The sequence below is a fragment of the Amphiura filiformis genome, chromosome 3 (assembly GCF_039555335.1).
Source record: "Amphiura filiformis chromosome 3, Afil_fr2py, whole genome shotgun sequence".
Taxonomy (NCBI): Eukaryota; Metazoa; Echinodermata; class Ophiuroidea; order Amphilepidida; family Amphiuridae; genus Amphiura; species Amphiura filiformis.
This window is the reverse complement of record NC_092630.1, coordinates 27,186,702-27,258,790: the sequence shown is the minus strand read 5'-3', so window position 1 is coordinate 27,258,790 and position 72,089 is coordinate 27,186,702. Positions and strand designations below refer to the sequence as shown.

The 72,089-nt window shown below is 36.3% G+C and overlaps 2 protein-coding genes across 2 annotated transcripts; one reads left to right on the top strand and one right to left on the bottom strand.

Moving 5' to 3' along the window:
* Positions 1–37,514: 37,514 nt before the first annotated feature.
* LOC140147169 (galactosylceramide sulfotransferase-like) lies at positions 37,515–46,081 on the bottom strand. The gene is made up of 5 exons (XM_072168949.1): positions 45,713–46,081; positions 41,296–41,410; positions 39,319–39,407; positions 38,323–38,645; positions 37,515–38,267 (listed from the first exon to the last, which is right to left on the bottom strand). Exons 2-5 carry the CDS (start codon positions 41,389–41,391, stop codon positions 37,600–37,602), a joined length of 1,176 nt encoding a protein of 391 aa, XP_072025050.1. The 5' UTR covers positions 41,392–41,410; positions 45,713–46,081; the 3' UTR covers positions 37,515–37,599.
* Positions 44,738–46,552, top strand: LOC140147168 (uncharacterized). Its single transcript, XM_072168948.1, has 2 exons — positions 44,738–45,262; positions 46,499–46,552. Exons 1-2 carry the CDS (start codon positions 44,738–44,740, stop codon positions 46,550–46,552), a joined length of 579 nt encoding a protein of 192 aa, XP_072025049.1.
* Positions 46,553–72,089: the final 25,537 nt, after the last annotated feature.

The window sequence follows — 72,089 nt, the reverse complement described above, 5'->3', positions numbered from 1 at the left end:
CAAGCTGTAAAAAATGTGCAATTAATTGTTCACTCGCGATTTTCAGTCGAAATCAGTTAATGTTTGCAAAACATGGCTCATTCCCCAAAACGCAAATCGGTATACAGGTCCGCAGCCTTCTTTTTTTCCCGTCGCCTAATGATTCTTTTAGCGTTTTTTTATTGAAATTATAAATTATTTGTATACATGTAATGAAAAGATTAGGCCTATGCAAGTTATCTTAGGCCTATGCAAGGCATTACCGTAGGCCTATACATGTACATCTCATGCAACCGCCCAATAAAATAATGCATATTATTATGCCATTATGACTATAGGCCTAAATGGGGTAATTCGCGAAATGAAAACAAAATGGTCAAACTTTGAAAATCGTTACAATAATTATTTACAGGAAAGGTGTACTCTGCAGTTCAAGTTCATGAATATTAACAACATTGATCAAATGTTTCAAGTTTGTGAAGATGATAAATATTGAAGCTACCCTGCCTTGGTTGTCTGATAGGCCTAGGCCTATACTAAATTCATTTACCCCCGACATTTACCACAGGGATTCCAAATTGTAGAGGAAACAACAACTATTTTTTAAAGGTACCATCATAACAACATTAAACATCATCATCATCAACGCATTTCATACAATGACAAGTCTGATAAAGCAGTTGTGAGGTTAATGTATATAATTAATTGGACCCTCATCATCACAAACAAATCTATAAAAAGCTCACTTAATAGAGAGAGATCGCTAAGGCGACAAAAAAAACCTGTTCTACAGGGCGGACGGACCTTTCGGTCGGGCTTTTTTGTTGTTGAAATGACCCAAAAAATCTGTCAATACGGTATTTTGCGATTTGGGAAAATACCAACAAAAAGATTTTGTTCCTGAAATTTTCGAAATTTGGGTCGGCATTTGTTTAAAATCTGGGTCGGTCGGGCCCGTAGAACAGGGTTTTCTTCTTTTTTTTTCGTCGCCTTATGAGTATATTTCTTTTGCAGCCGGGAGGAAAAACATCGAGGTTACATCAATCAAACAATTGTTAGGCCTATGCGATTTACAAGGTAGGCTATAGACATATAATTTAATATACTATAGGTTCAGTAGCGAATAAGCCTCTTTTTGAACGGCGCACGCCTCGAGTATCAAAATAAAAGAGAGAGAGAGGGGAGGGGGAGAGAGGAAAGGCAAAAAGGGAGAAAATGAGAAGAGAAAGATGCCGTTTTGGCTTCTCATTTGGGTACACGTGTTCACGTTTTTGTTTGAGCAACTAGGCCTACGTAGGCCTATAAAAATTAATTTTCAAAACATTATCAGCTTCTGAGGGGCCATATCGACCCCCCCCCATTTGTCATACTCCCTGCGTAGCCCCCCCCCCCCATGTTATGTTACAAACTAAACTGAGCTCAAAAAGAAACTTATAATTTTTCACAAGGTCATATCTTGAAATCCTGCCCATCAAATTGAACCAAAATTACACACATATTTACTTCAATACTCTACTCTTAATACATGTCAGTAACCAAGCAGTTATCCAACTGACACAACAGCAAAATGCACTGACATGTGACAGCTTCCTGGACCACATTCACAGCCCAGCCCTGTTTCATGAAAAAAGTGTATGAAAAGCAGAAAGCAGCACCGTTTTATCATCTGTGCAAGGATCTTGTGTGCATTCTCACAGATTTTTTGTCCTGGGTGCCAAATGTTGGGCTGTGAAAGTGAAGGAATTCCAGAAAGCTGTCCAATGACACTGCATTTTGCTGTTGTGTCAGTTGGACAACTGCTTGGTTACTGACATGTGTTTTGAGTAGAGTATTAAGGTAATCCTGTGTGTAATTTTGGTTCATTTTGATTGACAGTATTTTAAGATATTACCTTGTGATTCACAAGTTGTAAAAAAATTATAAGTTTCTTTTTGAGCTCAGTTTATAAGGGGGCCGTTTTGGCTACTGTTTTGGCCACCCGTAAACATTTTGTTGAGCACGATATATTTTTGCTTAATAATGAGAAGGTCCTCGAATGGCTTCAATTCATAGCCCTTCATTTTCACAACTTTTTTCTTACAAACTTTTACACCGTAATAGTCTGGTAATACCCCGGGAAGGGGTGAAAGGCGATAAGTAAATAAGTCTGGTAATAGTGTCAAAATTGTCCCCCAAATGGCTTTAGTCTGGCCTTCATTTTGCAGCAAAAGTTTCGAACTTATCTGGGAGCATCCCCTTTGCGTGATGGCTGCTATAAATGCCTACACATTTAGCACTGATGCCTAACAGGGCCGGATTTACCTTTTTGGGGCCCTGGGCCCGATTTGGAGGCCCCAAACTCAGAGTGGGTATGGTGAGGAAGGCATGTGCAATCAAGTTTTGGTTCACAAAATAGGGCCTGGGGCAGCGGAAGCATTACAGTTTAACATGTTTAAAGGGAGACAAGCATATTTTGTTCCGATTTTACTAGGACATTTGCCATGTTTGTGTGCTAACCCCGACTATTTTAAACCCCAAATGAAGGCGAATTCTGCTCTGCAAAGGGACAGAGCGCCCGCCCAAAATTTTGCAATATTATACCATATTTTGACCCAAAACATTTTGGAGTTTTGTATACGCGCCTGCTAGGCCTAGGCCTAAATTGCCCGGCTACATTGCTGCAGCACTAGCTTTGATCAAAGGCCTAAAGTAGAGTATAAAAATTTATTTTTTCGGAAAAACATTTCTTTCTAACACCACCAAGAATAATAGTAGGCCTAAATACATGTATGTTTAGTGAATTGAATCTTTTGAACAAGTCATGAGAACTATAACAGTAGGTTTGTCTCTCAAACCCATGAAAATCATAATGAGTAGCTAAGGCCTATGCGCTGGCCTTTTTTTAATAGGCTTTATATTGTTATAGGCCTACTTTTTTAGTTAGAAAAAATGGGGAAATGCATAACACAGCAATTTTGCAAAACGTTTAAGAGACAAACTCTTTAAATAGTTGTGCTTTGAGGCAAATATCACCATTAATATAGCCTTTAATCCTGACTCTAAAACGTAAAAATAAAACACTTCCTGAGAAATTTCGACACAGCGAGCTTTTTCCTTTTAACGTTATTGTAGCCGCTGAAAGTGTTTCAGACAGTGCCAAACATGTTTAGGCCTCTCAGTTAAATGTAAACACTGTGTTCAGGAAAGGAACAGAAAAGGGGAAGAAATTCAACACACAACAACAAAACTTTAATATTAAAAAATGAATGAAATGAATGAACAAATCAATGCATTGCTCGCTATATAAATTTTTATTATTGTATCAAATTTGATCATATATGCCCAGTAACGGTAACTAAAGTTAAGAAAGAAAGAAAAAAGGCACAACAAAAGATAGATACTAGACAGACAGAAAGAACGATATAGAAAGACAAGAGAGAACGAAAGAGAAAAACTTCGGATACGGTATAGGAATAAATGAATAGATAAATAAATAAATAAATAAATAAATAAATAAATAAATAAATAAATAAATAAATAAATAAATAAATAAATAAATAAATAAATAAATATGGAAAATAAACAAACAAATAAATAAAACTAATTGGAACAAAAAGACACGGTCCATGTAGGCCTATAAGTGCTAACCAAATAGGCCAACGCGTAATAGCCGCGGGGTAATAGCTAGGGGCATACCGCGATTTACGCCTCATTTTGGCGATTTCGGAACGAACTTCAGAATGCTCGCTAATGAACACTATTTAGGATACCTCTAAGAGGTAAAGTTGATGACCTGGGTTGAATGTTGCATTGTCTGAAAATATCTTTGATTTTGGCAAAAAAAATCGACATATTTTTTTCTTTCACAAAATATAAGTGTGTGTATAGTTAACATGATTAAATAGTCTTGTAATAGGCCTACTATCAGAAAGTTGCGAAATAAAAGATAACCAGTGATCAAATTTTGATAAATAGATGCAGAACAATGTTTTATAGCAGCATCTAAAGAAATTTCATCGCTAAACATGATGAATTTTACCGTTAAACATACGCGAAAAATACCGCACGAAAGCAAGTGACTGAAATTGGCCAATTTCTGCATTCAAATTGCGCGGGAAATATCTACAACTCTGTGAGCGCGCCATCACCTGGTTGCCGTGCGCGAACAGCGGTGCGCCGTGAAACGAGTAACCATGTTCTCTGTGCACCGTCAATATTAAGATACTGACCTGATTAACTCAGATTATACCAGATGAAATCGCCGTATTTTAGCTGCAGTTTTGTGCTGCTTGTGTGCTTCGCAGGACAACATGACTTGCTGCACATCAGAGGGTGTCGTGCAGTACCAAAATTAGTGTCAATCACTGTTTGTGAACGCTCTACGTGAATACTGCGTGTATGTGATGCGTGCCTTCTGGGTATTGTGATGAGCGTGCGGGTATCAAGATATATTGAACAGTTTTGAAGTGTGATTTAAACGTCAGTCAGTACTAAAAATGAGTGGTATAGATGGAAGCTTCATATTATATAATAATGAATTTTATTGAATAGAATTAATACCAAAATGAAGTCAATATCATGAGTAAAATATTGAGTTCTGATGATTTATTTTCCCTAACCCTTAATATTTTTCTATGTTATGCTGATATACGATAGAAATCAACATCAGTTTTTGTTGTTGGTTTTTTTTTTGGTTTTTTAAAACATTTTTTGTCTTTTTTCCCAGTGGTTACTCACGTCCTACACATAAATATTCAAAATATTACATCAATGAAAACTTAACGGATTTTGTAAATGGAAGTTGGTGCAGTGTAGTGAGATAATAAGACATGTAGGGCCTACACACACACCCCCCTCCCCCTCACACACCCACATACCCTATGTACACCCCGCACCACACACACACACCTCGTCCCACAGACACTCCAACAAACTCATACATGTTATAATGATTGGAACTGTTACATTAATGTTTCCCTTGATATGCTTAACATTAAAAACAAAATAAAACATTAAAATTGAAATAAATAAAAAAAAAATGGAAACTTAATCAATTTTGAAAATATAAAGTGGTATAGTTGTGAGATTTGAGGTCAATGTCAAACTTCACACATGGTTTTTAAAAAATCAGATTACCACTCATTTATGGACTATATACTTCCAAATATGCTCAAATGAAACCTGTTTTTGTTTAAAAATAATACTAGAAAGTTAGGGAAATCATTTAGCTACATATTGATACCAAAATGAATTCAAAATCACGAGTAAAAGTTGAGTTCTTGGAGTTTATATCTCCCTACCCCTTAATTTTGTCCTATTTTTGTGATTTTATGCGATTATACGTCCATATATAAAATGACCTGTAAAAAAGTGATACCACAATTTGAGACCACTACCTACCTAGCAGTGATCTAGAGGGTCCATACTAACTACCTATGGTGTCAAACCTTGTATGTAGTGGGGGATGAACGAACTCATTTTTTTGAGGTTGCTGCTCCTGGACTATGATACCAGTGTACTATTATTTTTGGAGAAAAATGCAAAAATAGTCACAAATTTATCAAGGGGTGTAGTACCACCTTAATATATGAATTTTAAGACCGCTGTAAAATACTTTACATTAAGTAATTAACACACATGAAACAACAGGCAAACATTATGAATCTTTGTTGCTGGTTTATTATATGACTAGGAATGATGTTAACGTACTTATTCATCTGTCATTGATGTGATGACGAGAGTGTCATCCTGATCCATCTAAAGCAGGGGTAGGGCCACCTTTTTTAACACGCTGGGCTAGAAATAAACAATGAAAAACTGCATAGGCTGCACATTTTTATTTTCAAAGTGCACTATTAAAATCATTTACAATAATATTAATTTTGTAAACTATGTAAATTAATTCATATGTTTCTATGTTTCTAAAGTCTAATCCCTGTCCTAAAATGTATTGAATTATGGTTATAAATTTTGAAACTTTAATAGACTGCAAAAAAATTGAAGAGGAAGTCATTCCATATCTTTATCATCGTAACTAAATTTAATAGTTCTAAGTCTACCTCTAACATGTGTCATGAACTTTATTCTGAGCTTTACAGAATTCACGGGTCATTTGATCATTATGAAAATTATTCATGTGTATTCTCTTGAATCAAGTTGTCATGGAAACCTTTGAAAAAATAATGTATACATAAATCCCAGTTATATGAATCATTCCATGTCAACGATATAAGAAAAAACCTCCCACGTACACCTGTACGGTGTCAGGACGTTTCGCCCCACACCAGTACATACCACTACCAGTTCGCCCCAATACACGTACATACCGCGACCAGTTCGCCCCAATACACGTACATACCACGACAAGTTCGCCCCAATTGACTCACTGTGTAAACTGTAAAGTGCCGTGAATGCAGTGCATGCGGTCATATGGCCAATCAATACAACTTCCAATTGTTTGCATTTATATTCATGTATTATGGAATAATCAATACGACCTATGAATATTATAGTAACAATTATAGTATTATTATTATTTTCTTATGATAACAATAAAAAATAACTATCATTATTTAATAGTACTAGTATATATTAATCATATCTTAATTATTATTATATTATTGAATCACTTTACATTGTGTTGTTTAATTTGTTTATTTACTATACATTGTAGGCCTATATCTTTGTAAACAAATTTGACAGTGTTCTATGAATTTTATGCCATTAAAATGTATTAATGTATTTTATGAATTTATCATGTTTTTACAATCCATTGTTCGTAACTAATACAATTTGTATTTTCAGTAGACAGTATGCAGTGCTGTTTTTAAATAAATGTTGAGTATTTGTAACAATTTGGCTGGTGCTATAAACGTGTAATGCTATGAATTTGTTTAGAAACCCATGTGATTCAGCCCCGAGATTCAGTTGAGCTGACTATGTTTATGTTATGAAAACATTTTATTTTTGATCATGTAGTTTTCCATCCATATGGTTTTTTTTTTACTTACCTATTTTATCGAGTATGTCACTTTACGACCCCGATAATCACGGGCCGTTTTTTGAAATTGTGACGTAGGTCTATATCGGGAGGCACGCGAAGAAGAAAAAGTTGGGATTTTGTTTGCAAAACTGGTTAAAGTCCAGTAATCCATTACTACGATTTCGGTCCAATTTTAATTTGGTTATCCTTTGCCAAAATATTATTAGCAACGCGCTCCTTTACCCACATCCAAAGACCCGTCCTTCTTTTTTTCACGCAAAAGGCAAATTTTTGCTCCCAAGACCATTTTGTGGGAAAAGTCCTATATGTTCAGATCTGCAGGCAGCCAAAAGATTTAATGGTGTCTTGCAGTGCATCAGCATGCGTTTGAACGTACATACATTATATCATCGTGCATGGTACTGTATACTTTTAATGTAGGGAGTGGGATTTTTGACGCCATATAGGCATAACGTTTAACACCCCTCCACACCCCGCCCCGCCCACACGCACCCCCACATAAAGCTCACCTTCATTCAGCAGTATAAACACACATACTAGAAGAATTGAGCGCGGAAATGGAAAATGTTACTTTTGCGCACATAAATCTGAATTTGAGTTTTCTTTCTCTAATAATTCGAAATGGAAAATCTTTCCCAAATAATTTTGTTTCTTTGCTTGGTTAGTGCTCTCTATACAACCACACCCGGTATACCCCCCCCCCCCCCACACACACAACACATGATCGTCATGATCGGTCACCCATATACTTAAACATTAGGCCTACTCATGATAAAGGTGTGTCTTCCAGTGCATATTGCAGCATGTATTATAGACATTATATATTATATCTTCATGCATGGTGTATCCGGTAATGTATACTTTTCATGCAAGAATGGGATTTCTGACGTTGTAGGCATACTAAACCTTTTAAAAACAACTATTTTATACACCTCTCCACCCCAAGTTACATAACGCACACCTTCATGTACAGTATTGAACAGAATAAAAGAATTGAGCGCGGAATTGGAAAATGTTACTTTTGCGCGCATAAATGAATTTGTGTTTTCTTTCCGGTATAATTCGAAATGGAAAATATTTCCCATTTAATTCTTTTACAACATAATATAGGCTAAAGCCACGATTTCTCCGTGTTACAAAATTAAAATTCCGTGTTACAAATTGGACAATTTCCGTGATTTTCCATTTTCCAATATAAAGCACTGAAAAGTGAAAACAAACATGTTTTATAAGTGTATTTTGTATTACCCTTTACTGTAGTAGGCCTAGAATTAATGCTAAAATGGATTGTTTAATGGTTGATTACTGTCAAATAATCACTTTTCTTTGTTTTATTTTGCAAATCAACACAACAGTTAGACATTTTACACAGTTGTTTTACTATTTTGTGGCATTTTCAAATTTCCGTGGGCAAACCCCGAATTCCGTGAATTTTTCCGTTTTTCCGTATCAGAGAAATCGTGGCTTTAATATAGGCCTAATACAATATTTCACACGAGAGATATTCAATTTATTTATTCTCTGAGAACAAACTTTTTCTTCTTCAATTTTGTTTTTACTTTAAAAATGTAAAACAAAAGTGGCGATAGCCTATTTAATGTTTAAAAATGCCCAAGCTTACATTGAACTCGGCCAAATTCATTATGTTTTAAAGATATTGGAGCTACCATGGGTAAAAAAATCCAATTAATGGAACAATTTTGTGTAAACGTGTTTATTGATAGGGGCTTTGATTTGATATAATTTGAAACTCTATTTTCCCTGTTCACGCGTGCAAGTATAGGTCTTCCCTATAGGCCTATCAAACACCCAGATTTGGAAGATACAGGTTGTTCGGGTTTATGCATGATATCATTTTAAACTTCATATAACTCATTATTTTTCCTGTTCACACACGCACCGTCTACTATAGTCTATATATCTACCTCGAGTCACCGGCACTAGCTTTGAAGTTCAGCGTGTTCTGCATTAGCTTAGTATAATTATATATCAAATACCCAGATTTGGAACTATAGCCTATATGTTTCTCTCTTAGGCTTTCTGCATGTTATACTATGCAGTATGCAAATCACATTTCTTTACTGATTTCTAACAAACACCACCGTGAAACACCAAACCTATATATTATATTAATCATACTTATTTATGAAGGGTGCAATCTGACTATTTTTGATTTGTATATAATGGACAGTTATTTCATCATGCCGATAGATTATGCTACCGTGCAGCAGTGCGCTGCAATGCGCCGGTGCTCCTTTGTTAAAAGGAAAATCCCTGATTAGACACAGTCAAAGAGCTTTTAAAATCCCCGATAAATTCTTTGTTGAATATTAGGGGAAGGTGGGGCATAACGGAACACCTAACTTCAAGGATGCTCTGTGACGTCACCATAAGTAATATGTTTCACGTCCCCTCCCGCTTCCTTTTTTGAGGTTTTCTCAAATATATTTTTATTTTTTGAAATTCAGTTATAACTTTTCAAAAAATATGTCTAGGAAGTTGGAATGCTTTCTATAGCCTTGTTAAGATACAAGAAACATTTTAGGAAGGTTTTGTGATCATTGGAGGGTGTAACTCTCAGAACAACAAATAAAAAAGGGCCTCCTCCTTTTTCCAGGCATTATTGTATACGCTAAAACAGCTCAAAGTATGGGTATTTACACCAATTTTGCGATAAAAATAGAAAATAAAAAGCCCCTCCTCCTTCTTTTTTCGAAAACCCGGACGTGAAACATGTTTTATTTTTTACTTGGCCTTACGGGTATACTCGACTGACAAATTACATTATTTGATTAACAGTTTGAGCAAATTTGAATAGAGTTCGTCTTACTTTCAGAAAATTAATCTAGAAAATTAAATCAGAGGAATCAATTATTTGCGGTCATGGATATTTCGGGGACAAAATTGTGATATAAAGTGAAATAAGTATTAAAATATTGGTATATCGAGAGCAATAAATATTTTGCATAAAGCATCCAATTTTATCATTATTATGTTTTGGATCCAATATTTTCACACATTTGGACTCATCCCACTCATCAAAACATAATAATAAGAAAAAATAGGAGGACCCCAAAATGGAGTAGATGCTAACAAATAGGGCGTTTTGATGGAAGGCCCTAAAAATGAGTTCTTTCTGGGCCATATTCTAAACTTTATTTTATTTATTTATTTATTATTTAACCTGGGTGACCAATCAATGCACTGGCACTGTTCTCCCTTGGTTCCCGGGTAAACTTTTGGTATTTTGGTTGCAGAATGAGATCAAACAAGAAAACTAAATGTGTAAAAAAACAGGGACATATATCCCACATATCCCTTTGAGCAAGAGGATTTATAAATCATGATAGTCCAGGAAGAATTAATCCCTTTACCGTCTCTTTACCGGTAAATGGTCCCAATAGAAACACGCCAGGCTATTGACAGGCAAGTTGCAGAAATTAAGAAAAACAAAATGAATCATAATAACTGTCAATCACAATTATCAAAATTGTAAAAATACATTTATATTAGAGAAGTATGTCCTTTATAAATGTATCTGATATAAAATACAAAATTATATAATCAAAATAATAGTATAATTAAAAGATATATAATTAATTTATATTTATATCTTTGATTAACCATTTTTGCAAACAAAATCATTGGATTTTTCTTCTTCGCGGCACTGCCTCCCACACCTTCGTCGCAAACACAAAACACGGCCCGTAATTCTCGGGGTCTTATAAATCAAATTGAGAGCAGACCACTTGACCCGGGGACTTGTCAAGCAATCGATCGTACATCAGTGTTTAAAGCACGCGGACGCGGGCCCGGGGACTTGTCAGGCAAGGTACGCCGTTGTATGTTCTGGCACTTTTGCGTGCTTGGTGCACGGAACCGTTGATTGAACATATCACACCCGGCGTTTTCGTGTAAGTGGCAGCAAATAATCCGCCGCTAACACGCGGGGCAAAAAGTCAGTGCACAGCACTGAACCCACAAAATATCTCAAAGCTGCGTTTGTTTTGCTAGTTGTGCTTATTCGTCTTTGAAAAATTTGCCAAATATTTTCAGTCCTATTAATAGTTTAATATGTTTACAGGACTGCAAGTTTTGAAAGTTTTGAACATCACAAACTTGTTTTAACTGAGTTTGAGTCGGTAAAATAAAAATACACAAAACTCGCAAGAGTTTTTTTGTTTTTATTTTTTTTTATAGGCCTATATATAATGTTTTGTTTTGCCATATTATTTTGCAACACGAGCGTATCATTACCATTTGCTTACTATACTATACTATAGGCCTACTATACACTGTACTATACTATACTATACTATATACTATATACTATACTAGTTAATACACGCCGGGCTTCAAGCAATCGACCAGGAAACAGTCAACAACAGCCCCAATACCCGCGGTATAAAAAGGGGACGAAAGTGCACGGGAGTGTAGTGTAATTGAATTGGCGTGTAACGGAAGTGAATAGGTTCGAAGTGGCCTGTATCCCGGCACAGCAGTAGATTTCCGTGGTTGAAAATTAGCCAGAAAAGCACTACATTTTTTGTAAAAAGCGAGTTTCACAGCGAGAAATTGCGTATTCTATTTGAGCTTACTATCATGCTACAATGATCTCCGTGACGTAACTGTTATGATTGATCGTATTGATTGGCATTGGTCGCATGCACACTTCGGCAACGTTACACAGTGAGTCAATTGGGGCGAACTGGTCGTGGTATGTATTGTGTATTGGGTGAACCTTTTTGGGGCGAATGTGTTTTGGGGTGAGACGTCTCGCATTACGTACATGTACATGGCTCCTTTTACCATGGACCTATGCATTTTAATAATAGTAGTATTAATATACGATTTCAGTCAAATTTTAATTTGATTATTATTTGCCAAAAATGATGCAATATTATAAAAAAAGTTTTCTGGCCATTTTAATCCAAACTAATGAGGTAACGAATGTTACAGAAAACTCATTATCTCATCCGCTTAACGGCAGTGTGCTTTTGTCCTAACACAATGAATTTGGTTGAATCCAATTGGGACTGGCATGTGTAAACATTACAATTATGGCAAAAAAAATCAGTTTTTGAAAAAAAAAATAGATACGGCACGATTTAGGGCAAGAAAAAAAACCGGGACGCTTTTGGGGATATCATCATCATCATCACTTTATACATTTTTTCTAAACAACATACTGTTTTAATGAGATTTTTTTCTTTAAATGCATCTAACAACTATATTTATTGTTCCATTTATCATACACAATCTAGGCCTACATCTCACCCAAAAAGTTACCAAACTTTAAGACTATCAGAATGCCATGAATTTTTGGCATTGTGACTACAAAATACTCTTTACTTGTCCACTCACAGTCTACTATACGTCACAAAACAAGTAACACATAAGGAATGATTTCTTTTAAAGCGTGATAAAGTAAAACATCACGATTTTCATCACAAAACAAAGTAAAACATAAGATATCATTTGCGTTAGAGCGTGGTGAAATAAAACATCACGATTTTCATCACGAAACAAAGTAATACATAAGAAATCATTTCTTTTAAACCGTGATGAAATAAAACATCACGATTTTCATCACAAAACAAAGTAATACATAAGAAATCATTTGTTTTAAAGCGTGATGAAATAAAACATCACGATTTTCATCACAAAACAAAGTAATACATAAGAAATCATTTGTTCTAGAGCGTAATGAAATAAAACATCACGATTTTTATCACGAAACAAAGTAATACATAAGAAATCATTTGCTTTAGAGCGTGATGAAATAAAACATCACGATTTTCATCACGAAACAAAGTCATACATAAGAAATCATTTGTTTTAGAGCGTGATGAAATAAAACATCACAATTTTCATCACAAAACAAAGTAATACATAAGAAACCATTTGCTTTAGAGCGTGATGAAATAAAACATCACGATTTTCATCACGAAACAAAGTAATACATAAGAAATCATTTCTTTTAATGCGTGATGAAATAAAACATCGCAATTTTCATCACAGAACAAAGTAATACATAAGAAATCATTTGTTTTAAAGCGTGATGAAATAAAACGGCACGATTTTCATCTCGAAACAAAGTAATACATAAGAAATCATTTGTTTTAGAACGTAATGAAATAAAACATCACGATTTTCATCACGAAACAAAGTAATACATAAGAAATCATTTCTTTTAAACGGTGATGAACATCACGATTTTCATCACAAAACAAAGTAATACATAAGAAATCATTTCTTTTAAACCGTGATGAAATAAAACATCACGATTTTTATCACAAAACAAAGTAATACATAAGAAATCATTTGTTTTAGAGCGTGATGAAATAAAACATCACAATTTTCATCACAAAACAAAGTAATACATAAGAAATCATTTCTTTTAATGCGTGATGAAATAAAACATCACAATTTTCATCACAAAACAAAGTAATACACAAGAAATCATTTATTTTAAAGCGTGATGAAATAAAACGTCACGATTTTCATCACGAAACAAAGTCATACATAAGAAATCATTTGTTTTAGAGCGTGATGAAATAAAACATCACAATTTTCATCACAAAACAAAGTAATACATAAGAAATCATTTGCTTTAGAGCGTGATGAAATAAAACATCACGATTTTCATCACGAAACAAAGTCATACATAAGAAATCATTTGTTTTAGAGCGTGATGAAATAAAACATCACAATTTTCATCACAAAACAAAGTAATACATAAGAAATCATTTGCTTTAGAGCGTGATGAAATAAAACATCACGATTTTCATCACGAAACAAAGTCATACATAAGAAATCATTTGTTTTAGAGCGTGATGAAATAAAACATCACAATTTTCATCACAAAACAAAGTAATACATAAGAAATCATTTGCTTTAGAGCGTGATGAAATAAAACATCACGATTTTCATCACGAAACAAAGTAATACATAAGAAATCATTTCTTTTAATGCGTGATGAAATAAAACATCACAATTTTCATCACAAAACAAAGTAATACACAAGAAATCATTTATTTTAAAGCGTGATGAAATAAAACGTCACGATTTTCATCTCGAAACAAAGTAATACATAAGAAATCATTTGTTTTTAGAACGTGATGAAATATAACATCACGATTTTCATCACAAAACAAAGTAATACTTAAGAAATCATTTGTTTTAGAGCGTAATGAAATAAAACATCACGATTTTCATCACGAAACAAAGTAATACATAAGAAATCATTTCTTTTAAACCGTGATGAAATAAAACATCACGATTTTCATCACAAAACAAAGTGATACATAAGAAATCAACACGAAACAAATTAATACATAAGGAATCGTTTATTTTAGAGCGTGATGAAATAAAACATCACAATTTTCATCACAAAACAAAGTAATACATAGGAAATCAATTTTTCGTGGGTGATGAAATAAAACAGAGGGCGTACCCGGTGATGTTTTTTGTGATTTTCAATTTCCTCACTTTTTCAACCTTGCCCTAAATCGTGCCTTAGCTGAAAAAAAAGACCAAACTCGTTTCAAAAACATCGTACATTATGGCTTTAAATACGGTAGCTTTTAACTACTTTTTACTAACGTCTTCGGCCTAAGTGTTTTATTTGTGTAGACGCTGAGAATGATTAAATACAAAATATTGAAACCCCGAACCAGGTACGACTGCACAGGAGAAACATGCAGGAAATGGTTTAACATTTCTTGTTGTAAAAGTTCATGACATTTTCGAGAAAATTGAAAAAAAAAAGTTCTCACGGTCGGGACTACTGGGTTCATGAGGAATAAAATTATCGTTGTCGTTTTTCCCTCATGGTGATTCAGTGTATTACCATGGTAACTCGTACAATGTATACATATGAATTTCATTTTTGTAGCTGTAAGAATTAAGTTCACTGCACGAAGTCAGAACGGTTACAACGGAGGTCACCAGTTCTTTCGTTATGCCAGGGACGTACATGTACTAAAAATTTTCTTATTTTATAGTACGTTCATGGTTACGATAGTCGCGCTAAAAGCCCGGCTAAAAGTAGTACAAGGAACTTATACGATGTCCTCATTCACAAACTGATACTATCTGTCCATCGTATAAGACTGTTACCGCACGGCAACTGGTTGAAGGAATATTACACAGTCAAGAATAGGCTCCATCATTTTTTTGTTCTGAACCCTCCCAGTCTCCCAAAACATCAAAACATCAAAAGCGTTGCACTTATACTTACTTAAGACTGTCCTTTTTCATATAACGCAGAGAAAGTAAGGCCAACTTGCCTAGAAATGGTCAAATTTTGGCAAGAAATATCTCTGTGTAATCCTATGTAAGTCCCATATCACATCGTTATCGGCGATCGAGGTTTTTTTTTTCTGAAGTTTGGTTGGTACCCACCAGCGTCATGCATGTGACGTGACACGGCTAAAATAAGCGACCGGGAATCGGGGATCGTTAAAACGTCAACAAATTTCAAAACATAGAAAGCAGTAAACTTATTGGCGAGCGGTCCAGACAGGGTCTAATTCTGCATAAAACCGGGCAACGTTATTTCTATAGATCTGCTGCGCATTCAAATTGCATTGTATTGCATCGTAATTTCATTTGTGTCTATGCTAATTATGTTTACACAACATGAACTCACGTGTTTTCAAGCAAATTCGCCGATAATAGGTGATCAAAAGCGATCGGAATGTTACAAAAGTACAGATCGCATTCAGCTTACTTCAAATGAGATGATCTTTGGAAAAATACGGCATAATTTGTCTTGGTGTTTGCGGAATGCCATGCAGTAAAATATTAATACGTTGCGGCAATTCATGATTGACAACTAACAATCGGCGTGTCCTTCGTATCCTCCACTGTCAATTTCTTATCCACTCACTAATCCTCACAAAAGCTTTGTGTTGATTACGTAATGTGTGGAGGCAAATTGCAATAAGTACAATGAAATAATGAGTAGGGCGGGCTCCGAGGCGGGTTTCTTCTTCATCTTACGTAACAGTATTGTTCTCCAAAAAACCCGGAAGCTTGTCGTTTGGAGCTCTAGCTGAAATACAGCAAGATAATGTAAGATAGTAAATGTAAACTTGTATTTTAGCTAGAGTATCTCGAGCTAGAGCGGTCCGAATTTTGAGCCATAAGTTTACATGGTGAACTAGGCTAAAAGTCGATCGATACATGTTAAAATCAGCAAAATTCAGAGATACACCTTTTTGCTCTGAAATTAATTTTCTCGGTCAAATATGAAGCAATATTATTTTTCCTAATACTAATTAGTTCCATTTTAAATTAATAATTAAAAAAAAAAAAGAATACATGAAACCCAGAGGTCTAGTACTAAGTGAATTGTGCACTTAGGTCGTTCCACCAGTAGCTACTATACCAGTGCAATAACCGCTCATGTTCTTAATTTGACTAGCCTACATTATACAACCAAAGTATTCTGATACAACCACTCCCGCAGAAATACGAACTGATAGAACAAGAATTAGCTACTGATCAAACTCTAGGCCTAGGTGAATAACTCAATTAATCAATCAATAAGTTATTCGGTATATAAATAAATACTATTTACTTAAATCTCTAACCTGCTTGTCTGGTGTCCATGGCAGATTTCGCCTAGCTGTAAACGGCCGGTCAAGTTGTGCTCGGTTCATATTCAGTGTACTGTACTCGGTAGCAGGGCATAATTTAGTTGGTATCGCATAGCAGTTTACTACTCAATCTTGGCAAAATGCTATACAAAAGAATACACTGAACAGCTATACAAAATTTCATCAATGTCCGGTTTTCGCAAATGGCCAACACTAAATTATGCCCTGCTTAGAAAGATCGTACCTATGATCGTACGTTGTTGAAGACAAAATGTTCAAATTGTTGAAAGCAAACTGTGACTGTATTATCATGGGAAGTTCCTTGATTTTATATGGACGAGCCATTAGATTCTCAGAGGGGGGCGCATGGGAGTTTGGGTCGGAAAAGAAAAGAAAGAATGAAAGAAAGGAAAAAAGAAGAGAAAGAAAGAAAGAAAAAGAAAGAACGAAAGAAAGAAACAGAAAAGAAAAAGTTGAAAAAAGAAAGAAAGATAGAAAGAAAGATGAAAGAAAGAACTAGCGGCAAATGATGGTCATAGACCACAAACCTAGGTGGGGCGTGTTGGTGTTGTGGAGGTATCTGACCCCTGCAAAATGTTCCAAAAATGTTCCCCTGGTCATGACGTTTGTTGGTACCGAGTTTGAGTCCCTTTCTCCTTACGGATGTCCAGAAAAAGTAATTTTAAAATTTGACCCCAGATGACCTTTGACCGGACCCCTGCAAAATGTTCAAAAATGTTTCCGTGGTCATCAAGTTTGTTGTCACCGAGTTTGAGACCCGTACCCCTTACAGATGTCCAGAAAAGACGTTTTAAGATTTGACCTCTATATGACCTTTGACCTGACCCCTGCAAAATGTTCCCTGGTCATCATCAAGTTTGTTGTCACCGAGTTTGAGTCCCGTACCCCTTACAGATGTCCAGAAAAGACGTTTTAAGATTTGACCTCTATATGACCTTTGACCTGACCCTGCAAAATGTTCCCTGGTCATGAGATTTGTTGTCACTGAATTTGAGCCCCATACCCCTTACAGGTATCCAGAAAGTGAATTCTAAGATTTAACCCCAGATAACCTTTGACCGACCCCTGCAAAGTGTTCCAAAATGTTCACCTGGTCATTAAGTTTGTTGTCACCAAGTATGAGCCCCGTACTCCTTACAGATGTACAGGAAATGCATTTCTAAAATTTCACCTCTGCATGACCTTTGACCTGACCCCTGCAAAACGTTCCCCTGGTCATGAGATTTGTCGTCACCGAGTTTGAGCCCCATACCCCTTACAGATATCCAGATAATACAATTGTAAGATTTTGCCCCCTTAATGACCTTTGACCCCAATTCTGTATGCAAGTTATAGGCGTGTGGTATAGCCGATGCATATATGCAAATGACATCATTGTACTATATATGATATGTGACAGAAGAAGCATTTTGAAGGTATTTGGTTAAATACCGGAAATGCCCTCTTAATGACCTTTGACCTCAATTCTGTTTAGACCCTATTGCCACTGGATATAGGCGATACATAGCAAAACAGTACCTAGCTCGGAGGGTGGTAGCCTAAACCCACCAGCTAGGTAAGAAAGATCGGATAGCAAAACAGTACCTAGCTCGGGGGGGGGGGGGGGAAATCCCCCAGCTAGGTAATCAACATGATCAATGCTCATCATCTGCACATTATAATATCCACAACAACAGTGAACTTCTGAATGGTGAAATCGGAGTAAGTGGCTGACATCACCTGCTTGGAGGTCAGTGAAATTAGAGTTGTGAGTGGGTTGCAGCAAGGGGTGGTTTTATTACCCAATTGGGAATCAACTTCCAGCTGCATGTCTGATTCTACTTTTGATCTCTGTTCTGACCTTGCTCACTATAGTATATAGTATACTTCCATGATTATATGTGCAAGTGACATAGCATTTTGAATTTGTTTCAGAGTATGAGCTTTTTTGTACCCAAATTTGTCAAAGGTTATTCAATGAATATACAAATATATTGGGGTTCAAGAACTGTGCCCTGATAGATGAGTCTCTGTTGCCAGCGGAAGAAAACGACTGAATTCCAATACCTAGGTGGGTGTAAACCCACCTAGGTAAAAAGACAGAAAGAAAGAAAAACCAACACGGTGATGTATCTGATTTCAGTATACATTTTCACAAAATAGAGGAACTACAGGGATTCCCAGAAAAAATTACCCAGTGAATAAAATTGAACGTAAGTCGAGAAATAGACATCAGAATCAAAACATTCAAAATGTAGCGCATAGCCTGTTTTGTTGTGCATGAAGAGATGAAGATCAAGGATGGAACTGCGCTATAGTATAGAATTACACATTGGCTAGTGTAGTATGAAGAAATAAGGACCAAGGATGTGACAGGGCTCAAATAAAGAGAAGAAGATCAAGGATGGAACTGCGCTATAGTATAGAATTGCAGATGTTATCAGTGACTAGTGAAGTGTGAAGAACTAAGGATCAAGGATGTGACAGGGCTCAAATAAAGAGATGAAGATCAAGGATGGAACTGCGCTATAGTATAGAATTACAGATGTTAACATTGGCTAGTGTAGTATGAAGAAATAAGGACCAAGGATGTGACAGGGCTCAAATAAAGAGATGAAGATCAAGGATGGAATTGCGCTATAGTATAGAATTACAGATGTTAACATTGACTAGTGAAGTGTGAAGAAATAAAGATCAAGGATGTGACAGAGCTCATATAAAGAGATGAAGATCACAGGATGGAACTGCGCTATTAGCTGATTGTATAGAATTACAGATGTTAACATTGGCTAGTGAAGTGTGAAGAAATAAGGACCAAGGATGTGACAGAGCTCATATAAAGAGATGAAGATCAAGGATGGAACTACGCTATAGTATAGAATTACAGGTGTCAACATTGACTAGTGAAGTGTGAAGAAATAAGGATCAAGGATGTGACAGGGCTCAAATAAAGAGATGAAGATCAAGGATGGAACTGCGCTATAGCATAGAATTGCAGATGTTATCAGTGACTAGTGAAGTGTGAAGAACTAAGGATCAAGGATGTGACAGGGCTCAAATAAAAAGATGAAGATCAAGGATGGAACTGCGCTATTGTATAGAATTACAGATGTTAACATTGGCTAGTAAAGTGTGAAGAAATAAGGATCAAGGATATGACAGGGCTCAAATAAAGAGATGAAGATCAAGGATGGAACTGCGCTATAGTATAGAATTACAGATGTTAACATTGGCTAGTTTAGTGTGAAGAAATAAGGACCAAGGATGTGACAGGGCTCAAATAAAGAGATGAAGATCAAGGATGGAACTGCGCTATAGTATAGAATTACAGATGTTAACATTGACTAGTGAAGTGTGAAGAAATAAAGATCAAGGATGTGACAGGGCTCCAATAAAGAGATGAAGATCACAGGATGGAACTAGTCGAGAAATAGACATCAGAATCAAAACATTCAAAATGTAGCGCATAGCCTGTTTTGTTGTGCATGAAGAGATGAAGATCAAGGATGGAACTGCGCTATAGTATAGAATTACACATTGGCTAGTGTAGTATGAAGAAATAAGGACCAAGGATGTGACAGGGCTCAAATAAAGAGAAGAAGATCAAGGATGGAACTGCGCTATAGTATAAAATTGCAGATGTTATCAGTGACTAGTGAAGTGTGAAGAACTAATGATCAAGGATGTGACAGGGCTCAAATAAAGAGATGAAGATCAAGGATGGAACTGCGCTATAGTATAGAATTACAGATGTTAACATTGGCTAGTGTAGTATGAAGAAATAAGGACCAAGGATGTGACAGGGCTCAAATAAAGAGATGAAGATCAAGGATGGAATGGCGCTATAGTATAGAATTACAGATGTTAACATTGACTAGTGAAGTGTGAAGAAATAAAGATCAAGGATGTGACAGAGCTCATATAAAGAGATGAAGATCACAGGATGGAACTGCGCTATTGTATAGAATTACAGATGTTAACATTGGCTAGTGAAGTGTGAAGAAATAAGGACCAAGGATGTGACAGAGCTCATATAAAGAGATGAAGATCAAGGATGGAACTACGCTATAGTATAGAATTACAGGTGTCAACATTGACTAGTGAAGTGTGAAGAAATAAGGATCAAGGATGTGACAGGGCTCAAATAAAGAGATGAAGATCAAGGATGGAACTGCGCTTTAGCATAGAATTGCAGATGTTATCAGTGACTAGTGAAGTGTGAAGAACTAAGGATCAAGGATGTGACAGGGCTCAAATAAAAAGATGAAGATCAAGGATGGAACTGAGCTATTGTATAGAATTACAGATGTTAACATTGGCTAGTAAAGTGTGAAGAAATAAGGATCAAGGATATGACAGGGCTCAAATAAAGAGATGAAGATCAAGGATGGAACTGCGCTATAGTATAGAATTACAGATGTTAACATTGGCTAGTGTAGTATGAAGAAATAAGGACCAAGGATGTGACAGGGCTCAAATAAAGAGATGAAGATCAAGGATGGAACTGCGCTATTGTATAGAATTACAGATGTTAACATTGGCTAGTGAAGTGTGAAGAGATAAGGATCAAGGATATGACAGGGCTCAAATAAAGAGATGAAGATCAAAGATGGAACTGCGCTATAGTATAGAATTACAGATGTTAACATTGACTAGTGAAGTGTGAAGAAATAAAGATCAAGGATGTGACAGGGCTCAAATAAAGAGATGAAGATCACAGGATGGAACTGCGCTATTGTATAGAATTACAGATGTTAACATTGGCTAGTGAAGTGTGAAGAAATAAGGACCAAGGATGTGACAGAGCTCATATAAAGAGATGAAGATCAAGGATGGAACTACGCTATAGTATAGAATTACAGGTGTCAACATTGACTACTGTCTGTTCAATTCGCTTAGATTCTTGTATTTTTAAGATATTTGACAAAATAAAGATTTGTGGTCAATGTCATCAAAGAAAAGTGTTAGCACAGCCTTAGACCCAATGTGATTTATACTTTTCAAATGCCAAAGTTCAATTTGAAACCCCATTTCTTTTCAATTTTGGTCTTTTCCCGCGATATTTTGATAAAAATCCGTACAACGTCGGGTACCATAAACTTTTTTGAATCACTCCATTTAGTGCAATGGGGACAAAATGTCATAATAATTAGATGCGCTGAGATAGAATTTATTCGACCATCCGCATCAGGAAGTATTGTCCAGCAAAATAGCTATATTTGCCAGTAGGCCTAATTTGTGTTGAAACATTACGTTATTATAAAATGTGAAGATGAACTGAGGTTTTCCAGGATAGGCACAGTTTATATAAATACATTCCTTGCGTATTTTTATATATATAATGATTTATTTATTTATTTATTTATTTATTTATTTATTTATTTATTTATTTATTTATTTATTTATTTATTTATTTATTTATTGTTTGTGTGAATGGGTCTGAGAAGGTGTAGGCCTAGGCCTATACATCATCATCGTTTTATTTCATTCAAATCAACATACAAAATATATATAAAAGACACAAAAATTTGAATGAGGAGATACTCAAAAGGCCCAAAGGCCTGAAGCGAGCACCCCCTTACACTACCCTAAGTTACAACATACAAGTACACAAACTTAACAAATAAAAGAAAAAAGAAAGAGGAGAAGAACATGCAAAGAAAGAACCAATATAAATATTTATAACATTTCAATAAATAGACATTCCACAGTTCACACAAGAAATTGATAGTTGGGGTTGGGGAGGTCATTAAATAATGCCTAAATATTAGATGTAATTTTTATTAGACTTTTCTTTATTTGTAACTTAAACTGGTTTACTGATTTTGCCATCTTTATATATTTATCAGTAATATTCCATTTCCTAGGACCGGCAGCTCTTATTGTTTTGTGAGCAAATTCTGTTTTTGTATGACATATATTATAGTCATCGGCATTTCTTGTGTGATACTTATGTCGATTTATCTGCTGCATGAAATAGTTGTCGAATACTACAGGCAGCTGATTTGAAAAATGTTTATACATAAATATGCTTAATTCCATATGATATGTGTCATAAACATTAAGTAATTCATACTTTTTAAAAATAGGAGCAGAGTGACATAAATAATGACTATTTGAAATGATTCTAAGTGCCTTTTTTTGCAGTACAAAAATCTTCTCTAAGCCCCGTTTTCTGCCAACTGCGAGGTGGCCAAGAAATGATTCAGGCTATAATGAAAGACAAAGATAAAGACAATTTATCGCGTCTGACGTCACCTGTCAATCAAACTCGAGCACGGTTTGTTTACAAGTGTCGTGATGATGACTTCCCGAACGCGGATTTATAACCGGGCGCCTTATTGCTGATTTTGCACCTTTCGACATGCAAACTATCTCAAAAGTTAGGGCTTTATAGTAAGAAACTTTTTTTGGTGAAGTCACCATGTTCACAATCCCTAGAAAAGCTGCTTTTTGCCTTGTAAAAGTACGAACTTTTTCGCCATTTGCTGCTATTCCTTTTCTCCGATCAGCACCAGATAGATCGGTCTTCCTTTACGCGCTGATTAACCTGTGTAAACCAATCAAGGATCGTAATTGACAGTGACATCAGACGCGATAAATTGCATTTATCTCTGTCTTTAATTATATCTAGATGCACAACAGCGCATAATTTAATAATGATCTTACGAGCTTTTCGTCCCTACGCAGATCTACGCGCCCCATTTACCGCCACTGCATCAAGGTTGGCAGCCAAGAAATTAAGGCTACGACGCGTGAATCAGGTCTTTGCGTCATCACTAAGGTAACGTAGGAAACAGTGGTCTGGTAGTCTAGAGTGGTGATAGTGCCTGCGTGGAGACCCGGGGTGCAGACAGTCAGTGTACAATTTCATTATTTATTCTAGGCCTATGAAGCGTCCGGAGATTGAGGAATATATACGGGAAATGCATTGCACTTTATTTGGTTGAAACCGGTCAACAAATATGGTTAAAACCGGAATTTTTTTTCCCGGGCCTTTTTATTGTCAAAACTCAGTGGTAGCGCGTACCGTAACTAACTGGCAGCGCGTTGGTGTTAGTGCGTTGGCGTACAAGGGATGTGACTCGCACGCACGGGTCGCATATGCATAGGCCAACTTTCCGTGCCAGAGAAATAGAAAAGAAAAGAAAGTAGGACAAAACTGAAAAGGTAGGCCTACTATGGATGGGTTATGGGTACAGGGTTGTGGATTAGAGTAAATAAATATATATATAAATAAAAGGAAGACGCATATGCATAGGCCAACTTTCCCTACCAGAAAAGAAAAGAAAGTAGGACAAAAAGGGGTAATGGGTTTGGTTAAGAGATTACCAAAATAATAAAAATCGTAAGGATACGGGAGGCAGGAAGGAACCTAAAAAATGAAAGAATAAATAAATAAATAAATAATTCATGAAAAAAGGAAGCTAAAATAATGAGAACAGAATTAAATACAAACGGGAAATCACAAGCTATAACTTATAAGCAGGAAATATGAAAAATGGGAACAAAATAATAGAAAAAAAACCCTAAAGCTAAAAGGACAAATCTAAGTAAGGGTAGATTTATAAAATAATGCATATGAACGGGGTTCAAAAAATAAATAACATTGGAACGGAAAATCACAAGCTAAGCAGCATATATCTATTGGAACAAAATAGATTTATGTAGAAGAAACTGAAAAGAAAGAAAGAAAAAAATGAATAAAAAAGAAAAGAAAGGGAAGACAAAAAAGATACGGGTATTATACAGGTTACTAAATGAAACGGGAGCAAAATAAAGAAGGAAAGAAAGAAACTAATCAGGAAACGTAAGAAAAAAAAGCTAAATTAAAAACTAATCAGAAAATATAAGAAAAATGAAGCCAAAATAATGAAAACAGAATTAAATATATTAACATAAATAACGGGAAATCACAAGCTAAGCAGCATAAAAAAGAAGCTATAAGGGAAACGTAAGAAAGGACAGATTTAGAAAATAATGGGAATGCGGTTAGGCCTAAATAAATAAATAACATGGAAACGGAAAATCCCAAGCTAAATAGCTATTTTTTAATGGGAACAAACTAGACCCATGTAGAAGAAACTGAAAAGAAAGAAAGAAAGAAGCTAAATGGAAATGCAAGAAGGAACAGGTTTAGAAAAATAAAATTTACCTTTTCAATGATTCTACCTTTTCAGTAATTCCTCCTGTTTTAGTGATCGCTCCCATTTACTCATCTAGCGGGGACCCGCGCGAAGCGCGGGTATTCCGCTAGTTATAAAAATGTGAAGATGAACTGAGGTTTTCCAGGATAGGCACAGTTTATATAACATTCCTTGCGTATTTATATATATAATGATTTATTTATTTATTTATTTATTTATTTATTTATTTATTTATTTATTTATTTATTGTTTGTGTGAATGGGTCTGAGAAGGTGTAGGCCTAGGCCTATACATCATCATCATTTTATTTCATTCAAATCAACATACAAAATATATATAAAAGACACAAAAATTTGAATGAGGAGATACTCAAAAGGCCCAAAGGCCTGAAGCGAGCACCCCCTTACACTACCCTAAGTTACAACATACAAGTACACAAGCTTAACAAATAAAAGAAAAAAGAAAGAGGAGAAGAACATGCAAAGAAAGAACCAATATAAATATTTATAACATTTCAATAAATAGACATTCCACAGTTCACACAAGAAATTGATAGTTGGGGTTGGGGGAGGTCATTAAATAATGCCTAAATATTAGATGTAATTTTTATTAGACTTTTCTTTATTTGTAACTTAAACTGGTTTACTGATTTTGCCATCTTTATATATTTATCAGTAATATTCCATTTCCTAGGACCGGCAGCTCTTATTGTTTTGTGAGCAAATTCTGTTTTTGTATGACATATATTATAGTCATCGGCATTTCTTGTGTGATACTTATGTCGATTTATCTGCTGCATGAAATAGTTGTCGAATACTACAGGCAGCTGATTTGAAAAATGTTTATACATAAATATGCTTAATTCCATATGATATGTGTCATAAACATTAAGTAATTCATACTTTTTAAAAATAGGAGCAGAGTGACATAAATAATGACTATTTGAAATGATTCTAAGTGCCTTTTTTTGCAGTACAAAAATCTTCTCTAAGTATTTCTTACATGTATTTCCCCATGCTAAAATAGCATAATTTATATAAGGAAGAATTAATGTGCAATATAGTGAAAATAAAACTTTCTCTGGTACAAAGTGCTTAATTTGGTTTATTACTCCAATACCTCTGGAAATATTCTTTGATATATTATCAATGTGAGTGTTCCATGTCAAATTTTCGTCAATTGTCACGCCTAGGAATTTGGTCTTGTCAACCCGTTCTAGGGTAGTATCGTCCAATATGATATCTTTTTTTACATTATTTGATATACGTGATGTTTTATGGTTAGTTCCAAGTACCATATAATTTGTCTTACTTGCATTTACTGACAGCTTATTCGCCTTAAACCAATTATTGACTTCAAGTAATTCTTTATTAACTAGATCATACTTAGACCAAATGTCTGTATGTGAATAGGTGATGGTGGTATCGTCGGCAAACAATACAAATTCAAGAATCGATGAGGTGTTTGTGATATCGTTTACATACAAAAGAAATAATAATGGGCCCAGGATTGATCCTTGGGGTACTCCACATTGGATATTTTTATATTGAGATTTGCATGAATTATAATATACATACTGAGATGAAGATCAAGGAAGGAACTGCGCTATAGTATAGAATTACAGATGTTAACATTGACTAGTGAAGTGTGAAGAAATAAAGATCAAGGATGTGACAGGGCTCAAATAAAGAGATGAAGATCACAGGATGGAACTGCGCTATTGTATAGAATTACAGATGTTAACATTGGCTAGTGAAGTGTGAAGAAACAAAGATCAAGGATGTGACAGGGCTCAAATAAAGAGATGAAGATCACAGGATGGAACTGCGCTATTGTATAGAATTACAGATGTTAACATTGGCTAGTGTAGTATGAAGAAATAAGGACCAAGGATGTGACAGAGCTCATATAAAGAGATGAAGATCAAGGATGGAACTGCGCTATAGTATAGAATTACAGATGTTAACATTGGCTAGTGTAGTATGAAGAAATAAGGACCAATGATGTGACAGAGCTCATATAAAGAGATGAAGATCAAGGATGGAACTGCGCTATAGTATAGAATTACAGATGTTAACATTGACTAGTGAAGTGTGAAGAAATAAAGATCAAGGATGTGACAGGGCTCAAATAAAGAGATGAAGATCACAGGATGGAACTGCGCTATTGTATAGAATTACAGATGTTAACATTGGCTAGTGAAGTGTGAAGAAATAAGGACCAAGGATGTGACAGAGCTCATATAAAGAGATGAAGATCAAGGATGGAACTACGCTATAGTATAGAATTACAGATGTTAACATTGGCTAGTAAAGTGTGAAGAAATAAAGATCAAGGATGTGACAGGGCTCAAATAAAGAGATGAAGATCACAGGATGGAACTGCGCTATTGTATAGAATTACAGATGTTAACATTGGCTAGTGAAGTGTGAAGAAATAAGGACCAAGGATGTGACAGAGCTCATATAAAGAGATGAAGATCAAGGATGGAACTGCGCTATAGTATAGAATTACAGATGTTAACATTGACTAGTGAAGTGTGAAGAAATAAAGATCAAGGATGTGACAGGGCTCAAATAAAGAGATGAAGATCACAGGATGGAACTGCGCTATTGTATAGAATTACAGATGTTAACATTGGCTAGTGAAGTGTGAAGAAATAAGGACCAAGGATGTGACAGAGCTCATATAAAGAGATGAAGATCAAGGATGGAACTACGCTATTGTATAGAATTACAGATGTTAACATTGGCTAGTGTAGTATGAAGAAATAAGGACCAAGGATATGACAGGGCTCATATAAAGAGATGAAGATCAAGGATGGAACTACGCTATAGTATAGAATTACAGGTGTCAACATTGACTACTGTCTGTTCAATTCGCTTAGATTCTTGTATTTTTAAGATATTTGACAAAATAAAGATTTGTGGTCAATGTCATCAAAGAAAAGTGTTAGCACAGCCTTAGACCCAATGTGATTTATACTTTTCAAATGCCAGTTCAATTTGAAACCCCATTTCTTTTCAATTTTGGTCTTTTCCCGCGATATTTTGATAAAAAGCCGTACAACGTCGGGTACCATAAACTTTTTTGAATCACTCCATTTAGTGCAATGGGGACAAAATGTCATAATAACTAGATGCGCTGAGATAGAATTTATTCGACCATCCGCATCAGGAAGTATTGTCCAGCAAAATAGCTATATTTGCCAGTAGGCCTAATTTGTGTTGAAACATTACGTTATTATAAAAATGTGAAGATGAACCGAGGTTTTCCAGGATAGGCACAGTTTATATAAATACATTCCTTGCGTATTTATATATATAATGATTTATTTATTTATTTATTTATTTATTTATTTATTTATTTATTTATTTATTTATTTATTTATTTATTTATTTATTTATTGTTTGTGTGAATGGGTCTGAGAAGGTGTAGGCCTAGGCCTATACATCATCATCATTTTATTTCATTCAAATCAACATACAAAATATATATAAAAGACACAAAAATTTGAATGAGGAAATACTCAAAAGGCCCAAAGGCCTGAAGCGAGCACCCCCTTACACAACCCTAAGTTACAACATACAAGTACACAAGCTTAACAAATAAAAGAAAAAAGAAAGAGGAGAAGAACATGCAAAGAAAGAACCAATATAAATATTTATAACATTTCAATAAATAGACATTCCACAGTTCACACAAGAAATTGATAGTTGGGGTTGGGGAGGTCATTAAATAATGCCTAAATATTAGATGTAATTTTTTATTAGACTTTTCTTTATTTGTAACTTAAACTGGTTTACTGATTTTGCCATCTTTATATATTTATCAGTAATATTCCATTTCCTAGGACCGGCAGCTCTTATTGTTTTGTGAGCAAATTCTGTTTTTGTATGACATATATTATAGTCATCGGCATTTCTTGTGTGATACTTATGTCGATTTATCTGCTGCATGAAATAGTTGTCGAATACTACAGGCAGCTGATTTGAAAAATGTTTATACATAAATATGCTTAATTCCATATGATATGTGTCATAAACATTAAGTAATTCATACTTTTTAAAAATAGGAGCAGAGTGACATAAATAATGACTATTTGAAATGATTCTAAGTGCCTTTTTTGCAGTACAAAAATCTTCTCTAAGTATTTCTTACATGTATTTCCCCATGCTAAAATAGCATAATTTATATAAGGAAGAATTAATGTGCAATATAGTGAAAATAAAACTTTCTCTGGTACAAAGTGCTTAATTTGGTTTATTACTCCAATACCTCTGGAAATATTCTTTGATATATTATCAATGTGAGTTTTCCATGTCAAATTTTCGTCAATTGTCACGCCTAGGAATTTGGTCTTGTCAACCCGTTCTAGGGTAATATCGTCCAATATGATATCTTTTTTTACATTATTTGATATACGTGATGTTTATGGTTAGTTCCAAGTACCATATAATTTGCCTTACTTGCATTTACTGACAGCTTATTCGCCTTAAACCAATTATTGACTTCAAGTAATTCTTTATTAACTAGATCATACTTAGACAAAATGTCTGTATGTGAATAGGTGATGGTGGTATCGTCGGCAAACAATACAAATTCAAGAATCGATGAGGTGTTTGTGATATCGTTTACATACAAAAGAAATAATAATGGGCCCAGGATTGATCCTTGGGGTACTCCACATTGGATATTTTTATATTGAGATTTGCATGAATTATAATATACATACTGAGATGAAGATCAAGGATGGAACTGCGCTATTGTATAGAATTACAGATGTTAACATTGACTAGTGAAGTGTGAAGAAATAAGGACCAAGGATGTGACAGGGCTCAAATAAAGAGATGAAGATCAAGGATGGAACTGCACTATAGCATAGAATTGCAGATGTTATCAGTGACTAGTGAAGTGTGAAGAACTAAGGATCAAGGATGTGACAGGGCTCAAATAAAAAGATGAAGATCAAGGATGGAACTGCGCTATTGTATAGAATTACAGATGTTAACATTGGCTAGTGAAGTGTGAAGAAATAAGGATCAAGGATATGACAGGGCTCGAATAAAGAGATGAAGATCAAGGATGGAACTCCGCTATAGTATAGAATTACAGGTGTCAACATTGACTAGTGAAGTGTGAAGAAATAAGGATCAAGGATATGACAGGGCTCGAATAAAGAGATGAAGATCAAGGATGGAACTCCGCTATAGTATAGAATTACAGGTGTCAACATTGACTAGTGAAGTGTGAAGAAATAAGGATCAAGGATGTGACAGGGGTCAAATAAAGAGATGAACATCAAGGATGGAACTGCGCTATAGTATAGAATTACAGAATGTTAACATTAGCTAGTTTAGTATGAAGAAATAAGGACCAAGGATGTGACAGGGCTCAAATAAAGAGACAAAGATCAAGGATGGAACTGCGCTATAGTATAGAATAACAGGTTTCAACATTGACTAGTGAAGTGTTAAGAAATAAGGATCAAGGATATGACAGGGGTCAAATAAAGAGATGAACATCAAGGATGGAACTGCGCTATAGTATAGAATTACAGATGTTGACATCCCGGGTTGACATTGGCTAGTGTAGTATGAAGAAATAAGGATCAAGGATGTGACGGGGCTCAAATAAAGAGATGAAGATCAAGGATGGAACTGTGCTATAGTATAGAATTGCAGATGTTATCAGTGACTAGTGAAGTGTGAAGAAATAAGGATAAAGGATGTGACGGGGTGCAAATAAAGAAATGAAGCTCAAGGATGTGACTGCGCTATAGTATAGAATTGCAAATGTTAAGATTCACTAGTGTAGTATGAAGAAATAAGGATCAGGAATAAAAATTTATTAAGAGTAACACGTGGCTTGTCATGTTACTCAGTACACAAGATTATAGGTCATAAACTAACCTTTTTCTTCAATGTACCGTCCCTTCATAAAACTTCATAAAACCTTTTTAGTCATCATTAATTAAATTCGGTAGGATATATTTCAATCTTTCAGCAATTTGTAAGTTATATTTAAAAGACTAATCGGGCGCCATTTAAAAAAAATTGGTTTATTTCCTTATGGAAGGAGAGTAACAATCCCCAATCTCTGAGTCAATAACAGCTCTCCTGATTCACAAGAATAATTTGAGAGAACGTTATAAAGATTCACCTAGATCTTGAAAAAAAAAGACCTTCCAAAATTCAGCGGTGAATCCATTGGAACCAGGACTTTTGTTGTTTGGCATTTTCTTCAAAATAGCTCCTGTTATGTCAAACGTCCCTCAAGCTGTTGTAACTGATCGTCAGTTAAGAGTGGAAAATCTGATCTAGATAAATGTTGTTCAAATTCTTCCAAATTTAAATTGTTATCTTTATATGCATATGATGTTGAATAAAACTTGAGAATTTCCTTCATAATTTGTTAATATTATCACGATTTGCATTTTGTCTAAATTCAGAAAATACTTTGATGGCTTTCCTCCGTGTTCTATAATAAAAGACAGAGATAAAAAGAATTTATCGCGTCTGATGTCACTGTCAATTACGATCCTTGATTGGTTTACACAGGTTAAAGCCATATTATAACATTTGCTGAGTGAGGAGAACGCCCTCAAATGTTTTTTAAATTCTGGTTTTTACACGATTGTAATGTACTTTAGTCAATAAAGATAATCTGCAAAAATCAAGACTTTAGGTGCTGTAGTTTTGTCAAAATCCGAGATTGTGAATAAAACGATGGAACCGGCGTTTTATTATTACGATGGCAATATTAGTCGAACACGTATGCACAGTACGTACACGGCGTGCGGGATACACATACACACACCCCGAGGATCGTACCGTATTACAACCGCGGGAGTAACATGCATGGGTGCTAGTAGTAAATTCCAATATTCTATGCTTTACCTCACTTGTTCGGCTCAAAATTAAAAGGGGACATATCTGACAGTAAAAGCCAACATTTTATGGAAAATAAATACTAATCTATTTTTTTACAGAAATGTTATAATATGGCTTTAATATAGTGCGTAAAAGGAAGTGCCGATCTGAGAAAACTGAGGAATAGCAGAAAATGGCGAAAAATTACGTACTTTACAAGGCAAAAAGCAACTTTTCTAGGCATTGTTGACATGGTGCCTTCGCGAAAGAAAGTTTCCTACTATAAAGACCTAACTTTTGAGATGGTTTGTATGTTTGAAGGTGCAAAATTAACAATAAGGCGCCCGGTTATATCGCCGCGTTCAGCAAGTCATCATCACGACACTTTGTAAACAAACCGTGCTCGAGTTTAAACAAAATTTAAGTTACCGCCATAAAAACTCCCCTTTTTCTAAAATTAACGAAACTTGTTTACAAGTTCACATCTTTTGTTGCGCGTACTGCTAGCGTGTTCGCGTATTCCGCACTACTCTACGTATACAACACGATACATACGCGCACCTCTACCAATGTGTTACGCGTTATCAACACTCATGATGACGTGGGGTCGCCTACGGCCTGATAGACGACCCCCAAAATCATGCGATTGTCCAATCAGATTATGTGTCTATTTAGTAGACCACTCCCGCTTACTAAGAATAGGAGATACCATGTGGAAACATTTTCTCGTCTCTTCATCTAATTAGCACACTCTCTAAGCTAATTAACTTGAATTAGGGGTTCATTTATATTTTTTTCTGGACTGTCTTGAAAAGAGCTATGCAATCACTGGTACTGCCAAAGCATGGTTTGAGTCTTATCTTAAAGGTTGGGCGTCAAAGGTGTGTATATCTGGCACGTTATCAGAACCTGTCACTCTCAGTTATGGTGTGCCACAAGGGTCAGTGCTTGGCCCTCTTTTGTTTACTTGTTATTCCAACCCCGTTGGGAAATTGTGCGCTCGTACCAATTAAGATATCACATCTATGCTGATGACTGCCAGATTTACGCATCTTTTGATCCTCGCATTCCTAAAGATATGGAAAACACTCTCATTAATATGACAAACTGTATCGCTGAAATCAGGAGATGGCTTTCAGCAAATTACCTTAAACTCAATGACTCAAAATCCGAGTTTTTCATTACTGGATCTAACTACAACTTAAAACTCGTTGATACTAAAAACACCGAACTTATCATTGGTAGCTCAAGTATCAAGCTCTCCCCTGTCATCCGGAATCTTGGCTGTTTTCTTGACGTAAACTTATCCCTCACGGCTCACGTCAACAATCTTCACAAGACAATCATGTTCCACATCAAAAATCTCTGGCATATACGTGTAGATTCATTGACAAAGAAACATGTCACCATGCAGTTCGTGCTCTAGTTATTTCCAGGCTGGACTATTGTAATGCCGTCTTCACTTTACTATCTGCCAGGGATAAGGATCGTTTACAGCGACTGCAAAATAATGCTGCACGTCTTGTGTTTGCGGTTGGACGTCGATTCGAAGCTAAACCACTTATTCATAAACTGCACTGGCTGCCTGTTGAGCAGAGAATTCTGTTCAAAGTCCTTTTGTATGTTTACAAGGCATTTAACAACTTAGCTCCTAAGTACATCGCTGAACAATTCACTGTTTACAGTCTAAACGCAGGACAACCGATTCTTTTGTTCTGCTTAGTCGCGCTAAAAGTCGATCGATACATGTTAAAATCAGCACAATTCCGAGATACACCTTTTTGCTATGAAATTTATTTTCTCGGTCAAATATAAAGCAAAATTTTTTTTTTCTTCAGTAATGTCAAATAAAAACATAGTGCTTGGATGAACATTTTTTTTAAAAATCCTGGTGTTAAAATTAAGCATCAAATTGTGTCTTTAAGTGTGATATTTTTGATTTTTATAGGCCTTTAGTTCGCCCGTGAGCTTTTTACAGAATTCATTTTTTAGCGTCTCAAACTAATATAGTTTGCTAAAGAAAGACATTTCCCACCTCTGTAAAGCACATCGTGTGGGTCTATATATTATAGTTTTGTCAGAATTTCCGTTTTTATTCCATAATTTTTGACTACCAGCTGAAAAAAATTCAAATCCACGCGTGAAATACTAGCATTGTGGATCGATATCTCTGGGTGCCCGGCCTGGATACAGTTTTGCCAGAACTTCAATATAGCAAAGAAATTACCTAGTGTTTCGGTATAGTGCCTTTTGTTTGTGTTTGTTTGAAATTGCTTAAACCCACCGAAAGTCATAATGAAGCAGCCAAAACAATACAAGGTTAAACACGGAAGTTTATAACAACCTATTATAATGACCTGAAGGAAAAATCATTTATGGCAACAATGAGCCTTGCATTGTAAGTCATGGTTAAAATATGTTGAGTACCCACCCCACCCCCATAGGCCTACATAATATTACATACCGGTACCTTATAATATCGGCTATAGCTATACATTTAGAAAGTAGGTCCTATAGCGCTAAATTATGACAAATAGGCCTACACAAACCCGAACGCAAGTCTGAAGGGTGTAATGAAAATGCCAACCCGCGATGGGGGGGTCATTCAAAATTCACCTGGAGATAGGAGGGACAGAAAATTAAAATCCCTCTAATAACACGCGAATTTTTCTAGGTTTGTACAGTGGATTTTCCCATGGACCTCATCCTAGGTAAATAAATAAACAAACAAACAAACAAACAAACAGACAAAATGGTTTTCATAATCATGGAATCCATAGCCCCTATAAATTGAAATTGCAGGCTATCACGGGAGCAAATTTCCAAAATCCACCTCATTTACCAGAATTGGGGATTTGGGCTACCAAATCGCTGGTCAGGCAATCCTGGTTTTCAATGGAAAAGGGACCTGGGTTGACAACAATTGAAATATCGATTATTTCTGTTGGTTGCTCTCGAGGTAAAGTACTAAGTTTGACATTTTCGGAGCATGAAGGGGAAAAGGGTAAAATAAAAACGGTAATTCTGACAAACCTATAATATATAGACCCACACGATGTGCTTTCCAGAGGTGGGAAATATCTTTCTTTAGCAAACTATATTAGTTTGAGACGCTAAAAATGAATTCTGTAAAAAGCTCACGGGCGAACTAAAGGCCTATAAAAATCAAAAATATCACACTTAAAGACACAATTTGATGCTTAATTTTAACACCAGGATTTTAAAAAAAAATGTTCATCCAAGCACTATGTTTTTATTTGACATTACTGAAGAAAAAAAAATTTGCTTTATATTTGACCGAGAAAATAAATTTCATAGCAAAAAGGTGTATCTCGGAATTGTGCTGATTTTAACATGTATCGATCGACTTTTAGCGCGACTAAGCAGAACAAAAGAATCGGTTGTCCTGCGTTTAGACTGTTTATATTCCATCCCGGCCCCTTCGATCAGCCATGGACACAAATCGGCTTGTGATACCGATGTCTGAATTGGTCACTGTTGGTGATCGAAGTTTCAAAGTTGTCGCGGCAAATGCCTGGAACTCTTGCGGACAATTGCGGACTGCTGGATCTACAGAAATTTTCAAGGGAAATCTTAAGACCTTTCTATTTTAAGAACTTTGTATTTCATTCATTTGTTGTAAACGCTAAGGTACCTTGTGAATAGCGTCCTAAATACCTGTTTGTTGTTGTTGTTGTTGTTTCATGACTAAACGGTTGTTTATGTCCGAGGGGCCGCCATTGACGCGTGACCTCTACAAACGGTGTATGTTATAGATATAGGCTATTGCCTAGTTAAAGTCACTGTGTAAACATTAATCGGCCAATATTGTTTGTACTCTCTGAAATTCTAGAAAATATAGTTTTGTAACATTTCCTATATTTTTAGCTAATTTAGATATGTGAAAATATTCGCACTTTGGTGTTTTAGTAAGGAAGGGCACGGCATGCCTGCAAAATTCCCTGTGTAAATCGAATGCAACTTCGAGCCCCAGCGGTGCCATCGTGTTGTGCTCTTGGGCAAGGCGCTTTACCTTTCTTGCCTCTCTCTCTACCCAGGGGTGAAATGGGGAGCTGTTATTAATATTGTCCATTGAGCACCGCCCAAAGGTATGAGCATTCCTTGGGCATTGTATGGCAGCTGACATTATTCTAACGACAGCGGAATAAATGTAAAGCACTTTGGTACATGTACACATGTGAAAGGTGCTGTATAAATACCAATATTTATTTTTATGTTTCAAGCATGTAACGTCAGTGATCTCCCCATTTGATCAGTGCCGTAGCGGCCAAAAAACCGAAAATGCTAATATGCCAACATTTGGTTACTTTTAGACTAATCGAAAGGGTAGTACATCGCAGATTTTGACCAGTTGGTAGTATGGTTCTCCCCTGAACACCCTCGACTCCACTGGCTACGCCTTACTACGCCTTTTTATTTTAAACATCTTTATAGCCATATCAAAGTACTTTTTTTTTTCAGGATTCGATGAATATTATTATTTATGAATAGTAGGCTCCCCTACCAGCAAGTAAGTAATTGAAAAATGGAAAGTACTTTTTTTTCAGGATTCGATGAATATTATTATTTATGAATAGTAGGCTCCCCTACCAGCAAGTAAGTAATTGAAAAATTAAAATATAATTATTATCTGTCAACTTAAATAACAATTTCTTTTTTCCCGGTGTACACTACACCATCATAGTTAACTCAGATAAATACAGATATTGATTTTTATACACCAGTTTAAAAAAATTAAACAATACAAAAACATAGTATTTGAATCGTTTAGCATTTACAATAAGAACAAATGAAAAGTCCCTTCCAAACCTGCCATTATTTAGATAAATTCGGTATTTTGAACCTTTTAAAAGAATGAACCGTTCCAGTTTATGATAATATTCTGTTTCCTTCTGAAGAGGGATAAAAGAAAGGGTTGAATTTTGACATATTTTTCTGTATATATAAAACTTACTTAAAATAAGAAGTAAATTTAGGGCACTATTTATTTTTCCAAAATCTGTTCCGAAAAGAATATGATTTTGATTGAGAGTGATAGGAATACCGAGTTTTTGTAAACACCAGGTTTCGAGCTGAGACCAAATGGGTTTAACCTTTTTACAGTCTGATTAAAGATGAATTATCGTTTCGGGTTCCACGTTGCACAAAGTACATATATATTATCATTTCTTTTGCCAATTTTAAATATAAATGTATTTGTAGTAAGAATTCCATTTAAAATTCTGTACTGAAACCAACGTAATTTCGTATCTATTGTACAGTCAAATGGCAACAAAGAGTCATGGTCAGGATTTGGTCGGCCATCTTTGGGTAGCCGCTAGCACCAATCTGGTGTTTTGAGCGTTCAATTGTGCAAATAAAAGCCGCCTAACACCTATATATATATATATAGATATATAGATAATTCCGCAGGTAATCCCGTCGCATCTATTCATACATATATATAGTCCTTTTGTTCGCAAGTACATCAATGCATAGATACCGCGTGTAGTTAATCCGATTATTATATCACTTCAACAGCGAATATAGAAGCTGTGTGTTTTGACAAAGGGAACTGTATTGTGTTGTAAACTTTTATAATCATTCTTTTGTCCACCTGTGTTTTCGCGGAAGGTGTAAAACGGGTGATGGAATGCAGTTTAAAATTTCCGCCAAGGCCGAATCATTTCACATTTTGGGTGCATTGTAGCCGGCGGCTACCCAACTAAAGGCTGCTAGTCAGGTGTAGGAATGCGTGAATTTGGATTCCTCTATATCTAAATTCTTCCATTCATTATCTGAAAAGCTACTATTCAATTTTACTTCCCATTGTTGCTTTACTTTTGTATCTTTGAGGACATAAGTTGTTTGCAGATTGATTTGCAACCTTTTTTATCTTTTTAAATAAAACTGAAATGAAATGGGACAAAGCTGTTCTCATTAATTTAATTTTTAATTACGAAGACAAAATTGTTGTTACTCTAAATCACTGACAATACAGACACAATTGCTTTTTACTTCTGCTGCCTATTCCAGAGTCTTTCAAATGTATTCCTTTGGTTATTAGCCATTAAATTACAATAATCCGTGGTATTTGATGGCGTATTATACAGTGTTAGAGCAACCTTCTTATTAATTCTTTCAGACATAGTATTTTCTATACAGAAGTTATATAATATAGTTTGTTTATTTTTGAAATATTGTAAATCGCGATTAAAACTTGGTCCATATGCTGCGATTTTCTTCCAGAATGTTTGATTAAAATATTCATAAAGACTTGTATCCGCTACATTATAATTTCGTATCTTGTCCTTCGTTGACTCGGATAGGGGCTGTGATCGAGATGCGTTTGTTCTTGCGTTTTGTTTTATGTATAAGATATCATCAAAACTCCAACACATAAGCTTGCGGAGTAACAACAAAGATTCATCAAAATATTCATTGAGAAGCATAAGATCAAATTCACGAGAAAGCTTTTGAATATGTAACATCACCGCTGAATGATTTCTAAAATCCTTGGCTGGTAAACCTAAATCAAGCATTTGATTATTATCGAGAAATCGATCTCCGTGTTTCGATGCATTTAACCATGTGTTAATCTGCACCTCCGTAGATCGATCACTTTGCTTTGCATGCCCAAAGAACATAAACGCAGATTCGAACTGATGAGCTGGATCGCGCAATAAAGAAATATACTATTGTTGTATTGTTTTTCATTAAAATATCCAAAAATGTGCGGTTGTACTTGAAATGTCCTGCTGACATGTCGAAGTTGTTCATATACTCAGTGTAAGCACCTTTAGCAACATTTACTGGTGGTAGGACCTTATTAATATTTATTTCTATGTATTTAATGTGTCCAGCAAGAGGATTTGCAGCATTAAATACAAAAGAACTGTTATGGAAGTATCCGTAAATTTGAACTATAAGCTGCAAAGTGGTACTCCCTGTCTTATGTGTCTTTATAAAAACTAGTTGATCGTGTGGTTTGCATGTTTCATGATATTGTGCCTTTGGTTTTGGTTGTAGAATATGTTTGTTCCACTCTGAAACGACAAATCTGAAACGACAAACATATTCATGATTTTAGGTAGACTTCTACATAGTCCCTGCATACTCTGGCTATTATTACATTTAAGCATAAAACTTGTATTAATTTGTGTGCAATTGATAAGATTTTTACATCTGATCTTTTCAGCCACCGTACGCGCTCTGTTTCTTAGCTTCCCAAGTGAATTTTTACTCGGGATTTCGCTACCTATAAACTGGTAGATTCCAAAATCAGAATTGTTCAGTATTGAAGTGAGCCATTATAATAATGCAAGATATTTTGCATTCAATAACATTTTACATATGACCATTTACTATTAACCACTTTAATTGTAATAAACATCAGTATAGATGAGTTGACCTCAATGTTTATCAACAAAGGCAAGAGACCGGTATATATTTATGCTTGAGTGAATCCCATGCAACCACTTCACTGTTCAAAAGTCTTGTTGTGATGTGGCGGGAGTTTTAAAAACACGAGCCCTGAACAAAATATGATGCGCGCGCATACTGCCAGGCAAAAAACAATGGAAATTGTGAAGATGCGTGCGCATACTGCCAGGCATTGACGTCAGAAGTCAACTAATCTATAATTTTGAGTTCAACGGAATGCGTTCAACATATTTTTATTTATCAAAATTCGACTATATTTGAGTCAATTTGTTCGTGGAATATTTACTTACATTTGCAACGATTCTACGGAATAATACAATGCAGTAAATGAGATGTTAGTCACCATAAGCATGATAAGCGTGAACAAAATGACGAATTTCTGGAAATGTAAGGAAATAAATGAGACATAAAAAATCTAGCAAAATCTATTCTTACAACGACGACGATGATTATGATTGTTTCATTATCAGCATCGTCATCATCATCATTATCCTGATCTTCATTAGCAGCAATATCATCATCATCATCATCATCATCATCATCATCATTATCATCATCATCATCATCATCATCATCATTATCATCATCATCATCATCATCATCATCATACATCTTTGGTATCATCTAGCAAAATCTATTCTTACAACGACGACGATGATTATGATTTTTTCATTATCAGCATCGTCATCATCATCATTATAGTAATCATCACCATTATCCTGATCTTCATTAGCAGCAATATCATCATCATCATCATCATCATCATCATCATCATCATCATCATCATCATCATCATCATCATCATCATCATCATCATACATCTTCGGTATCATCTAGCAAAATCTATTCTTACAACGACGACGATGATGATGATTTTTTCATTATCAGCATCGTCATCATCATCTTTATAGCAATCATCATCATCATTATCCTGATCATCAATAGCAGCAATATCAACATCATCATCATCATCATCATCATAACATCATCATCATCATCATCATCATCATACATCTTCGGTATCATCTAGCAAAATCTATTCTTACAACGACGACGATGATTATGATTGTTTCATTATCAGCATCGTCATCATCATCATTATAGTAATCATCATCATTATCCTGATCTTCATTAGCAGCAATATCATCATCATCATCATCATCATCATCATCATCATCATCATCATCATTATCATACATCTTCGGTATCATCTAGCAAAATCTATTCTTACAACGACGACGATGATTATGATGTTTTCATTATCAGCATCGTCATCATCTTTATAGTAATCATCATCATCATTATCCTGATCATCAATAGCAGCAATATCAACATCATCATCATCATCATCATCATCATTAACATCATCATCATCATCATCATCATACATCTTCGGTATCATCTAGCAAAATCTATTCTTACAACGACGACGATGATTATGATTTTTTCATTATCAACATCGTCATCATCATCATTATCCTGATCTTCATTAGCAGCAATATCATCATCATCATCATCATCATCATCATCATACATCTAGCAAAATCTATTCTTACAACGACGACGATGATTATGATTGTTTCATTATCAGCATCGTCATCATCATCATTATAGTAATCATCATCATTATCCTGATCTTCATTAGCAGCAATATCATCATCATCATCATCATCATCATCATCATCATCATCATCATCATCATCATCATCATCATCATACAACTTTGGTATCATCTAGCAAAATCTATTCTTACAACGACGACGATGATTATGATTTTTTCATTATCAGCATCGTCATCATCATCATTATAGTAATCATCATCATTATCCTGATCTTTATTAGCAGCAATATCATCATCATCATCATCATCATCATCATCATCATCATCATCATCATCATCATCATCATCATCATCATACATCTTCGGTATCATCTAGCAAAATCTATTCTTACAACGACGACGATGATGATGATTTTTTCATTATCAGCATCGTCATCATCATCTTTATCCTGATCATCATTAGCAGCAATATCAACATCATCATCATCATCATCATCATTAACATCATCATCATCATCATCATCATCATCATCATCATCATCATCATCATCATCATCATCATCATCATCATCATCATCATCATCATCATCATCATCATCATACATTCTCGACATCACCATTATCACAATAATATTACCAGGTTAAAGAGCTAATTTAAGTGGTACATAAAGTCAAGCAAGAAAAAAAGGATTACAAATAGGCCTACATTGTCCATGATGCTCGGTGTTTGAAGCAAACATAAAATAATTGTTGTCATCAAGACATGATTTTCGTCAGATCTAGTTTCCCAGAATAGCTTCATTCCCAGGAGTATGTCATACCTGAATAATACATAATAACAAAAAACGTCCTTTCAAAATAAACACAATAGAGGTTATCCATGTTCTATACGCCGTAGAAGTGACGTCATAATCGGATTTAATTACCATAGCAATAGATGAATACAATTTTTGAACAGACCGCCCTGCACTACAAGCAGATTGCACTAATCACCTGTGTATATCAGCAAACAGATTGAGTACAATGCCGCTCTTTTCAAAGATATTTATCTTACAGGTGCGAGTGATCAGCCTTTCTTTGACATCTATATGGTTCAATGCATCGGTACCGCATGAACGTTGTAGTGCAGGGTGGTATAGTCAAAATTGTATTCATCTATTGCTATGGTAGTTAATCCGATTAACTACGTCACTTCTACGGCGTATACGCTGGCGAAGTTACGTAATTAATCGGATTAATTACCATAGCAATAGGTGAAAACAATTTTGAACATATCGCGCTGCACTACAAGCAGGTTACACTCATCACCTGTGTATGTCTGCAATCATAGATTGAATACAATACTGGTCTTTTCAAAGATACTAATCTTACAGGTGCAAGTAATCAGCTTGATATGGTTCAATGAAGATGTATCGCGTGACGGTATCAGTGCAGCGCGGTATATTCAAAAATTGTTTTCACCTATTATTGCTATGGTAGTTAATCCGATTATTACGTAACTTCGCCAGCGTATAAGCTGCATATCCAATCAGCGACTGCTATACCTTGTTCAGGACTTTCAAAAGAAGTACCTGCATGTGCAACCATGGCTGTTTCAAAATAGCCCGCCAAAGTCATGCAGGTAACTCCGCGGTCGTGCATTGAAATGGTTTGAATGAGGAATACTACGGGAACCAGCGCCTTTTGTTGTCACACATGAGTAAAGTGGATAATCTCTATTCTTATCAATTAGTAAGTTTTTAGCGGGTTCGCGAACTCGCTAACCAGGGGGATTAGAGATCATAAGGGCAATGTCGGGAACCTCGGGGTCACAGCATGTCAGAACACGTATAATAACTTATACCAATGTGAATGAAAAAAGAGCATTTCAAGTGTGACAAAGATTTACATAGATTTTTTTTTGAAAATAATAATACCTCGTAGAGAGCACAGCGAGACTGAGCGAGTGCGCGTTGATCTGTTACGCTATAATGATCCCACTACAAAAGCTGGTGGGAATCTACCTGAAATGTGTCAATTTTGAAAGGCTCTCATCATGCAGTTATTGTTAACTACATGTACGCACACAACACAGGATTTACGATTTAGGATTTACACATTATTACGATTTGTGCATGCTCTAGTACCCCATATGATGTTTCTATTACAAGAAAAATCGATTTGTTTTCAGGTAAAACCAGGGTTTTGTTTCCAGTACACTAACTTGAAAAGCAATACACTAATTAGCGGGGCCTTGCAGCTTGCTGTGGATATCTTTTACTGCATTTTATAAGTAAAGATTTTGAAATCCAAGTAAAAATTGTTATATATTTAATTTTGAGAATTACAATTATACTTTATAGGTATAAAGGAACACGTTTAGCCCATTCAGTTAAGTTCCAGGTGCAAGTCCTATAACACAATGCATATGTAAACTTTCTTTATCTGTGTCAAATGGAATATTGATTTCAACGGAGAATGGAGCTGTATGGAAAAAATATTTATAATACAGGGTGTTGACACTGTGCGGGGGACCATGCATTTGTATGAGAAAGGAAATCTACCATCTTATCCAAACTCCCGTGTTAATCCAATGCACATTTTGCTTCACCGGGCCGCCCTGACTTGGTCGCGTTTGAAAGAGGAGTGCCACCAAACCGTAATAGGTACAAATTTAGTACTTTCTGTCAATCAAGTATGGTTTATTTTCTACATGTCAATCTTTAAATTATTAGCATAGTCCTTATAATAACGGTGGAGCGCCTTGATGAGCAAATGATAGCAAACCAGTGAAAAATCCCCAAAACTCAGTCAGTGGAGCTCCACCCGTACATGTCAATAGCATCATTATCGATTGGATTAGTCGACCGTAGCGGACAATTCGATCGCTCATTGGATTAATATTATCACTTGGTAAGAAATGTGCATTGGACAATCGATTACTATAATGGTTTAGTACTGCATATTTCGGTTTAATCTTCACTAAGCGGGTTTATGGCTGAAAAGGTCACGATGAATTTGCCGTGGACAAAACTGCACTGTGTCTTTTTCCATTCAAATTGGTATAGCTTCAAGTTATCAATTTATTGATTACTTTATTTGGTAATCTAGGTTTAGAGTCTTCATGACATTGCTTTTGTTATTAGTATGCAGTATGTTAGTATTCTATTCAGTGGCGACGCTACGGGGGGCGGGGGGGCAAGGGTCATTTTCATTTTCCCCCAAATATTTGTCTTGCCCCCCTGAAATTCACTTTACCCCCAATGCCCCCCCCCCCCCCGAACAAAATCCTGGCGCCGCCACTGATTCTATTCAGGCTCAAGATGTCAAGATCAGAACTGCAGTCTAAGAAGCATCACCTGAGAAAGGTTTATGAAGAGGCAAATGAACAAATCCTTAAAAGAAAGATTAAGGAGGTGGAGAATTGTAACATCAACTGCCAGCATAAGGCAGCTTGTGACCTCATCAACGAAGTCAGTGGGCGTAAAACTGCTAAAAAAGGTCAAATAAAAGGGAACACGCAAGGTGAAAGACCGAATGCTTGGTTCCAACACTTCCAGCAACTACTTGGAGACCCACCAGATGTAACCGATGAGTATGAAGCCACAGGTCAAGTATACCAAGAGTTTAACATGCGAACTGATGCTTTGGATCAGGGTGAATATGACACTGCCAAATCAAAGGGAAAAGCACCGGTGAGGATGGGATTCCACCTGAAGTCCTAAAACGCTGCAACCTTGATGACATAGTCCTCAACTTCTGTAATGAGGCATTGATGAATGGAAAGAAACCTGACCAGTGGTCAATTCTCAACCTCATACCAATCCCCAAAAGTGGATTTAAGAGAAGAACTACAGGGGAATATGTTTATCATCCATCGTAGCAAAAACATTCAACAGGCTGCTACTCAATAAGATTCGCCCTTACCTTGACCCGGTCCTGAGATTTAACCAGCATGGTTTTCGACCTGGGAGATCTACGGTGTCGCAAATGCTTGCTCTAAGGAGGATAATTGAGGAAGTCAAGAACAACAGCAGTAATATTCATCGATTTCAAAAAGGCATTTGATACCATCCACCGTGGGAAAATGGTTGACATAATGATAGCATATGGAGTCCCAGAGAGGCTAGTGGCTGCCATAGGATGCATGTACCAACATACTCTAGCTCATGTCACATCACCTGATGGATTTTGAGATCCAAGCAGGGGCTCTGCAGGGAGACACTCTGGCACCATTCCTCTTTATCGTAGTCCTTGATTATGTTTTAAGGAAGGCTATGGAAGGCAATGAAGAGCGACTTGGCTTTACTCTGGAGCCCAGGAAAAGCAGGCGAATATGCCCGCGCACAATCACATACCTGGATTTTACAGACGGTAGTGCTCTTCTAGCTGACAACCTCAAAGACGCGCAAGAACTGTTACATCTTGTTGAAGCTGCTGCACAAAAAGTAGGACTAGGAATGAATGCCAAGAAGACCAAGGCAATGCTGTCTTTAATAAAAACATTGGACGGAAGCGAATTGGAGATAGTACGGGACTTCAAATATCTAGGTTCATGGACTGCCAGTAGTGAGAAGGACTTCAACATCAGAAAGGCACTTGCTTGGAAAGCATGCAACATCATGGACAAGAACTGGAAAAGTAATCTGCCAAGAGCTCTAAAGATCAAGTTATTTACCACCACTGTAGAATCGGTACTAACATATGGCGCTGAAACATGGACAATAACAACCAAAATGAGAAAAGTTATGGATGGCTGCTATACCCGTCGCTTGCGGAAGGCACTAGATATCGCATGGCAGACACAAACCACCAACAAAGAACTGTATGGGAATCTGTTACCAATCTCTGAGAGGAGGCTCAGGATTAGAAGGTTAAAGTTTGCAGGGCACTGTGCAAGAAGCGAAGAGGAAGCAGCTTCAATTGTTCTTATGTGGCAGCCCAAACATGGAAAGCGAACAAGAGGTCCACCCAAGAAGGATTATATCAAGATGTTGGCAAATGATACGGGATTAACAGGCCCAGACATCAAAAATTGTATGCTAGACAGAGCAGTTTGGAGAGCCATTATGGGAGTCCGACAACAAGAGTCGACATAAGCAAGTAAGCAAGTATTCTATTAGTACTATAACATTTTTACATACCAGTCTTTACGTCCATTGTGGTAAAACTCTCCAATTGTGTCTTCAAGACTCGTTTTATTTTGTCTAATCAAATCATATCAATAGTCCTTTCAAGAGTCAGATGAGAGAATGAAGAAGGTAATGTGAGGTTGCTTCGTCCTTTCGATGTATTTAGCTACATGTACGGCTGTCTCAAGTTGCCCAACCTGCTGCAACAACTAACCTACTGTATTCAAAATGAGTCCAAAGTCACTAGTCTTTTCTAGTTAGATGCCCTTATGTTGCCATCAAGATCCCGCTGGTAGTCTATGATTGGGTGTGTTTGACGTGACTTTCATCATCTTCCGCAATATTATTCCCACCAAATGAAAACAATATGTGAGAGTTATGAAGCTTTTGTTACTACGCCTGAAAAGTAAACCCATTTTCGTATCAATTGCCCAGGCTGTTTCCTATAATGGTGGCTTGTATAGAGCAGAGGAAAAAACCATATAAATATCAATCCGCAATTAACGAGGCCCGTCAATATAAACATCTACTACAAAGTAATTACCCCCTTTAATGAATGACCATGATTCCAAAACGGTTAACTGTGTGCCTAATGTGGGATATACATTCAAAGCAGAATTTATTTCTGCGCATTATGACGCCTCATTTGTTGGAATTGTCCCAATAATGATGTCGCAGTGTACATTTAAATGAAAGTAACCCAAGATAAGTTCCAGCAAAATCCTCTTGCCTTGTATTCAGTGTCCATGGAAGGAAATGTTTTTAGCCCTCGTTGGATTCTATTTTTTTTTCTTGCAGGGAGCACCGAGGGGCACTGCTTATAATTATGTCGACGAGAGGAGTGCAATATGAACTCACACCACCATATGTGATGCGATCAAGCAAAATCAGTCGGAACTTGGCAACAATAAATTTTCAGTTTCTTACATGATAGCAAAACGCATTTACACAGCTGTATTTTGCAGAAAACCCAATTGCAATCGAACAACCAGTTCCAAAGATATGAGCAATTAAAGAGTTTCGAAAACAAGAGGAAACAAAAGGAAATGTTGCCTTTGTTTGGCTATATCTCAAAATCAATATTTGCGAGTTCCGACTGATTTTGCTTGATCGCATCACATATGTGCATGTCGACAGTCACTGACACTGAGTGGAATAACATTTTTAATGTAATGGTGGTGGCGTACTAGTTAGTATTCCTCGAGGCAAGTATCACAGACAAACGACGTTTAAGGGGGTAATACACCCATGTGTTAATTTGTGATTTTTTTGCATTTTTCTCAAAAAATAATTACACACTGGTAACAAAAGTTATGTATATTATTGGGGCAAGGAATCCAATTACTACACTGAAATTTCAGTGACTCAAGACAAGCGGTTCAGTATATATGATAGGAAACGAGGTACATCCTAGCGGTACCTTATTTCTGATCATAAATAACAAACCGCTTGTCTTGGGTCACTGAAATTCCAGAGTAGTATTCCTTGCCCCTATAATATACATAACTTTTGTTACCACTGTGTTATTAGTTTTTGAGAAAAATGCAAAAATAAACACAAATTTATCGATGGGTGTAGTACCCCCTTAAATGCATGTATAAACAGTGGTGGCGTACGAGTACGGTATTTCAACAGGCAATCTCAACAAACACAAAAATGTTTTCTTTTAAAAACGTGATAAACGTGTTATAAACGTGTTTTGGTTTTGTCAAAACGTTTTGATAACATTTATAAAGGTCATGAAAAAGTTTTTAAAATGTTTGATATGAAAAAACAAATGTTGTCAAATATTTAGTGTATAATATTTTTTTTGCAAAATATCATGTTAGAATATTTTAGGAAGTTATTCAAACGTTTTATACCCTTTCCATAACCCGACATTTAAACGCTTTCTGTAGAACGTCTTGTATTGGCTATGATTGTCGACAAATGGTCAACATTATCTTTAATGTCGACAGAAATATATCAAAATAGGGACATGACGGTATTAATGCAATATTGGCGATGATCCACATTCCATGTTGTTGACCAAATCTAGGCATGTGAAGGGTTTGACGACACGAAATCTTTAATGTGAAATATCGTAAAACTGTAATTTGTAAATAAATGTTAACGCTACTTAGCCAGAAACAAAGTTTACATTTAGCGTTAGAGGTTCTCCTTGGTATGACGAGTGTAAACCCGTGGCGTAGATTTCTTTTTGACATGCATGGGAGGGGGGGGGATGAGGTTGGAAAAAAATTCTTCAAGTCTAGTGAACCCAGCACCTTTTGGCGGCAAAAAGTTTATGGTACAAGTGCGCGCGAGAGATTTTGCCATATTGAAGCTAAACTGGTGAAATATTGTACAAAATGGAATAAAGCCGCGCGAATCGCGCAAAATGTGGCACTTTTTAGGTTAAAATGGCCAAATATGAGGTCAGTTGGTCAGAAAACCATATACAGGCGACAACATCCCATATCAAAATATTGGGGGGGGGGGTTATACCCCATCACCCCCTCCCGATCTACGCCTATGGTGTAAACCACGTTCATTATCCATATCAAGCTATTGTACATCTTGTGTGTTGTTTCCAATATCAGGTTCCGTTCGATACAGCGAAGTTCAAAAGGTACTCTAGTTTGGTAATACGTTTGACGCTATTAACATTGGCAGTAAGTTGCTATCTATGATATCGTTATGAACACGGCAGAGTGCCGAATACGCACAATTGCTGTTCGGAGTAAACGGCGTTTGAAAATCTTGGTACTATTCAATTGGTCCTTCTAAAAATTTAGAACATTCGTGAGCACTCATTTGAAATGTATATTATAGAAGTGAATGTACACGAATTATTGAAATAATCGATATATCCCTCAAAACGCGTTTTAACAGCTATTCGGCTTTATGCTGTATCCAAAATGTCTCTACCACTGCGCAGAGAGAGGTCGAATACGCATTCAACTACGTGTAAACCATAGCACACATTCTTGATTTGGGGCTTTTGTGTAGAAATTACTGGTTATCCTAAGTCTATGTAGTCTTAACTTGCTATATAAGTTATAAATAGTCATCCTTGTAATATTTAGCAAAAAACTTAAGAATTTTAAAGCAAAAATAACAATATTGGCCTATATTTTGCGTATGATTTTCCGGGATTTTCCAATTTCACGGGCGCGCACTCACATTATTAAACACAGCAATATCATGTGGGGAATGTTTGTACTTATTTTGGTATCACTGGATAGAAGATACCTACAGCTATACGTTGGTATCAAATATATTAGTATAGGACATGTAATACAGAAAATTCGAGGTTTCCCGCTATACAATACTATAGATCAACATGATTTGTACAGCTAAGTATACGATTCGTCTCTCTGCCGAATTCATTTATCGCACTTAGGCGCGATTCGTCCAAATCAAAATTTCAATAACTACGTCGCTGAGTAAGATTTACCATTAATTTTTGGTGGAAATAAAAGATAACCTGAAACATAATCATAAGCATACAAAAACTCAATTTGCTCAAAATTCGCGATGTGTCACTCTGCCGAATTCATAACGATATGTTAGAACAATCTGTATCTGTATTCACAAAATGTCATTACACACAAACTCTTGCAAGGGGTTTCCTTTATCTCATGAAATAGCTTTAAATTGTAAACAAAGATAAAGTAATAAATCAAATTAATCAGGGCACATCACAATGCACAAATTCATACATCCCCTATGGAATGCACGACCTCAATCTCCCACACAGGGGGTGTACATTTGGCTTAAATTTGGTAATGTCGGAAGAAGAGCGAAAATGATTATCCACTACGCAAGGGGTGTGAGGTGTCTGGGGGATGTTCCCCCTTGAGAAGTTTGACAATTTTGCAAAATGAAGGTCCAATTGAAGCCAATTTGGTGCATCGTTTTTACACTAATCAATTGCGTTAAACAGAAAAAAGGGCCCGAACTCAATTTGCAATATTTGAGATTCGCAATTACTAAACAGTGGACTTCGGTTGTATATATAAATGCGCATATATAAATGCGCACGTGACATCTACAAGTCGCCATACCGTATTAAACGATATAAGGTACCCGGATGTACATAAACTCCCGTGCAAAAGTATAGGGAAAATGACAGGTCGCAAGGAAAATTGCTTTTGCAAAATAGTGGCATTGATTGCAAAGGGTAAAATAACTTGACCCGAAAGATAAACTCTTTATTAATGTTTTCCATCACGGAAAAAAATAACTACGGAAAAGCTAGATATAGCTGATTTACAAACTTATATTTCATAATTTCCGTGCTTATTGAGCGTGCCAATTGGCCATATCTATGACGTAGTGCTGGTTTCATACTATCATACTGCTTGCCGCCGACCGGCGTGACACACGCGCATTGTAGACAAACAGACACAATCAAGACTTGTGAATGGCTGATAAGTCATGCCTCTTGTCGCAACGACATGAAAGTATGAAAGGGGACAAGGTCAGAACTGTGCAGGCGGCGGATGACATGATCGAGCCGGCAACTTGTGAAACCGCCCGGCCGTATGGCATTTTCCAATATACACCTATCCGACTTCGCCATTACTGCGGTGTCCCCGATGTAAAACTGCGGTGTCCCGAGGTCGGGGGTTCCATCCATTATTTAGTGTGCTATACAGAATTGTACCCGGGAATTGTACACAACAGTGATATTCAATACACAATCATGAGTATTGAATTACGAATTAAATCTCCCGCTCTGGTACATCTGTGTTGCCGTCAATAGAGGGCCAAATACAGTAAACGCTTCTCGGATTGGTGTATAGAGGGTATTCATTACTACGTCATTGGTGTGATTGCTCATGCATACAATTCCTCCACATAGGCTGTTAAGCTTATTCATGAAAGTGGCCTCTTGACATGATATAACAGTAACCTTTATGTCATTAGTGAGGCCCACTTACAATGTTCAACACAAAGTGAACAATGCTATAACTTGGAGGACAAACAAACGAACACCGCCAAATTCGACTGACGTGTGTACAACGTGGGAAGCTATGGGGAAATTGAAGACTCGCTCTCTGATCATGCATGTGTTTATGGTTCGGTTAGCGGTTACTTAGCAACTCTCGTTCCGCTTGGGTTTATTGCATACACTCTATAGAGGGTATTCATTACTACGTCATTGATGTGATTGCTCAGGCATAACATTCCTCCACATAGGTTGTTTAGCTTAATCGGGAGAGTGACCTCTTGAAATGATGATCACAGTTATCTTTGAGTTATTACAGTGAGGCCCACGTACAATGTTCAAAACAAAGTGAACAATGCTATAACTTGGAGGACAAACAAACCAACACCGCCAAATTCGACTGACATGTGTACAACGTGGGAAGCTATGGGGAAATTGAACACTTGTTGTCTGATCATGCATGTGTTTATGGTTCGGGTAGCGGTTACTTAGCAACTCTCGTTCCGCTTGGGTTTATTGCATACACTCTATAGTCGGTTAATTTTGTGGGGTTCATATCGAACCCCAACGGTTTTAGCTTGTATTTATATTATTTATCAACATAGGCCTATTTGTTTGTGATATTTCAAGCGTTTTAAAATTTCAAAATAATCCCATTAAATTACACGGTTGACGATGAAAATTTACTGAATTTAGAGAATGCAATGCGGCCACCACCTGGAACTGTGGTCGCAATTTCAGTGATTGACAGTGAGCATGATGCAGTCATGTCTACAGTAGAATTCATCTCGACCTTTGCAGGACTTTAACCCCATTAAAAGCTATTAAACCAAGATAACACTCATTGAAACAGCTCAACTGATTAAATCGGATCTTCTCTGGCTGTGCACATGTGACTGTTTTCATGTGCGATATCGCAATAAAGTTTGTATTATAGCTTCAGTTGGGTAACCGATTATAAAGGAAACGAAAGGAAATAATGGTATGTGTACCATTGTTCACGAAATGAGACAATGGCGTGCTTTTTGTAAACCAGCATTCTTGAAAATGAGCAACATAATGATTGTTGACTTAACACGGTTTGGAAATAATTTCTTCATATTTTTGGTGTTATCTGTCGTTTACATATCCTTCCTAAAACACAAAAGTACGACCCTCTCCAAACACTTAAATTAGCTAAAAATTTAGGACATGTTACAAAACTATATTGTCTAGAATTTTAGAAGAGTACTTTTAATATTGGCCGGTTAATTTTCACACAGCGACGTTAACTAGGCAATGTACTATTACCTATAACATTAACTAAAACACCAAAGTACGAATATTTCCAAACATCTAAATTAGCTAAAAATTTAGGACATGTTAAAAAACTATATTTTCTAGAACTTTAGAAGAGTACTTTTAATATTGGCCGGTTATTTTTCACACAGCGACGTTAACAGTCATATCCCCATACTTTTTACGTAGGGCTATTTGTAGAGGTCACGCGTCAATGGGAAAGAGCACTGTGTATTGTGTATAGGAAAACGGACATTAACTGCAGTATGGGTAACACGAACATGGCACTGGCCATCTGGTCACGTGCGCATTTATATATGCGCATTTATATATACAACCGAAGTCCACTGCTAAAGCATGCATAACTTGATCGATGAAGTCGGTATGGAGTCCGTCTTAATACTAACTTCGGTGGCAAAATGTGACGGGCCCTGCATATCGGCGGGCCCGCAGTAATTTTCACATGCTCTTAGGACGAGGACCTGCCTTTAAGCAGTGCCTATAATAATTGCAGGCCTATATATATATATATATAGCTTCTACTAATACTCGCAATCTAGGAATTGAATATATGAATACAAAAGCCACCTAAGTCCATACTTCGGCCAAATTGAGTTAAGCATGGGAAATTGTTGCTATACATAGGCCTGTCATATGTATGAAAGAACAACTCAAATTCATTCTCTGTGTCTATTAAGCATGTGAAAAATAGCATGTATGAAAGAATCACCCAATTCCATGATTTGAGTCTTGTAACACATTGATTGAAATCCAGTATGTATAAAAGTCCACTTGTAACACATTTATTGCTAGAGAGTGACTTTTGAACAAAAAATGGGTTTAATAAAGGAAAGTGTGTGGTTTATATTACATGGCAGAATGCTTATCAACATTATACATACCTGTGTGCTTTATTTTGTATTATCTTACTAGTGGTAATCTCATTCTAACATTGTTGTCTTTGTATATGATTCAAAAAATGAACCCCACGAAGTCCCTGAAATGCTAATCGTCATACCTAATACAGGTTAATCCACTCATTTGCACGTAAAACTTACCATATTAACCAGGTAAATCTAACTGAAGGAATTAAAATGATACACAGGTTTTTCTCTCAAAATCACTTCCTATGGACTTAGGTGGCTTTTGTATTCATGTATTCAATTATATTTGACAACATTCTCTCAATGGACGACCACATCAAAAATGTGTGCAAATCAACTTATTTTCAGATTAGAAACATTAATGAAATTCGCAAAGTGCTCGATTATGATACTGCTGCAACACTTGTCCACGCTTTAGTCACATCACGTCTTGACAATGGAAATGCTTTATTATATGGAATCACTGAACGACAACTCAATAAACTTCAACAGGCTCAAAATGCTGCTGCACGCATGCTCACAAGGACTAGAAAATTTGACCATATTTCACCCGTCTTACAACGTCTGCATTGGTTACCAATTCGGTATCGCATTCATTTCAAACTCCTTCTTCTCACCTGGAAATCGCTCCATGACATGGCACCTTCTTATATCAGTGAACTTATCAATTTATATATTCCATCACGTAACCTTAGATCATCGGATAAGCATCTTCTTTCAGTTCCACGGACTTCTTCATCATTTGGCGATCGGGCCTTCTATGCTTGTGCACCTGCACTTTGGAACTTGCTTCCTTTAAATATGCGTATTTGTGATTCACTTGATATTTTCAAAAAGACTTTAAAAATTCATCTGTTTAAGATTGCTTATGACAATTGACTTCTATATGTGACTGTTTTTATAATTGTGTGTTAATGTTTAATTGTTCAATGTTTGCGCCTCGGAATAGGTTGTCTAGATATATAGATGGCGCATTATAAATGCATTATTATTATTATTATTATTATTATTATTATTATTATTATTATTATTATTATTATTATTAGGAGCCTATTATTATTATTATTATACTTTATACAAATCGCATATTATTTATTTAAGAGAATGTTATAAACGCAACGTTAATTGCTAAACTTCATTCACGTCGTCAACGATAAAATGTTGTCTGCAATATGGACATGGTTGTTCCAACTCCAGTATCTGTAGACCACAGTGAGTACAAATCCGATGCATGCATGGCAGCACCCAGAAATTTGCTGCGATCTCATAACAAATTCCACATTCTCTTTCGTTTGGGTCGGGGCCTATGGCAACCTGCTGTTCCTGTAAATAAATACAGGTATAAGAAGTTATCCAACTTACTTTGCACCTTTTATGTAATTGTAACAGTAATGTTTAATTTATTGTTTAGATAAAAATGTTAGCGCAAATCATATAAGACACGTATATTTGTGGAATCCATGTATTTTGTTTATTTTTAAGAGAAGCCCGTCATCCGGGCCCGTCATGAAGCAAATGGCACCTTGTTAAATTAGGGCCGTTAAAGTTAAGGTCGTGTTCAAAGGCGCATAGGTTGAATAGTATACAAATATTAACTGTCTATGAGTGTGATGGTCGAAATATAATCACGAGGTGAAAGATGGATTGTTCCATTCCACGAGCCGGAACGGCGAGTGGAATGGAACAATCCATCTTTCACCGAGTGATTATATTTCGACCATTACACGAATTTAAGACAGTTAATATTTGTTTTATATCACTCATGCATAAATTCTATTACTAAAATACTATTTAAGGTAGGAAATACATTTTTTCATCAACATAACACCATGTTTTGCGGTGATATACTTCGCATTTTGGGACCCACCCCATAACTAAATCGGCGAGTCCAAGAGTCAGCGCACGGCTCGGCGCAGGCGCACTACGGCAAAGCACATGATGGTAAAGACTATCACACGGAGTGGGTGATGGTAAAAATGGCAAATGGTAGCAAATGGTAATCAACCAATGAACTGTCTAGAATGTATGTATGAGTGATATAATATACACTATACCAGCTAAAATAGATAGACCTACCCCGACTATCGTCCCAGTCCAGGCTGTTGGCTTACATTCGTTACGCTTATAAGCACTATAAAAGGTGAAGACAAAGCCGCTTACAAGCGTGCAAAATGCGCCTCTTCTGCCTTTTTGATTGAAATATTAATATTAAAAGTATAGACTATATAATATTCTGTGCTGTCAAATTACCTTAAGGTTCAGTGGCGTAACCAGCGGGGGTGAGCATTTCTACCATCGCGCGCATTTATACCATCAACTTCTTTTGTCGCCAAAATTACGGTGCTGGATTTATGCCCCCTCATTTATTCTGTTTGCCCCCGCAAAGGTACAAACACTTGAAACATGCTCTCAGTGTTTTGTAAGTGTATGTCCACGAAAAACTCTGTCTCTCGTGCTCAAACAAATAGGCCTACCTCAACTGGTGCTACATCCACTGGACGCACTGCATCTACACGATTATTGCACCAAGGACATACATGAGCGCGAGATTGGTAAACTTCGTCCGCACAGGCCTGACACAATATATGCTGACACGGGATAAGCATTCTTCGTTCTGCCATATTCATGATATCAGAGCCACAGAAAGGACATAGGCCATCATGTATGTTTATGATGTTATCATCATTTGGTATCTAAAATTTAAAAAAAAATGTCATTAATTTTGAGCAAGAACTTTCAAACATGGAACTTAGAACAACAATAATATGTGGACATCATAGAATTCTTACAATCATTATCATCATCATCTTCATTGTAATCAGTTTCATCACAAAGTGGTCGCCATGATCATGATCATTAACATCGAATTCGATTCAACATCATATCCATTCATTTACACGTTCGTTCGTTCGTTCGTTCGTTCTTTCTTTCTTTCTTTTCTTTCTTTCTTTCTTTCTTTCTTTCTTTCTTTCTTTCTTTCTTTCTTTCTTTCTTTCTTTCTTTCTTTCTTTCTTTCTTTCTTTCTTTCTTTCTTTCTTTCTTTTTTTTCTTTCTTTCTTTTTTTCTTTTTTTTTTTTTTCTTTTTTTTTTTTTCTTTCTTTTTTTTTTTCTTTCTTTCTTTCTTTTTTTTTTCTTTCTTTCTTTCTTTCTTTCTTTCTTTCTTTCTTTCGTTCGTTCGTTCGTTCGTTCGTTCGTTCGTTCGTTCGTTCGTTCGTTCGTTCGTTCGTTCGTTCGTTCGTTCCTTCCTTCCTTCCTTCCTTCATTCATTCATCCTTTTTTTCATTTTTTCCAGAAGTTTCAAAATTTTCATGAATTACATGCCGCCATGGCACGATTCATCACAGGGCACAATTATTTTCCCGTACACCTCAGATAAACGAAGTCCGCACTTATGTAACCTGTCAATGTTCTACACCAAAACATGATGTGGGCAGAATCGTGTTAGCTCCAATTTTTATACCAAATTTGCTATCAAACACCATTGACAAAGATTGATACCAGTATATTAAAGTGCATTTTCAAAAATTGCAAATCAAAACGATGCAAGCGGTCGAAATTGTTAATAGTCAGAATAGATAAGAATCTGGCAGGTACCACCCTGGCAACCTTGGGCATTTTGAAATAAATGACCCCAAAATTACCCCATAGGTTTACACAGGGGCCAAAAATAGAAAGTATCACTTCAAAGTATATCAAATTATTCGTCTAGGCCCAAGGATCACAAATATGTAATTTTATTTCTCAATACGACCTTTGGGTCAGAAGCTGTGTATCGCAACAGGTCAAGGGTCAATTTCCAGTTTGCATAGGGGTCAAAAATTAATGTTGCTCTGATTTTCATGAGAGTTTTCGCAAATTGTTTGTCTACCAAAAGGAATTCAGAAACATAATAGTTTTACATTAGCTCCGGTGTCGGCTTGATGAATTACGGAGACAAATATTATCTAGGTCAATAATCGCATTGATCAAATGGCATCATTGACCTTTGTTATCATCAATCTTAGTAACTTTACATTGTAGATAGTGCAAACTATTATGTTTCTGAATTCCTTTTGGTAGACGAACAATTTGCTACCATTAGAAAAAGTTCCAGGACATCTCCCATTCACCCGTGTGTACGTGTGGCGAATTGACTATGTAATAATCAGACACTCGTCGGTATAGGCTAACTGCACGTATCCACTCCTTTCGAAAGCCGTATCCTGCTAAACAAATGTATTTAGGCTAAAATATCACAATTAATATTGATATTCATATTACATGCAAAAAAATTAAATTAAAAAACCGACACATGTACCTGATGTAATTTCAACCAAGAATGTCACTGTTTCGTAGTGAATCAAGGCCCGATAATGCCATTGACAATACATGCCCGGAATACATGGTACATGTACCATGCGTTCAGCGCTGACATGTACAGAAGGCTGTGTGCTACCATTAATACTACAGTCCATTCATAAAATATCAAACTCACTCGATAGTATGAACCATAACGTATATTTGAGCAAAATGTGGACATCATTCGGGTTTTTTCCTTATGTACCATGCAATATTCATAAATATTGGTCAGAAACCAACCAGCCGAGCCAACTTTACGCAAATTGATCATACATCGACTCATATCAGGAGGGTGAAAGTGCATAGGAACAATGTCGGCCTAGGCTACATCATTCGCCATTTTGTAAATATTAACGCATGATCGTTGCTTTGAAGTTTCCACCGGGGCAACCACTTCCTACCCCACATTTACGACCAATTACAGGCGGCGTAGGAAGCGCAACACGTGACGTACGAGGCTGGCGAAGATACAGGGCTGACAGCCCCATTCAAAATACACGGTTAGCAATTGAATACCTGAGTGGAAGAAGGGCCCAACTCCATCAAAACTGTTTTTGAGATATTAAGAAAAAACTTAATATTTAGAAAAGTTTTATAGGTTTTCATCTTCAGAGGACCTTTAATACATGAACATACAATATTACATACAATCAAAATTATATATGATGTTTCCATGGCAACGGTACAGGTCTTAATACGACCTGGAGTTGGGCCCTTCTTCCACTAATATACTGCAAGTGCCAGTTCCGTAAGCAGATGTGTTAAAAATAGCCACAGAAATTTGGTAATTATCTATTGATTGCACATGTAGAAGCATGTAATATGTTAGCAATAAGTTTATTGTAGTGAAAAGCAGATTTCATGGAAGAACAAAATTCCTCTTTAACCCAATATTTGTGGAAGAAGGGCCCAACTCCATGGAGTTGGGCCTTTCTTCCATGAAAACCATGATTAAGTGTACGCGGAAGACTATTTAGAGAGTGGATTTTGGCTCATCTTTCACACACACGGAAGAACAGTCTGCTGGCAATAAAATGCTGGGTCTAACTCATTTTTGTAAACAAATGGAGGTGGGCCCTTCTTCCACTCAGGTATTCAATTACAAATGGAATATTAACATACTTGCAGTGTGGTACATTGTCGTACCCCGACGGTTTTAGAGTAAGATAATTTTGCTTTGACACCACATAACAAATTTAGAATTGTTTGTGAAGATTTCATGATTATGTGTTAATCCAATGGCGACCTCAAAATTGGCGATATCGCTTCCATCACCGCCTGACCAATTACTCCACTCCAAAACGCCACCAACGTCGAGTTCCAGCAGGAAACAGACTAGGAGTGTGAGAGTTGATCAGTCAATTTGAGAAAGTACTACGATGTAGTACGAAACGTCATTGAGGTATGTTTATAACATCTTTATACCGAAATACTTTTGGATTTGTAAATAAAGGTCATGTCATCATTTTAATAACAATATGCTATTAACATAAGAATTTAAGAATTGGACACATGCAAATTACTAATTGTCACATCCTGATTTCTAGTATCCTTGGGCCATCTTGCGTGTGGCTGCTACGACACTAATCTCTTTTCGCCATACGCCAAATGTTTCTAGAATGCTGCTAAAATAAGAAAATTGTTAATGCTAATTTATTGCACATTCTAAGGAAGCGTGGTTACCTGAAGCATCCTAATGTATAAATGAATATATGAATATTAACTGCACATCATATAACGATTCGTGATACCCAATCGCGCTAACATTTATGTGGTTTAGGAGGCAGAGAATTTTTTTTTTTTTTTTTTACGCCAAAATATTTTTTGAATTTAGTCAAAATCAACACTGAATTGATGGTGAAAATTGTATGTAATTTTACGTAGGTCCCGACTAAAGATTACTGTTTCGTCTTTATGGGAATCTAATCTTTTAATATCTGAAAGAAACGTAACCTTTCATACTGCAGTTACTGTCCGTTTTCCTATACACAATACACAGTGCTCTTACCATTGACGCGTGACCTCTACAAATAGCGTACGTTAGAAGTATAGGGATTTGCCTAGTTAACGTCGCTGTGTGAAAAATAACCGGCCAATATTAAAAGTACTCTTCTAAAATTCTAGAAAATATAGTTTTGTAACATGTCCTAAATTTTAGCTAATTTAGATGTTTGGAAATATTCGTACTTTGGTGTTTTAGTGTATGTTATAGGTAATAGTACATTGCCTAGTTAACGTCGCTGTGTGAAAAATAACCGGCCAATATTAAAAGTACTCTATTATAATACATATTAATGTTTTTAAGCAGATAAAAGTCCAAAATATGGCACGTTGTCTGTATTTGCTTGTCACGTGGTATGTTTAAGTAATGAAGTTGCGATTCAAATTTTCAAGATGGCACCAACTAGTCAGGTGGCCGAGCGGTGAAGGCGCTGGTAATATGTCGATACTGCATACATGATAGCGGCGCAGTGCAGCGTGGGTTCGAGCCCCACCTCTGCCGAACTAAATTTCCATTTTTATAAATTTCATATTATGTTAGGGACATGTGGCTGGGAGAATTTATGTATGACGAAGAGTGGTGTGCTACGACACCGTCAATACGCCGTAGAAGTGACGTCATAATCGGATTAACTACCATAGCAATAGATGAATACAATTTTTGAATAGATCGCTCTGCACTACAAGCAGATTGCACTAATCACCTGTGTATGTCAGCAAACATAGATTGAATACAATACCGCTCTTTTCAAAGATACTTATCTTACAGGTGCGAGTGATCATGCATTCTTTGACATTTATGGTTCAATGCATCTGCAATGCGTGATCGTTGTAGTGCAGGGCGGTATAGTCAAAATTGTATTCATCTATTGTTATGGTAGTTAATCCGAGTAGTTAATCCGATTAACTACGTCACTTCTACGGCGTATAGAGGCCCTGCATGCTTTTATCGATTGACTCCCAACAAAGGATTTGAACCGGTGTCCTTCACCGTAATCAGTAGCGTAGTGCAGTCCATTCAATCAAATTTTGTCATCAACCTACAGCAGTGATCGCCATACGCCAAGTGTTTCTAGAATGCTGCTAAAATAAGAAATTTTTTAATGCTAATTTATTGCACATTCTAGGGAAGCGTGGTTACCTTTTTGGAATCGCCGAGTGGGAGGGTTTTCAATGAAATGTTTTTTTTTGTGTTAAAACTGAAGCATCCTATGTATAAATGAATATATGAATATTAACGGCACATCATATATAACGATTCGTGATACCTAATCGTGCCAAAATTTATGTGGTTTAGGAGGCAGAGAATTTTATTTCAATTTTATATTTTCTGAATTTAGTCAAAATTAACTCTGAATTGATAGTGAAAATTTTATGTTAATTTTACGTAGATCCCGACTAAAGATGACCGTCTTTATGGGAATCTAATCTTTCAATATCTGAAAGAAACTTTGGGGACCTACGTTGACTTTTCCTATAAATTGCAAAAATTCAGACCGTCTTACAAGAAAAATGGTAGGCTGAATGGGCTCCATACCTCGTAACCGACGCGATGTCCTGAGCAGAGCACGTGGCCGAAATCAAAATCAATTTATGTATTGTGTATGTATCATAGGCCCCTCGTTATTAATTGTCTGTATGCGCTTGAGAATTCAACAATATTAATATGGTAGCTCTATTATAATACACATTAATGTTTTAAGCAGATAAAATTCCAAAATATGGTAGGTTTTCTGTCTTTGCTTGTCACGTGGTATGTTGAAGTAATGAAGTTGCGATTATATGTTTAAATTTTCACGATGATATTAACAAGTCATGTGGCCGAGCGGTCTAAGGCGCTGGTGATATGTCGCTACTGTATACATGATAGCGGCGCAGTGCAGTGTGGGTTCGAGCCCCACCTCTGCCGAACTAAATTTCCCTCTTTTTAATTTCATATTTAATATGTTATTTTAGGGAAATGTGGCTGGGAGAATTTATGTATGAGGAAGAGTGGCGTGTCATCAACCTATTTAATGGCAGTGCATTTGTTATGTGTGTGAGACGAACTGTCGCGGTAGATTGCAATCGTGTTTGATACGTCATATCAGAGAAGATCTTCTCTGGTCATATGCACAACCTCTACAGCCGTGCATGCGCAGGTCATTGTGTACATTCTCATTTACATATGATAATCCTCTCGTGGCAGTGTATTAGGTCACCGCGTGACCGCTGCATGCGGTTCTCATGAGTATAATGCCCATATTTGGCTAACTGCACGTATCCACTCCTTTCGAAAGCCGTATCCTGCTAAACAAATGTATTTAGGCTAAAATATCACAATTAATATTGATATTCATATTACATGCAAAAAAATTAAATTAAAAAACCGACACATGTACCTGATGTAATTTCAACCAAGAATGTCACTGTTTCGTAGTGAATCAAGGCCCGATAATGCCATTGACAATACATGCCCGGAATACATGGTACATGTACCATGCGTTCAGCGCTGACATGTACAGAAGGCTGTGTGCTACCATTAATACTACAGTCCATTCATAAAATATCAAACTCACTCGATAGTATGAACCATAACGTATATTTGAGCAAAATGTGGACATCATTCGGGTTTTTTCCTTATGTACCATGCAATATTCATAAATATTGGTCAGAAACCAACCAGCCGAGCCAACTTTACGCAAATTGATCATACATCGACTCATATCAGGAGGGTGAAAGTGCATAGGAACAATGTCGGCCTAGGCTACATCATTCGCCATTTTGTAAATATTAACGCATGATCGTTGCTTTGAAGTTTCCACCGGGGCAACCACTTCCTACCCCACATTTACGACCAATTACAGGCGGCGTAGGAAGCGCAACACGTGACGTACGAGGCTGGCGAAGATACAGGGCTGACAGCCCCATTCAAAATACACGGTTAGCAATTGAATACCTGAGTGGAAGAAGGGCCCAACTCCATCAAAACTGTTTTTGAGATATTAAGAAAAAACTTAATATTTAGAAAAGTTTTATAGGTTTTCATCTTCAGAGGACCTTTAATACATGAACATACAATATTACATACAATCAAAATTATATATGATGTTTCCATGGCAACGGTACAGGTCTTAATACGGACCTGGAGTTGGGCCCTTCTTCCACTAATATACTGCAAGTGCCAGTTCCGTAAGCAGATGTGTTAAAAATAGCCACAGAAATTTGGTAATTATCTATTGATTGCACATGTAGAAGCATGTAATATGTTAGCAATAAGTTTATTGTAGTGAAAAGCAGATTTCATGGAAGAACAAAATTCCTCTTTAACCCAATATTTGTGGAAGAAGGGCCCAACTCCATGGAGTTGGGCCTTTCTTCCATGAAAACCATGATTAAGTGTACTCGAAAGACTATTTAGAGAGTGGATTTTGGCTCATCTTTCACACACACGGAAGAACAGTCTGCTGGCAATAAAATGCTGGGTCTAACTCATTTTTGTAAACAAATGGAGTTGGGCCCTTCTTCCACTCAGGTATTCAATTACAAATGGAATATTAACATACTTGCAGTGTGGTACATTGTCGTACCCCGACGGTTTTAGAGTAAGATAATTTTGCTTTGACACCACATAACAAATTTAGAATTGTTTGTGAAGATTTCATGATTATGTGTTAATCCAATGGCGACCTCAAAATTGGCGATATCGCTTCCATCACCGCCTGACCAATTACTCCACTCCAAAACGCCACCAACGTCGAGTTCCAGCAGGAAACAGACTAGGAGTGTGAGAGTTGATCAGTCAATTTGAGAAAGTACTACGATGTAGTACGAAACGTCATTGAGGTATGTTTATAACATCTTTATACCGAAATACTTTTGGATTTGTAAATAAAGGTCATGTCATCATTTTAATAACAATATGCTATTAACATAAGAATTTAAGAATTGGACACATGCAAATTACTAATTGTCACATCCTGATTTCTAGTATCCTTGGGCCATCTTGCGTGTGGCTGCTACGACACTAATCTCTTTTCGCCATACGCCAAATGTTTCTAGAATGCTGCTAAAATAAGAAAATTGTTAATGCTAATTTATTGCACATTCTAAGGAAGCGTGGTTACCTGAAGCATCCTAATGTATAAATGAATATATGAATATTAACTGCACATCATATAACGATTCGTGATACCCAATCGCGCTAACATTTATGTGGTTTAGGAGGCAGAGAATTTTTTTCAATTTTATATACGCCAAAATATTTTCTGAATTTAGTCAAAATCAACACTGAATTGATGGTGAAAATTGTATGTAATTTTTACGTAGGTCCCGACTAAAGATTACTGTTTCGTCTTTATGGGAATCTAATCTTTTAATATCTGAAAGAAACGTAACCTTTCATACTGCAGTTACTGTCCGTTTTCCTATACACAATACACAGTGCTCTTACCATTGACGCGTGACCTCTACAAATAGCGTACGTTAGAAGTATAGGGATTTGCCTAGTTAACGTCGCTGTGTGAAAAATAACCGGCCAATATTAAAAGTACTCTTCTAAAATTCTAGAAAATATAGTTTTGTAACATGTCCTAAATTTTTAGCTAATTTAGATGTTTGGAAATATTCGTACTTTGGTGTTTTAGTGTATGTTATAGGTAATAGTACATTGCCTAGTTAACGTCGCTGTGTGAAAAATAACCGGCCAATATTAAAAGTACTCTATTATAATACATATTAATGTTTTTAAGCAGATAAAAGTCCAAAATATGGCACGTTGTCTGTATTTGCTTGTCACGTGGTATGTTTAAGTAATGAAGTTGCGATTCAAATTTTCAAGATGGCACCAACTAGTCAGGTGGCCGAGCGGTGAAGGCGCTGGTAATATGTCGATACTGCATACATGATAGCGGCGCAGTGCAGCGTGGGTTCGAGCCCCACCTCTGCCGAACTAAATTTCCATTTTATAAATTTCATATTATGTTAGGGACATGTGGCTGGGAGAATTTATGTATGACGAAGAGTGGTGTGCTACGACACCGTCAATACGCCGTAGAAGTGACGTCATAATCGGATTAACTACCATAGCAATAGATGAATACAATTTTTGAATAGATCGCTCTGCACTACAAGCAGATTGCACTAATCACCTGTGTATGTCAGCAAACATAGATTGAATACAATACCGCTCTTTTCAAAGATACTTATCTTACAGGTGCGAGTGATCATGCATTCTTTGACATTTATGGTTCAATGCATCTGCAATGCGTGATCGTTGTAGTGCAGGGCGGTATAGTCAAAATTGTATTCATCTATTGTTATGGTAGTTAATCCGAGTAGTTAATCCGATTAACTACGTCACTTCTACGGCGTATAGAGGCCCTGCATGCTTTTATCGATTGACTCCCAACAAAGGATTTGAACCGGTGTCCTTCACCGTAATCAGTAGCGTAGTGCAGTCCATTCAATCAAATTTTGTCATCAACCTACAGCAGTGATCGCCATACGCCAAGTGTTTCTAGAATGCTGCTAAAATAAGAAATTTTTAATGCTAATTTATTGCACATTCTAGGGAAGCGTGGCTACCTTTTTGAAATCGCCGAGTGGGAGGGTTTTCAATGAAATGTTTTTTTGTGTGTTAAAACTGAAGCATCCTATGTATAAATGAATATATGAATATTAACGGCACATCATATATAACGATTCGTGATACCTAATCGTGCCAAAATTTATGTGGTTTAGGAGGCAGAGAATTTTATTTCAATTTTATATTTTCTGAATTTAGTCAAAATTAACTCTGAATTGATAGTGAAAATTTTATGTTAATTTTACGTAGATCCCGACTAAAGATGACCGTCTTTATGGGAATCTAATCTTTCAATATCTGAAAGAAACTTTGGGGACCTACGTTGACTTTTCCTATAAATTGCAAAAATTCAGACCGTCTTACAAGAAAAATGGTAGGCTGAATGGGCTCCATACCTCGTAACCGACGCGATGTCCTGAGCAGAGCACGTGGCCGAAATCAAAATCAATTTATGTATTGTGTATGTATCATAGGCCCCTCGTTATTAATTGTCTGTATGCGCTTGAGAATTCAACAATATTAATATGGTAGCTCTATTATAATACACATTAATGTTTTAAGCAGATAAAATTCCAAAATATGGTAGGTTTTCTGTCTTTGCTTGTCACGTGGTATGTTGAAGTAATGAAGTTGCGATTATATGTTTAAATTTTCACGATGATATTAACAAGTCATGTGGCCGAGCGGTCTAAGGCGCTGGTGATATGTCGCTACTGTATACATGATAGCGGCGCAGTGCAGTGTGGGTTCGAGCCCCACCTCTGCCGAACTAAATTTCCCTCTTTTTTAATTTCATATTTAATATGTTATTTTAGGGAAATGTGGCTGGGAGAATTTATGTATGAGGAAGAGTGGCGTGTCATCAACCTATTTAATGGCAGTGCATTTGTTATGTGTGTGAGACGAACTGTCGCGGTAGATTGCAATCGTGTTTGATACGTCATATCAGAGAAGATCTTCTCTGGTCATATGCACAACCTCTACAGCCGTGCATGCGCAGGTCATTGTGTACATTCTCATTTACATATGATAATCCTCTCGTGGCAGTGTATTAGGTCACCGCGTGACCGCTGCATGCGGTTCTCATGAGTATAATGCCCATATTTGGCAAACATGCCAACGGTGCTCACATTGTATTGCCTGTGGACGGCAAGATGTAAATTGGGTGATGATGTCACAGCTCATTATAGTTTGTCACTCTGTCTATGGTAACTTGTTGCATGGAAGAAAGAGATGAGAAGGAACCACAACGACTTCGATCGGCCAAGTTTTAATCCGCTTATCTATTGACGCATGAAAAGAAAAGCTATCCATGGTACTTACTTTCATGTATGATCCATTTACCGCGATCGATGCTTGGCGAAATCATTACTGGAAAAAAACTATAACAAACCCATCCAAGAACAAACAAACGCTACCCAGAAGTAAGATTATGGAATTTCACTGATGCTCTGAACTTGTATAGTAGCTTTGTTTTGGGATCTACAGTCAAACTGTTTTCTTGATCGTGTTGTGTAGAAAATGTCCTTTAACACATCGAAAAGGTCATCAAAATCGGCCGTGTTTTTGCTGAGTTTCATCTTTAGCAAATAAGGTAAGATTTTGGTGATTTTTTCGATGAAAAATAGATGCAAAATGTTCTTAAATAATGCACAATGTTCCGGTTGAGTCCGGTACATAAAACCTGTTTAATTTAATAGTTTATATGTGTATAATCGTAACTAGCTAACTCGTTTCAGTGCCAAAGACTGCCAACTCTGAGAAAAAAGTCATCAAAGTTCGGGAAAATTGGGCGAAATGGAAGAAAAGATGTAGGCCATCAATGACCGATGATCACGTCACCAGAGAAAATCCTATAGAGTGCTTGCACGGAAGGTCATTAGTTCAAATCATCCTTCAGACACGCTCCAGAAGACATGCAAATACATGGAGTACAATACCAATCACCTATTTAACGCGGGGTATTGATCAAAGTAAATCCTCATGAATAACAATGTCAATTAAATGTCGGTAAAGGGAGTGGACAAAGTGAATGCGTTCGTTGTGGTTCCTTCTTATCTCTTTCTTCCATGCTTGTTGTAATACAACTTTCACGAAAATCGGAGCAACATGATTCAATGTGCTTTGAATTTGTTTCCTTGTTGCCCAGGTAACAAAACGCCTGAGATATGGCAAACTATTCTTTGGTTAATTTTTTTCCAAGCGGAACAATTTGAGACCATTTTGAGCGAAATCGGAGCATTTTTAATTTTTTTACCCCTGTACATAATGATGGAGTTCAAAATTTGACATTTGACCTCAAGAGCTATGTACATCGGAGATAGGTCAAACTATACTTTTTCTGAATCGTAATAATGAGAGGAATACAATTAGATGATTTTTATCATGATAGGCATAAAGTAATAAAGTTAGATTATTATTTCCTTATTTCCTAGTACTAAACAAAATGAAAATTCTACCAGGGCTAGAACCCACAATTACTGGATCCATAGTCCAGAGGCTATACCACTATGCTAGTATGCTGCCAGAAAGGCGCTAAGCGCTCCGATAAATAATGAACCTTGCGGTTCCTATACAAATATTTACTACTGAAATAAATACCACCACCTGGGCAATATTTTGAGAGGAATAATAATCATAATTAAAAAATAAATCAATAAAAAAAAAGAAAAAAAAAAAGAGGAGGAAGTTGGATTATTATAGCACACCATTAACCCCCTTTAAATTCGGAGCATTAAAAGAGCAAATTTGTGCGCACTTTCTCCGGTAAAGTAATTTTGGGGACGGGTCAGCGGGAGCCAGGTAAGGCTTATCATGATGCCGAACATGTACTAAAGTGCCAGGAAAAGGTAAATCCGGTCCTGCATGGCTCAAGAAAAAAAGACATCAGCGTTCGTTTTTCATTACCTGCTGTAGCCTACCATGCACATTGTAGGTAACTCATACGTTCTTTTACCGAAACTGGAGTTGGTTTCCAGCCTTTCCATCGTCTCAACAACGTTTATGTAATATACAAAATTATATCTTTGCAAAATATTATATATATTATAATCATGATAATATATAAGAATTAAAAACTTCGGTCGAAGTTTTGCCACAAGTTTAAAAAAATAACGGTTAGTTCATGAAAAGAAGAAGTGAAATTTAGCAAAACGCGACGAGGTTTATTTGCCCGTAAGAGAGCTCTATTGTTCCGCTATTGTATCCGCTATTGTATCCACTATTGTATTCTATTCATAAAAGCTACTGCAAGAATCGCGGCAATCCCTGATATTGCTGATGTCTACCGCCGGCGTTTCGCATTTATTAACAATCAAAATTATCCCATACTCTTACATTTATAGTCTTATTCTCACCTTTTATATAATATTCAGAAATTGCAATTCGGAAAACTACTAACTTTTCAAGTGAAAAACATGAAAAAGAAGAAGTGAAATTTAGCAAAACGCGACGAGGTTTATTTGCCCGTAAGAGAGCTCTATTGTTCCGCTATTGTATCCGCTATTGTATCCACTATTGTATTCTATTCATAAAAGCTACTGCAAGAATCGCGGCAATCCCTGATATTGCTGATGTCTACCGCCGGCGTTTCGCATTTATTAACAATGAAAATTATCCCATACTCTTACATTTATAGTCTTATTCTCACCTTTTATATAATATTCAGAAATTGCAATTCGGAAAACTACTAACTTTTCAAGTGAAAATATATATTCCGTCGAAAATATATCAGACTTAATTGTATACATAGAAATCTATTATTATATCCCCGCAAATATCTCATACACGATTTTATTCATTCATTTTGGGCTTTAAACACTCAGAAGTCGTCCAAAATGGCAACATCATCAGCATGATCAAACCCTCTATGACTTGTTCATAAGTTGATGCTTTACAAATTACCCTTACTTGACCAAACACGCATAATACATGATCGAAACACCCAGCAGAGTTTTACATAAGATTATGTGGCTTGTCTTAACGATTCAAAAGATGCCACTTTCTTACCCACTGACACTAGCTAATTTGCATGGCAGAAATCTATAGTGCGGACACTCTTCAGTCGCAAACCAACAAAATTCGTGCTATTTTGGCGTTCTTGCAAAAGAAATCTCGTGAATCGAGTGCCCTCTCAACAATATCCCTAGATGTTTGCCAATAATGACACACTCTAGAAACGCCAACATAAATCACCCAACAGTTTCATTTTAAGAATTATTTCAGTATCCAAATCAATAGGAACAGAAAGAGTATGGTCTACACATTCCAGGAAAATGTTTTATTTGTTTCTTCCGCCATTCTATATTTCCCTAAAATTATCACATTTTTTCTCCAAAATCCTATGTAAATGATTCTCCACGCTACGCAGAAATTATGTGCGATAAATCATACAAATTTGCCACAATTTTACATCACTTTAGACAGTATTGCAATATCTTGATGATTTTTAGGCATTTTGAACGGCAACTTGAGTATTTTCAGAAATCAAATATCGCGCCAAGGGGATGACACTCTTATTCACGCATTCATTTACAACGCAAACTTGTATCGAATCCCGGTGGTTTGCGACCAATGAAATGTCCGCACCCCTGGATTTATTAATCCCTGGTATGAATTATGTATTAGATTTGTCAAGGCAATAACCACGATCCGTTTTGTAATAATATAAAAGCACTTGCAATAGAATCCCGCTGAGTTCAATGAACTGCGCCCTGAAACCGATGGAGAAGTGCCCCATAAAGAAGCTATCCCATTGACCTCTATTAACAGGTCAGTGAGCTCTCCGTACACAAATGAACAAGTACAATAGGACAAGGCCAGCACCTATTACCTGCTTAGTAACGTGTTATTTTGAAGTCTTGAAGATTAGTAATCGTCTGTGCATATGAACTGCGCATTTATGATGCAAAATATTAGTTCTATATAATATAAAATTACAAATACTGGTATTATGATATACAAAACGACTAATAAAATCATGTCATCATGGCGTCATGTCAAAGGTTCATTATATCCCGTATGTTTGTCTAAATTCATATATATATTTGAAAACAATTTCTACACCAATTTAATATGTACTCAGGTGGAACCTTGCTTTTTTTAATTTTCATTTCTTTTTATGTAACAAATTCAGGTTTTTCCATTACGCGGGGCCGCCGGGCAATACAAATTTAATGCTAACATTGAATGAACGCAGAATCAAGAATGGGCGTTTCTAGTACATACAGCGTCTGACTCTACCTGAGGTCCCATGGGCTACCTGAAGTCCCATGGGCTCCAAGAGTGGCTCTCCATACACACATGAACAAATACAATGACGGGTCGCCATTGCTCTCCATACACAAATGATCAAATACAATGGCGAGTCCGACTGCCATGCAAATGGGTCTGCTCTGTGATACCACACTGATCATACTGATCTTTATGTTATTACAGCGAGGCCCACATACAATGTTCAACACAAAGTGAACGATGTTATAACTTGAGGGCTAACAAACCAACACCGCCAAATTCGACTGACGTGTGTACAACGTGGGATGCTATGAGGAAATTGAATACTCGTTGTCTGATCATGCATGTGTGTTTATGGTTCGGATAGCGGTTACTTAGCAACTCTCGTTCCGCCTTGGGTTTATTGAATACACTCTATATAAAGTCATCAATATGTCGTTTCCAGTCCTTGGCTGAACTATTGGGTTCAGCTATTAATTTTTTTAATAATTCTGTTACCCCATAGCATTAAAAAACTAGTATTTTGATAATTAAAATAGCTGGATGCGGTATGCAGCTGACTGGGGTGGTTACGGGTCGTTAAAACCACTAGAACCACAAACCGCGCAATATGGATATCCAACTAGTTTGCCCCGCAGGGCTACAAAGAACCGCTAACCGCGAAATATGGATATCCAACTAGTTTGCCCCGCAGGGCTACAAAGAACCGCTAACCGCGAAATATGGATATCCAACTAGTTTGCCCCTCGGAGCTTCAAAAACCACTCACCCCGAAATATGGATATCCAACTAGTTTGCCCCGCAGGCCTACAAAGCACCATTAACCGCGAAATATGGATATCCAACTAGTTCACCTCGCATGGCTACAAAGAACCACTTAGCGCGCAATATTTTTTACCTCAAAAAGAATTAATATCTACCAAAAACGTTTCAAAACGTAAAAAGCGGCCAAAGTTTAAAAATCTTTCCTGTGTGGCTTTTCACCCTTTTTTTTAAACTTGGTCCCATTTATGAAAGTTTTTAAAGACCCATACGAAGTCATCTATAGGCTACTTGTTGGTTTTCTTAGTTGTCAATGTTTATTTTGTAGAGCAAATGAATTAATGTTCGTGCGTAATTGAAGTTTTTTTCCGTATAGACGTTATAATGTATTTTGTAGCAAATACTCACTTTGTTAAATTCTTCATCGTCATGTGCGATTCTGCGCCTTATGTACAGATGTAGGGCCTATATGTAGCAGGTTGACACACAGTCAATTTGCTAAGTATATATACTACTCTACTACTCTTTATGATCACGCAATATAATAAAACATAAACCTTGAAATGTTTTTGATAATACATACGGTAGCCTACGTCATATTGCACCGCTTTCGAACAGTCTTAAACCTATAAGAGTACATTGTTGCATGTAAAAATTAGGACTCATTCTTCATGTTAATACTACTTTACTAAATGGGACCAAGTTTAAAAAAGGGTGAAAAGCCACACAGGAAAGATTTTACGTTTTGAAACATTTTTTGGTAGATTTGAATATGCCTACATAAACTCGCTTACTTCGTGATAATTCGCTTCCTCGTCATGGATGTCTTCCTCATCGACTCTCGGCTCTCCACAAATCTTTCGGATGTATATTGAAAACACATTTACGCCTAAAATAATATGGTGAGTTATTAAATTTAATAATGGTGTAATCACAGGTGTTATTGTTTAATTCACTATGATCTAAAATTATCTCGTAGGCCCAATGTACAATACCATTATCCATCCTCTATTACACAATTTTTAATATATATGCTATAATCCAATTGTTGACCTATTGTCCATACATTTTAAGTCGCTGGTAACCAGTATTTCAAAAAAGGGTGTAACTTTGAATTGATGTGGTGGGATTCAATCATATTCAATATCTATGTTGACAAACAGATCGTTCTACGGTTTCATGGTTTAAATTACTATGTCCGATATTGCCGAGAAGGCACATTGAGACAAACAGCATGCATGTGAAATGTTCTAAAGGTTAATGATCTTGAGGATGAAAAGAATAGATTAACTTTATCATGTTTGTCTCCCTATGCATGAACGCTCATGAGTGCGTATATTTTTTGGCCTTTATAATATTTTCTTATGTTCTTGAATAGGTATGAGGTATATT

What these genes read in the sequence shown, in the direction of transcription:
- LOC140147168 (XM_072168948.1), top strand. Translation starts at nt 44,738, where the DNA reads ATGTCACATCACCTGATGGATTTTGAGATCCAAGCAGGGGCTCTGCAG. An exon ending in TTACCACCACTGTAGAATCG is followed by an intron (nt 45,263 to 46,498) that starts GTACTAACATAT and finishes TTTTTCTTGCAG; the next exon opens with GGAGCACCGAGGGGCACTGC.
- LOC140147169 (XM_072168949.1), bottom strand. Translation starts at nt 41,391, where the DNA reads ATGAAGCTATTCTGGGAAACTAGATCTGACGAAAATCATGTCTTGATG. An exon ending in TCCGTAGAATCGTTGCAAAT is followed by an intron (nt 38,646 to 39,318) that starts GTAAGTAAATAT and finishes TTGTCGTTTCAG; the next exon opens with ATTTGTCGTTTCAGAGTGGA. An exon ending in AGGACATTTCAAGTACAACC is followed by an intron (nt 38,268 to 38,322) that starts GCACATTTTTGG and finishes ATATTTCTTTAT; the next exon opens with TGCGCGATCCAGCTCATCAG.